Source organism: Chelonoidis abingdonii, chromosome 3 (assembly GCF_003597395.2).
Source record: "Chelonoidis abingdonii isolate Lonesome George chromosome 3, CheloAbing_2.0, whole genome shotgun sequence".
Taxonomy (NCBI): Eukaryota; Metazoa; Chordata; order Testudines; family Testudinidae; genus Chelonoidis; species Chelonoidis abingdonii.
In genome coordinates, this window is record NC_133771.1 from 30,270,079 (window position 1) to 30,342,167 (window position 72,089).

General features: G+C 42.2%; 3 protein-coding genes across 7 annotated transcripts in view; 2 read left to right on the forward strand and 1 right to left on the reverse strand.

The window, feature by feature from the left end:
* The window catches only part of GREB1 (growth regulating estrogen receptor binding 1), a 168,383-nt gene extending 167,489 nt beyond the window's left edge, over positions 1–894 (reverse strand). For both annotated transcript variants that reach the window (XM_032792329.2, XM_032792326.2), the window contains exon 1: positions 821–894. The gene's annotated coding sequence lies outside the window, so the exon portion shown is untranslated. The remainder of the gene's footprint in view (positions 1–820) is intronic.
* A 20,815-nt stretch (positions 895–21,709) lies between these two features.
* Positions 21,710–43,375, forward strand: E2F6 (E2F transcription factor 6). 4 transcript variants are annotated; one of them, XM_032792334.2, is made up of 7 exons: positions 21,710–21,983; positions 23,470–23,524; positions 31,125–31,341; positions 31,754–31,912; positions 32,632–32,746; positions 35,142–35,289; positions 38,750–43,375. In XM_032792334.2, the coding sequence occupies exons 2-7, from the start codon at positions 23,491–23,493 to the stop codon at positions 38,752–38,754; spliced, it is 678 nt and encodes a 225-aa protein (XP_032648225.1). In that variant the 5' UTR covers positions 21,710–21,983; positions 23,470–23,490; the 3' UTR covers positions 38,755–43,375. The 4 variants fall into 4 exon arrangements, with proteins under 4 accessions (XP_032648225.1, XP_032648223.1, XP_032648224.1 ...); XM_032792332.2 differs by having other exon boundaries at positions 21,773–22,125; XM_032792333.2 differs by having other exon boundaries at positions 21,773–22,125; positions 31,125–31,335.
* A 20,124-nt stretch (positions 43,376–63,499) lies between these two features.
* ROCK2 (Rho associated coiled-coil containing protein kinase 2) overlaps positions 63,500–72,089 on the forward strand; it is a 179,259-nt gene continuing 170,669 nt past the window's right edge. Inside the window, exon 1 of the mRNA XM_032792336.2 lies at positions 63,500–64,497. Within this exon, the coding sequence (XP_032648227.1) occupies positions 64,351–64,497 (147 nt within the window). The 5' untranslated portion in view covers positions 63,500–64,350. The remainder of the gene's footprint in view (positions 64,498–72,089) is intronic.

The window sequence follows — 72,089 nt, forward strand, 5'->3', positions numbered from 1 at the left end:
TCACTCTACTCCCGTTCCTGGGTTACAAAATTAGACCACTTGTTGGTTTCAACCTTTCCCTAAAACCTTGGAGTGGGGAGGGGGCACAAAGATTCCAGGCTCACTACTTTTTTATTCTGATTTCAATGTTTCATTATGAAAATGGAAATAAAATCCCTAAATAACCTTATTCATAAGACACAAAACAATGTTGGACTCTCTTATAACTCCCTAGTGTCTGACAGGATTCAGGACATTCAAGTACAAACTCCTATATTATTAGTATTACTTGCTTCCAGTAGTGTCCACAACGTGCTAGGTCCTGTACAAACACCAAACAAGCGATGGTCTCTGCCTCAGGACCTTAGCCTTATACCCAGACAAAAAAGCAAAACAAAAAACAAGACAGACCATAAGGGAAACGGGAACAAGCTCTCCCATATATAGGTGCTCTCCTTTCCAATCCCTTCATCCAAGCCCCTGTCTACAAAGAAGCTGACAATAGCTCAGGTTCCTGCTTTACAGATTTGTCCCTTGTATTTCAGGTGCCATAGCATTTGCCCTAACCGTGCAACTGTCCCCACCATCTCTCCTCCTCCTCATGTTTGGAGGACTGGAACACAAGCTCCTCAATCCTGGATATTCCCAGCTGATGCTAATTTATGACCCGAATCCCTCTCCCCGCTTACTGCTGCTGCCCACATTTCCTCACTCCTCTTGTTAGCTACTCTCCCCTGCACCTTTATTCCTAGATGCTGTTAGTCTCTCCCCTACACTGCTACTGCTGCTTTCCCTTCTGTTGAGCAGACTGTACAGATTTGCAAGTTGAAAGGGACCTTACCTCTGAGACCTTCTTTGTTGCTCTGCCTGTTCTGTGACCACGTTGGGAGCAGGGGATAATGGATATTAGGGAAGTCTGAACTTCCCCTTGCTGTTAGCAACGTACTCTGGAGAGAAAGATAGAGATGCTGCTCTCTCTCCTCCCAGTCCCAGCCTCCTCCTCCTGCTGCTGCCGCCGCCCCCTCCCTCCCAGCCACAAACTCAAGCTCTGTATGCACTCCAACTCAATAAGCCATCTCTCACCATCAGCTACCCTGGGGCTCAAGATCACAAGCCAGCCCCCTTCCCTCCCCAGTGCCTTGCATCCTCACCCCTGTTTCCCACTGCACATGGTATCTTCCCAAGTAGTTCTGCCTTATTTAGATTTAGGATCTGAGCAATTTCAGCAGCTGCAGGAGGCAAAGAGTTATGAGAGGGAGAAGGTGTGTAACAGAGAACAGAGACTTGAGAAAATCATGTGAAGAACTGGCAGCCTTTGTTCTGAGGGAGGGAGGGAGGTGGGTGGGTGGGTGTGTGAGTGAGAGAGAGAGAGAGAGAGAGACCTATCCCATGCACACGAGACAAAATTTGTCACTTAGAAATTATTTTCAAACTTCTGTACAAATGGTATCTATTTAGAGTGAGAGCCCTGGAAGTCTAGTTTCACACAAATCCAATTTGCATATTATTTATGCTGTATGTTTACCTTCAGCATTTTTTAAAGAAGTTACTAACCTTTTTCCTTGCAAAGATAGACTTGAAAATCTAAACCAATATAAACTGATGATGCAAACCACTCCCTACGGTTAAAAACCTGTTATTGGTTTTTTCCCCAAAGATCACAAGTTATTCACAGTCCTCCGGCAGACACTCAGCAGTAGCTTTAAGGTCCAGAAAACACAGTAATAAGTCCTTTAATTTCTTGTCCCTATTTTGAATATGTGGTCTCTCAGACTGTTGTCATTTTTCCCAGTTTCAATGTGTGGCAGCTACTTCAGGTGACCAGTGTGAGGTTTACAAAAAAAAAACAAAAAAAAAAAACAAAAACAAAAAAAAAAAAACCTGGATAAAAACATTGGGTTATTTCCTTCACTGCTCTGCCCCAGTCAGACATGATGAAGATGTAGACTTATGTGTCATCAGAATACAGACGATATCTCATGTTTCCTGAATAACCCTCTCATTGCCCTCATATACATGTTGAGCAGAAGAGATCTCTATGGCATATTGGGGCAGAGAAAATTGTTCACAGCTACCTTCTGGGTCCTCTCAGAAAGTGACACCAGAGTCACTCTAGGGAGAGTCCATCCACTCCTGCTGTAGCAACATCCACCTCTTTGAGCAAGTCAGTTATGTCTATCAAATAGATCAGAAATTTTCTGACAGATTTAACAAATAAAAATCAACATTAACTCTTTATCTTCATTCAGTGCTGGCAGGAGATCATCAACTAATACAAACAGTATACTTTTTACTCTATACTGAGGCCTATAACCTGACTGACTGAAGTCAAAGAAATCAGAGAGTTGAAGAAATGGCCAGAGTTGCCCTGTCATAGTTGTCTGGATGATTTCCCCCAAAAATGGGAGATTGGATACCTGTTAACTAATCTGATAGCCTCAAGGATTGGTTACTTGAGCCGTGGCCTTGCAGTAGTTTCTGTACAAGCCTCTGGTATTCTATCCTCCAGAAGGAAACTTCACTATTAGGGCTGTCAAGCAAATAAAAAAAATAATGATGAATCGCAGCATTAAACAATGATAGAATACTATTTATTTAAATATTTTGGATGTCTTCTACATTTTCAAATATATTGATTTCAATTATAACACAGAATACAAAGTGTACAGTGCTCACTTTATTTTTATTACAAATATTTGCCTTGTAAAAACAAATAGTATTTTTCAATTCACCTAATACAAGTACTGTAGTGAAATCTCTTTACCATGAAAGTTGAATGTATAATGTGGAATTCAAATGTAGAATTATGTACAAAAAATAACTGCATTCAAAAATAAAACAAAGTCCACTCAGTCCTATTTCTTGTTCACCCAATCACTCAGACAAACAAGTTTGTTTACACTGGCAGGAGATAAAGCTGCCCACTTCTTGTTTACAATGTCACCTGAAAGTTAGCACAGGCATTCTCATAGCACTGTTGTAGCTGGCGTCGCAAGATATTTCCGTGCCAGATGCGCTAAAGATTCATATGTCCTTTCATGCATCAACCACCATTCCAAAGGACATGCATCTATGCTGATGACGGATTCTGCTTGATAACAATCCAAAGCAGTACGGACCAACACATGTTCATTTTCATTGTCTGAGTGAGATGCCACCAGCAGAAGGTTGATTTTCTCTTTTGCTGGCTTGGATTCAGTAGTTTTCACATCGGAGTGTTGCTTTTTTAAGACTTCTGATAGCATGTTCCACACCTCATCCCTCTCAGATTTTGGAAGGCACTTCAGATTCTTAATCCATGGGTCAAGTGCTGTAGCTATCTTTAGAAATCTCACATTGGTACCTTCTTTGCATTTTGTCAAATCTGCAGCGAAAGTGTTCTTAAAACGAACTTGTGCTGAGTCATCATCCGAGACTACTGTAACATGAAATATATGGCAGAATGTGGGTAAAACAGAGCTGGAGACATACAATTCTCCTCCAAGGAGTTCAGCGACAAATTTAATACATACATTATTTTTTTAATGATTCTCATCAGTATGGAAGCATGCCCTCTGGAATGGTGGCCAAAACATGAAGGGGCATGTGAATTTTTAGCATATCTGGCATGTTAATACCTTGCAATGCTGACTACAAAAGTGCCTTGCGAACACCTGTTCTCACTTTCAGGTGATGTAAATAAGAAGTGGGCAGTATTATCTCCTACAAATGTAAACAAACTTGTTTATCTTAGCTGAATGAGAAGTAGGACTGAGTGGACTTGTAGGCTCTAAAATTTTACATTGTTTTCTTTTTGAGTTCAATTATGTAACAAAAAAATCTACATTTGTAAGTTGCACTTTCATGATAAAATGATTGCCCTACAATACTCGTATGAGGTGAATTGAAAAATGCTGTTTCTTTTGTTAATCGTTTTTACAGTGCAAATATTTGTAATAAAAAATAATAATATAAAGTGAGCAGTGTATACTTTGTATTCTGTAAAAGCAGCAAAAAGTCCTGTGGCACCTTATAGACTAACAGACGTACTAGAGCATGAGCTTTTGTGGGTGAATATGATGAAGTGGGTATTCACCCATGAAAGTTCATGCTCCAATATGTCTGTTAGTCTATAAGGTGCCACAGGACTCTTTGCTGCTTTTACATATCCAGACTAACACGGCTACCTCTTTGATACTTTGTATTCTGTGTTGTAACTGAAATCAATATTTTTGAAAATGTAGAAAAACATCCACAAATATTTAACAAATTTCAATTGGTATTTTATTGTTTAACAATGCGATTAAAACTGTGATTAATTTTTTTAATCACTGTGGCAGGGCGACGACTCACTGGCATGGCTCCTCCTGCCGGTCGTCCTGAGAATTAGCTCTTCCAGCAGTGAGCGCCCTCTTCAGGCCAGTGTCTCGCCTGCCGCTGGCCCCATGTCCCTACCAGACCCCGGTGCCCCCCTATGTCAGGGTTCTGCCCTGGCAGTTACCCACATTCTGGGTCTCCCCTCCCAGGGGAACCCCCAACCCTCTATCTCCCCTTGCCTCTGTGGCTACTGCCAGTCACTATCCAGCCCTCGCTCACTGGGGCGGACTGCAGTCTATAAACCACTCATCATTGGCTGGGGGGTTAGAACCTGCTGCCTTTGCCTATCTCTGGGCTGCCCCTCTGCAGGCCCAGTATCTTGTTGGCCCTTTCTAGCAAGGCCTGCAGCCTGAGGTTTCTCTTGGCTGGAGCACCCCGGCTCCCTCTGCCCTTCTCCAGCACTGCTCCATTTCAGATACCCTTCTCTGCTCCCAGGCAGCCAGGTTCTTCTCTCTCATGAAGCCAGAGAGAAAGTCTCCTTTCTGGCCCACCGCCCTCTTATAAGGGCCAGCTGGGCCCTCATTGCACTGGCTGCAGCTGTGGGTGCTTTCCCGACTAGCCTGGCTTTTCCCCACTGCAGCCCTCTCCCACGGCTGTTTAATGCCCTTCATGGCAGGACATGAGGTGACCACCCTGCTACAATCACAATTAATTTTTTTGAGTTAATTGCATGAGTTAACTGTGATTAATCGACAGCCCTAATTAATATCAAACAGAAATGTATCATTGCTTCCCTGCTAGCCTTCATTAGCCAGAAGGGACAAGAGTCCATCTCACAGATTGTAGCATAAAGCTGTCCAGCACCTCCATAAGCTCAATGAGTGATTCTGACAGAAAATCAAACAAACAAAGAGGATTCAGCTTTTACCTCTTCAAGAGGCTGTGTTTCCATGACAATAATAAATACTACTAATAATACCTAGCTTTTATAAAATCTCATAGCATTTTGTAAGGAGGTCAGAACCATCATCCCCATTTTACACATAGGGATACTGTGGCACAGGGAAACGAAGTGACTTTTCCAAGCTCACCCAGCATACAAGTGGCACAGACAAGGATTGAACCTGCTCTCCTGGGTCCAACTCCAGTGTCCTCTTCGGCCACACTGACTCCTTTGTAGACATTTCAGTCCAAATCCTAACAATGTTGCGTGTAAAGTAATGTGAAAATACTTCACAAATAGACAAACTCCATAAGTGAGTTGAGGCAGCTAGATTTCACGAAGCTGCCAAACACTTTTAACAACTCTGCTGCATGAAACTTTGAAGACACAATAGTAGAGACAGAGAACACTTTCTTCCATTTCTGCACAGCTATAGCACACAAACTTTAAATATCTGTATGTCACAATCATTTGGATTCATCAGAAGACTTCTGAAACTAGCTCTCTAACCATCTCCCCTTTTTCTTCATTGGTTTTAGGTCACTTGTAATCCACGTTGACTTGCAACGATATAGCAAACAAATCAGACGTTTAGGGGGCATCAAATCAAAAGTAGAGGACAAAAGATCATTAAAAAGTCCTATCAAACCATCAACACATTTGTCAGTGGGATGAATAATACTTTACCTCAAGGCTGTCTGAAAGCCTGCTGGATCTGTCAACTTCCAGTGTCTGACCATCAAGACGGGTTCCAAACCCCATCAGAATAAGTACCTCCCAAACCCAAACTGACAATGACAGTGGTCAGCCTATGACCAAGGGGTAATTTCCATCCCCAACTCAAGCAGTAGAACTAAAGTGTGCCAGGCTTATGAATGGAGCTTGCAGCCACCTAAAACAGCCTCCTGGTTGTCATGCCAGCCATGAAATTCTGAGCCAATCCAAATGAATCACCATCTGTATGAACAATTAGCCTTGACAGCTCCAGTATCAGCAATGAACCTGAGCAAGGCAGCTAAGACATCAGCGTTAGAACAGGATAACTTATCAAGTCTAAAGCCTTCCTACTTTACAGTACTACCCTGCCCTATCCCAGAGAGAGGGCAGCTTTTTCTAAAAGTTCATGTATAGTTTTTTGTGCTTCAAATGTTGGAGTAATAGATCTTGTCTTTTTAAAAATCTATTCTTATATGAATCAATATTTTCCATTACTGATAGTGAACGACCAGCCCAAATGCCTTTCATCTGTTTTGCAGTTTTATGGGATTGCCTTTAATTTCCTAAGCCTCTTAATAAACCAGTTAGAGAACGGTATATCATTCATATTACAAACATGGGTTGAAGTAGTATAAATTTACATAATCAACAGCACTGCAGGAAGAAGTGGCTGAGGCTTTTTTTAAACAACTAACAAAATCAACCACCGGACTTGGTGATGGGGGACTCAACTACCCAGACATCTGTTAGGAAAATAACACAGCAGGGCACAGATTATCCAACAAATTCTTGAAATGTATTGGAGACCATTTTTTATTTCAGAAGGCGGAGAAAACTACTAGGGGAGAGGCTGTTCTACATTTGATTTTGACAAACAGGGAGGAACTGGTTGAGAATTTGAAAGCAGAAGGCAGCTTAGGTGAAAGTGATCATGAAGTGGTAGAGTTAACGATTCAAAGAAATGGTAGGAGGGAAAATAGCACAATAAGAAGGCAGACTTCAGCAAACTCGGGGAGCTGGTAGGTGAGATACCCTGGGAAGTAAGTCTAAGGGGAAAAACTATTCAAGAGAGTTAGCAGTTTTTCAGAGATATATTATTAAGGGCACAGGAGCAAACTATACCAGTGTGTAGGAAAGATAGGAAATATGGCAAGAGATCACTCTGGTTTAGCCAGGAAATCTTCAATAATCTGAAAAACAAAATGAGTCCTATAAAAAGTGGAAACTAGGTCAAATTACAAAGGATGAATATAAAAAAAAATAAAAGTAGGTTTTAATTAGAAAGGCTGAGGTACAAAATGAGATTAAACTAGCTAGAGCAGGGGTGGGCAAACTTTTTAGACTGAGGGCCACATCTGGGCGGGAAAATTACATGGAGGGCCATGAATGTAGGGCCGGGGCAAAGGGGGCTGGGGTATAGGAGGGAATATGGGGTGTGGGAGAGGATGTGGTGTGCAGGAAGGGGCTCAGGGCAAGGGCTTGGGGCAGAGGAGGGGTGTGGAGTGTGGGAGGGGGCTCAGGGCAGGGGTGCAGGGAGGAGTGTGGGAAGAGGTTCAGGGCAGGGGGTTGAGGTGCAGGAAGGGTGCGAGGTGCAGCAGGGGTCTCAGAGCAGGGAGTTAGGGTGCAGGAGGAGTGTGGCAGGGGGCTCAGGGCAAGCGGGGCAGGGTGCAAGAGGGGTTCGGGGTGCAGGCCCCCGGTCTGGTGCTGCTTACCTGGAGCAGCTCTGGGATGGCAGCGGCACACAGGCTCCTTGCCTGCCCTGGCCCCAAGCCACTCCCAGAAGCAGCCGGCACCATGTCCCTGCAGCCCCTGGGGAAGGAGGGACAGAGGGCTCTGCACGCTGCCCTTGCCTGTGGGTACCTCCCCTGAAGCTCCCATTGGCCGCGGTTCTCTGTTCCAGCCAATGGGTGCTGCAGGGGCGGTGCCTGCAGGCAAGGGCAGAGCGCGGAGCCCTCTGCCCCTCCAGGGGCCACAGGGACATGGTGCCGGCCACTTCTGGGAGCAGCATGGGGCCCACAGTACCATGGGAGTGGCAATCCCACGGGCCAGATCCAAAGCCTTGATGGGCCAGATCCAGCCCGCAGGCCGTAGTTTGCCCATTCCTGAGTTAACGACACAAAAGGTAACAAGAAAAAAATATATACAAATACATTAGGAACAAAAGGAAGACCAAGCACAGGGAAGACCTGTTACTCATGGGGGGCGAGGGGGACAATAACAGAAAATGTGGAAATAGCAGAAGTGCTAGATGTATTTTTTTGTTTCAATTTTTACCAAAAAGGTTAGTAGCAACGGAACGTCTAACATAATGAATACCAGTAAAAATGAGGTAGGATCAGAGGCTAAAATAGGGAAAGAACAAGTTAAAAATTACTTAGACAAGTTATATGTCTTCAAGTCACTAGGGCCTGATGAAATGCATTCTACAATACTCAAGAAACTGACTGAGGAGATACCTGAGCCATTAGCAATGATCTCTGAAAAGTCATGGAAGACTGGAGAGATTCCAGAGGACAGAAAAAGGGAAATATAGTGTCAATCTATAAAAAAGAAATAAGGACAATCCAGGGCATTCCAGTTTTTCCACATCCTTCTTGTAGTGTGGGGCCCAAAACTGGACACTGTACTCCAGATGAGGCCTCATCAATGCCGAATAGAGGGGAATGATCACATCCCTTGATCTGCTGGCAATGCCTCTACTTATACAGCCCAAAATGCTGTTAGCCTTCTTGGCAACAAGGGCACATTGTTGACTCATATCCAGCTTCTTGTCCACTTTAACCCCTAGGCCACTTGGTCCCTAGTCTGTAGCAGTGCATGGGATTCTTCCATCCTAAGTGCAGGATTCTGCACTTGTCCTTGTTGAACCTCATCAGATTTCTTTTGGCTCAATCCTCTAATATGTCTAGGTCCCTCTGTATCCTATCCTTACCCTCCAGTGTATTGAACCACTCCTACCAGGTTAGGGTCAACCGCAAACTTGCTGAGGATGCAGTCCACGCCATCCTCCAGATCATTAATGAGAAAATTATGAGAAAGCAAGAATCAGATTATTTAAGTATGTGCTGAAAATGAAACATCTGACGTCTGTATTCCAAAATGAGTAAACAACTGTTTTGAATATTCCTTTAGGGGGCGTGCCAGCGGACAGGCTCTTGCTGATGTCAGCGGACACTGGATCAGGCTATAGGTGAGCAGAAGAAGTTACGTAACCATTGGTATTCTAAATATTAATAGAAGTCACCAGATACTGAAGTCTCAGAGAATACACAGTCTATGAAACCTAACCACTACTTATTATTACTGTATGTACCATACAAGAAACAGCATGTACACCCTTTTAAAACATGTGACTGTCCCAGCCATCAGAGGACAGAAATGAGTATCTTGAATAGAAATTACATTTCTGTGAATGAAATGCTAGTATTCACAAAAACTTTCTCCAGTTTATTATGTCTAGATACTGCATGATCTTTCTGAACATTCCCTGCTATCGTGCAAATTACTACATTTGACCGTATAGACAGCTATAGCTCTCCTGGTGACAGTATCAGGGGAACCTGTTGTTAGACACTTTAACAGCTGACATTAATAGCCTTATTTGGGTTGAATCTGTTGCAGATTCGAAGTGCCCAACTGGTGGTACCATGTCAGCTCCAAGATTTCTCAGTATTTAAAAGACTTTCGTCTCCTTCAAGGAATCTCAAGATATAATGAGAGAAAGAATCTAGGTCAAGTCAGAGAGGATCAATGCTGATCACATATAAAGTTTCAGTATAGGAAAAGGATCAGTTTTGCCAACTTCTAGGAGATCAAAAATTATAAGTTGATCCCCCTCATGATATCAAAAATCATGAGTCAGATACCTAAAAAACATGACATTTTAAAATAATCAAAACATGGTTTTTAATGTCTCAACTTTTTAACTCCCCTCTACTCCTCTGCCAGTGTCATGTGGTAATTTCAGGTTGAAAAGTCAACCTTTAATGCACACAAAATGCATGCCTCTCTCTGGCTGTTCAGGTGGAGACTCCATTTACCTCTCCTCACCCTCTAAGACAGGGGAACTGCCATTCATTTCTTATTACTGTTCCCCTTCCCTCCCACCACCTTTCTTCCCTTAAGATTCTCCCCTTGCCTGGACCTATCAGCACCACCTCCCTGATTCCTCCTCCCTTCTGATACCCCTGAGGGCTTCTCCCCTTCCCTGGACCCAGCAGCAACACCTCCCCAACTCCCACTCTGGCTTCATTTTGTGTTCTGCCTGGATCCCAAGTGGAGAAGATCCAAGACAGCCAGAGGAGGAAAGTATTGCTGCTAGGTTTGAGTCCCTTGAGACAACAGCAGCTTTACCCCAGAGTCTCCCTCCACTGCCTCAGGACCCTCTCTGCTGGACCATATATTGAAGGCAGGGCTCAGAGGCAGAGCAGGGCTTATCCTTAGCCTCAAGACTCTCACACAGAGATCCGCCCACTTTGAAAATTGCAGTATCAAAGGAACTTCTGCAGATGTCAAATTCCACGACACGCCATCAATTTGCAAGAGTTAGCAACACTACCTTCCCCTGGCTGCTCAAGAGGACTCACCTTACCCATCGTTATCCCCAGGCAGAGGGAACTGCCATTCTATCCCCTCCATCCCGCCCCAAAGAGCCCCATGACTGTCCTCTGCACCTCACTCAGCCTCCCTCCCACACCCCATCCCCCTACAACACCATAATCTGCTCACTTTTCCTATCCACTTTTCACAGTGTCCCTGATGCTCCTCACTGTCCTATCTAGCCCCCTGAATCATAGACTGGCAGCCACTTTGCCTGTGGGCCTGGCTTCAATCTCACTGAAAACTGTGGGAGGTGGCAGCAAACTTTATTAAGGGCAGCTTCACTTCCACATGCAACTAGACCAGTGGTTCTGAAACTGTGGGTTGGGACCCCAAGTGGGTCACAACTTCATTTTAATGGGGTTTTCAGGGCTGGTATTAGACTTGCTGAGGTCCAGGGCCAAAGCCGAAGCCCGTGCCTCACTGCCTGGAGCCTGATTTTGGAATTAAATATATAGAGCCAAATCCTGCACTCCTCACTTAAGCAATATTCCCAGTGACATCAACAGGAGATTTGTCTGAGTAAAGGCTACATAAAGGCTGCAGGATTTGGTGCATTTATTTTATCAAAAAAAAGTAATACTTGGACTTGGTAATATTGTACTAAACAATACAACAATTTTTTACTGCTTGAAAAAGAAACTGGTGAGCAACTGTATTAAAAGTATCATTCATATCTACAGATAATTTACCAGAATCTCTTCCTTTTAGAAAGCCCTCTTAGTACTATGACTTGTCCTAAAACTCAAAAGATAACTTAATAAGAATAAAATCAAGGGCATAGGAAGTGCATAGTTTTTTCTTGAACAGAGCGACTGTGCAGTATCAAATTTCTCCAGTGATTATGTGGCCTTCAGCAGAGCATCACAGCCATACAGGACACAAATTCATTACTTTGTTATATGTGAAAAAGTTGCACAATGGTATTACATTGCTAAATATATAATGTTGATGGGCCAAAACTGAGGTGCTAAAAACCCTGAATGGGAGTTGAGGGAGGCTCAGAACCTCACAAAACTAGGCACATACAATTGGAAAAGTATATTTTTAAACACCTCTAAGATATTTTGTGGCTAATGTCTTCTATACTTTTATTGGCTCAGATTTCTCCTTTCATGTCCTTGCAGGCAGAACTTTGCATTGACCCAGGCCCCACTCAGCATAGTGGAGACCACAAGGGCACAAGTGTCCATCTGAAAGGATACAGTTGCAGGATCAAGGCCATAAAATAGAAGACAGTATTAGCTACAAAACGTGTCTTATATTTGTACAATTCTGAGCATAACGGGCTTTGATCTTGATTGAGGCCTCATGGAACTACTGGAATGCTAGTAAGTAAAATAAATAAATAAATAAATAGCATTTAAAGGAAGACCATCAAGTGATTTAAGACCAACATTTAGGTTTAGACATATAGGCTAATAAATGCTAGCAAGAATCTAAAACAGTGGAACACATCAACATAACTTTTAATATAGTTCTTTTAAAATGTTAATATAGCCATTTTATATCTAAACATTCTCCTGTAGTGCATGCAGCCTAAGCACTGCAGCATTGTACTACTGCATTAGAACCAATAGTGAAAACAACACTATACAAAACAGATTAATTTCATTGTCCAAACTAAGAGAAGCATGGAATCTAATCCAATAGTACACAGAGAACATAGTAAAATGTAAGATTTGTTTTGATAATCTAAAAGCACACTAGTTACACAGGTGAGGGGGTTTGGGTACAATATATTATTTTAATTCTGACATGTTTCCTTTAAAGAACATTGGATGAAATTACTGCTTTAAAATACATTTATTCTAACAGACCACACTTTTGAAATGGAATGACTGCCCCCTGGTGGAAAGTCAAGGAATCAAAGTATATAAGCAAACCACTCGCCTTAGACCAAATGGCTGGCATTACCAGTATTTTGGGATCCTTTTAGAAGCTGTAGAATGTATTTGCATATGTAACACCACATAACTATAAATAGGGCAGATTTATATTTGCCATTAATAAGTAGTAAAATCTAAAGAGGTGACTTTACTTACGATTTTAAATTAAATGCGATTAAGCACTAGAATCAGGTCTGTGAAATGCCGTAGCAGCATTTTCTCTGACAGTCTCATCAGTTTCTTCAAACCCTATGCTTTTCATTAAAAAAAAAAAAAGTTTCTTGCCCTTATGTGGTTGCACAGATATCTTTCTGAATATGAATCAATACAGGCCTTTTGTTTGCTCATTCAGACATTTCAATCATCACTTGATTGGCTATCCCTGCAAAATAACTCTAAGCCTCTCAGTTTAAAGATAGCTGTGCAGTATGAACCCACAGACAGAAGGGTCCAATGGACACTATAAGTTGACACTTCTGATTACACATCACAGAGATAATTTTACACATTCAAATGCTAATGCAACATTTTCTGCATAGGTTGAGACAGCTAATGCATGTGCCAGTCCTCAAATAACAAATATTCAACATCCTACTTCTCAAGGAGAACCTCTCTTCTGGTCTTCAAACAACCCATCAACCTCATCATCAAAAGTAAGCTCCCCAGAGATCAGGAATCACTAATACAAGTGGCACCAGACCCTGCCAGAACAATAAATGCAAAACCTGCAGACATATCTCCACTGATGAACACCCCCCCATAATGCATCTTTCAAGATCCATTGGTCCTACACATGCCTATCACAATACATGGTGTACCTCATCCAGTGCATCAAATGCTCCAACAACTGCTACATGGGTGAAACCAATCACTTTGCTCTCAAATGAACTACACAAGAAAATGATAAAAACAAAAACACTACATCACCTGTGGGTGAACATTTTTCACAAAACAATTACTCTATATCTGATCTATCAGTCCTCATCCTCAAAGGAAACCTACGCAACACTTTCAAAAGACTAACCTGGGAGCTTAAATTCATAACTTTGCTAGACACTAAAAACCATAGACTTAATAAAGACAGTGGATTGATGGCTTATTACAAAAATCTGTAACGCACTAATACCCCTTTTTGTCCTATGACTACAGGGGTGTTAATGGGCCACTTCATCTTGCATGGTCCCATAGAACATGTGCTAACTACCTATGCTAAACTAACTGTTTAATCTTGTATTTAGCTGCAACATTCTCAGTACCTTTCCCAGACCCGAAGAAGAGCTCTGTGTAGCTCAAAGCTCAAAAGCTTGTCTCTCTCACAACAAAAGTTGGTTCAATAAAAGATATTACCACCCTGTCTCTCTGCCTCTCAAGGAGAAATCTATGGGCAATAGAGTTAAGGAAAATACGAAAAAGGTTTCTTTAAGTATATTCAGAACACAAAGAATCCTAAAAATTGCATTGGTCAATTAGTAGGTGGAGATGATAGAATTCTCAGTAATAATTCAGAAAAGGAAGAAATGTTCAATAAATATTTTTGTTCTTATTTGCGAGAAGGTTAGATGATGTAGTTATTTGATCATCAGTACATGATATACTTTCTACTCCAATAGTAATTCAAGGAAGATGTTAAACTGCAGATACTACAGACACACATTTTGAAATCAGCATGTCCAAATAACTTGCATTCAAGAGTTTTGAAAGAGTTGGCAGAGGAAGTCTCTAGTCTGTTGGTTTTGATAAGTCTTGAAACACTGGGGAAGTTCCAGAAGACTGGAAGAAAGCAAATGTTGTACCAATATTTAAAAAGGGTAAATGGGGCAATGGGTCCATCAGCCAACCATGGATCACAGGCAAAATAATGGAATGGCTGATATGGAACTTGATTAATTAAAGGAAGGTAATGTAATTAATTCCAATAAACATGGGCTTATGGAAAACAGATCTTGTCAAACTACCCTGATATCTTTTTTTGGTGGGATTACAAATTTGGTTGATAAAGGTATAAAAGTAGATGTAATATTATCACAGGCTCCTCTGAGTCAAAGGAGCATCTTATTAAGATAAACTGACCTTAATTTTTCAGCAATAAATTAACATTTAACTCAAGATGGCCACCTGGACTTTAAATTCCCTAAGATTCCTTTGCTAGTTAAACAAAAGGTGTGTCAGAGTTAGACCCTGACCAGGCCAGAATGCTTGGATTAAGATAGAGAAATCATACCTCTCCTGTCCCAGCTTCACCCAAACGTGATACTGGAAGAAGCAGCCAGCCCTTGTTATCTTGCCTGCTTGAGCCTGATTGGCTTCCGCTTGCTTCCAGCTCTTGTAGCTGCTGGAAGATCAATTCTTCTTGGCTCTGCCAGCAGCTGATCCTGGCTGACCTTTCTAGGTAGCTCTTGGAAGACTAAACTCACTGATTTTTTTCCCCAAAAGGATACCTTCTTCAGGTAGAGTGTGCCAAGACAGCAGGGCCTCCAGCAGGGAACAGCAAATGCCTGATACACCTCATTACAAATATATTTTGATTTCTGTACGGCATTTGACTTGGTATCACATGACATTTTGATTAAGAAACTGGAATGATATAAAATCAACATGGCACACATTGAATGGATTAAAAACTTGCTAGCTGGGAAGTCTCAAAATGTAACTTTTAACCAGGAATCATCACTGAGCAGTAGTGTTTCTAGTGGGGCCTCAAGGGAATCAGTACTTGGTTCTATGTAATTTAATGCCTTTAACAATGACCTGGAAGAAAACATAAAATCATTGTTGATAAAGTTTGCAGATGACCCAAAGACTGGGAGAGTGGCAAATAACAAAGACAGGACAAGTCACTGATACAGGGCAATCTGGATCGCTTAGTAAACCAGGCACAAGCAAATAACATGGGTTTTAATACTTCCAAATGTAAAGTCATACATCTAGGAACAATGAATGTAGGCCATACTTACAGGATAGAAGACTCTATCCTGTGATTCTGAAAAAGACTTGGGGTTCTTGGTGGATAATCAGCTGAACATGAGCTCTCAGTATGATGCTGTGCCCAAAAGGGCTAATGCTATGCTTGGATGTATAAACTGGGGAATCTTAAATAGGAGTAGGAGGTTATATTACCTTTGTATTTGGTTCTTGTGCAATCACTACTGGTGCAATCCTCTGTCCAATTCCGGTGTCCACAAATCAAGAAGGATGTTGAAAAATTGCAGCAGTTCAGAGAATAGTCATGAGCACGATTAAAGAATTGGAAAACATGCCTTATAATGATGGACTCAAGGAGCTCAATCTGTTTAGCTTAACAAAGAGAAGGTTAAGGAGTGATGTGTAAGTAGTGTGACAGACCCAAGCCAGTGGGGTACAGGAGTCTGGTAGAGGACAAATATACTGGTCACTGGGTGAGTAGTTTTCTATTCCCTGACAGGGGCTGCACTAGAGTAATCAGGAACCTGCTAGAACCAATTCAGGCAGACAAGCTGATTAGAACACCTGCAGCCAATCAAGGCAGGCTAATCAGGGCACCTGGGTTTAAAAAGGAGCTCACGCCAGCCAGGGAGGGGGAAGCCAGAGTGAGAGGCACAAGGAGCTGAGTAGCAGTGTTGCTGGAGGACTAAGGAGTACAGGTGTTATCAGACACCAGGAGGAAGATCCTGTGGTGAGGATAAAGAAGGTGTTTGGAGGAAGCCATGGGGAAGTAGCCCAGGGAGATGTAGCTGTCATGCAGCTGTTACAAGAGGTACTATAGACAGCTGCAATCCCACAGGGCCCTGGGTGGAACCTGGAGTAGAGGGTGGCCTGGGTTCCCCCAGACCTCCCAACTCCTGATCCAACACAGGAGGAGTTGACCCAGACTGTAGAGAAGATCACTGAGGTGAGTAAATCTGCCAATAAGTGCAGGACCCACCAAGGTAGAGGAGGCACTTTGTCACAGTAGCTACATGGGGAACAGAAATTTGATAAAACAGCTCCTCAATTTAGGAGACAAAGATATATAACAGGATCCAATGGCTGGAAGCTGAAGCTAGACAAATTCAGAGTAGAAATTAGGCATACATTTTAAACAGTGAAGGTAATTAACCATTGGAACAACTTTCCAAGGGTGGTTGTTGGTTCTCCATCATTGGAAATTTTTAAAATCAGGATAGGATATTTTCTAAAAGACATGCTCTAGTTTGGACAACAATCTAGTTCAGACAACAAAGTTGTTCTCTTTTGCCACAAAAGGCAGGACAAGAGGCAAATGGGTTCACACTACAGCAGGGGTTCTCAAACTGGGGGTTGTGAGATTATTACATGGGGGGGTCATGAGCTGTCAGTGTCCACCCCAAACCCCACTTTGCCTCCAGCATTTAAAATGGTGATAAATATATATATTTTAGAAAGTGTGTTTAATTCATAAGGGTGGGGGGGGGGTCAAACTCAGGCTTGCTATGTGAAAGGGCTCACCAGTACAAAAGTTTGAGAACCACTGTACTACAGCATAGCAGATTTAAATTAAATCTCAGGAAAAACTTCCTAACTGTAAGAAGAGTAGGACAATGGAACAGATGCCTCAGGAATTTGTGGAAGTGTCTTCAGTGGTTTTCAAAAGGAGGTGGCTTGCCACCTGTCTTGGATGGTTTAGACACAACAGATCCTGAATCTTGGCAGGGGGTTAGACTAGAAGACTCTTGTGGTCCCTTCTAACCCTATAAGTCTGACTAACCCAGGGTGATCCTATGGCCTATGTCATGCAGGAGGTTAGACTAGATTATCACAATGTTCCCTTCTGCCTTAATAACCCTATGAAATTATGAATGCCTGCCTGCCAGTCAATCATCTAATGGCATCCCCTCAGTATTTCAGTTCCATTAAAAAAATGTGCAAAGCCCTTCTATTGGGCATTCAGCTATAATGCCCAATATTTAGTGTGCCTCCAGCCATCTACTCCTGTTGGAGAGGGTCAGTCCCATTCTGGCACGCATGTACAAGTATGTTTATGGAGGTATTTAAAGGAGGATGGAGGTTTTGGTGTTCCCTAGATAGGTTGTGGCAGACAGGGAGATAATTGAAGAACACTAGAATAAGGGTATAGCCACAGAGCTCAGCCAGCATGAAGCAGCTCACGGACTGTGTGATACTGTACAGAAGGAATAATAACTACCTGTACACTAATGTATCATCACAAATGTATCACTACTGTTACAATCGCTAATGTATCATCATTATGGCAAAATTGCACTAAGTCTGATACAAAGTGTGTCTTCTAAGAATCAATAGAAAAGTTATAATTAAGGTTACAATTTTGTCATGGCTATTTTTAGTAAAAGTCAGGAACAGGTCTGGGCAATAAACAAAAATTCACAGGAGCCTGTGAACTGCCTGTGAATTTCACTAAAAATAACTGGGGGTTATGGGCTAGGTAGGGGGAGGAATGACAGCTGGGATCCCACAGGGGGGATTGACAGGTCAAGCCCCTACACCCCCTGGGTGAGCACAGCTCCCACTCTGGAACTGGCCACAGCTGCAGGGCAAGGGACACACAGTCCCGGCTCTAACCCCTGGCCACAGCTAGGGGGTGGGTGTCACTGTCATAAACAGATAGCTAAGGGTTAATGTCTTTCACCTGGAAAGGGTTAACAAACAACACCTGACCAAAGGACCAATCAGGAAACAAATACTTTCAAATCTCAAGGGAGGGAAGCCCTTGTTTGGCTTTGTTCTCTCTGGGTCCTGGAGAGGACTAGAGGTGAAACCAGGTTTCTGCAATCTCTCTGCTACAGTCTCTTAACTATTCAGAATAGTATGTAAGTAAAAAGGCAGTTATAGTCTGTGTTTTTCTTTATGTGCAAATGTGTAGTTTGCTGGAAATATTTTAAATTGTATTTTTCCTGGATAAGGCTGTTTATCCATTTGTTATAAGCTAAAAGACCCTGTAATATTTCATCTTGATTAGAGACAATTTTTATGTTTTTTCTTTCTTTTTATTAAAAGGTTGCTTTTTAAGACCTGTTTGATTTTTTTTTCCCCTAGTTAAGGCTCAAGGGGATTGAGTCTGTACTCACCAGGGAATTGGTGGGGGAGAAGGGGAATTCCTCTCTGTTAGATTCAAGGGGTTTGAATTACAGCGTCTTCCAGGGTAACCTAGGGAGGGAAATGGTTTATTCCCCTTTGTTGTGAGACTCAAGGAATCTGAGTCTTGGGGTCCCCAAGGAAGGTTTTTGGGGGACAGAGTACCAGACACTGGAATTTCTGGTTGGTGGCAGCACTACAGGATCTAAGCTGGTAATTAAGCTTAGAGGATTCATGCTAGTATCTAATTTTCTGGACTCTAAGGTTCAGATTTGGGAAAGAATACTGTGACAGTCACAGGCCTTGGAAACTGCGGAGCAGGGCACAGGGCCCTTGCTGCAGCCCCCTCCACAAGCCATGGGGGGAAGGGCGCACAGTCCCAGCTCCAGCACCCACCACAAGCTGCAGGGCAAGGGCACATGGTCTTGGTTCCAGCCCTAGCTGTGGGACAGGGGAGCATAGCTCCAGCCCCAAATGCAGGGCAGGGGTGCACAGTCCACCTTCAGCCACTGACAGCTGAAGCCCAAGAAGTCATGGAGGTCTGGTAAAGTCACAGAATCCATGACTGCTGTGACCTCTGACAAACTCGTAGCCTTCATTAAGATTTGCTTCGTTAAGATTTGTTGACATGCATTATCATCTTTGTATCTGAAGTTATGAAAATTGACCATGTATTTGTATCTCAAACACGTGTTGTGTTCCTGGGTGATACCCACTAGACAGATTTACATCAGGATTAGACAGCCATGAGTTGATGGGCCATTGACAACACTAAACACATCCAATGAGCTTTTCCTGGAGATGTTTCACAAAGCACTGAGGCCCAGTGACTCATCATGGCATGTAAGGACACATGAAGAGGATGTGTGACCTAAGATTCCATCTTTTGCCAGCAACTTTCCATGCACCTGGGCTGAAAGTATAAGGGGAAACTGTGACATCACTACTTTGTCTTCATCATCTGCTTCACATCCTTGGACTGCATTTCTAACAAGGAAGCTTTGAACAAAGGGACTGAATGACCCCTCCAACCAGTCTGGACAAACCACAGACTTTTTACAAGCTCGCAGATTTACATCACGGCTATGATTCTGACCTGCAATCTCTGAAAATCAACTAATGTATATGATCTTTTAACCATTCAAAAATATTTTTTTATATTAAACCTTTTTAGTTACTAAAGGATTGGTTCCAAGTGTGATTTTTGGGGGGGGGGGGTAAAATCTGAATTATATATTGACCTGGTGAATTGGCTGGTCCTTTAGGATTGGAAGAACTTTACATATGATGAATCTAGTTCTCAGTAACCTCTCATTATAAAGTCTAGGTGGTGAGCCCACGGCTGGAATGCCTAAAGAGACTGCATTTATGTAGTCAGAAGAATGGGATGGAAGAAAGGAGCTATGAGAGAGGGGAAATGATTTGAAGGAGGGGCAGGAGCTATGGTGGGGGGAGGGGAGGTACAGGGTTTGTTCAGGCAGGCTGCACAAGCTGCTGTTGTTGGAAAGCCTCTCACTCACACCTCAGGACTGGGGGAGAGATTCTTTAATAATGACAAATGCAAAGTACTTCACTTTGGAAGGAATACTCAACTGCACAAATACAAAATGGGAAATGACTGCCTAGGAAGGAGTATTGCAGTAAAGGATAGTAGATCACAAACTAAATATGGTCTAACACTAGGGGGGGGGGGGAATATCATTCTGGGATGTATTAACATGAATGGTGTAAGCAAGACATAAGTAACTCTTCCACTCTATTCAGCACTGATAAGGCCTGAACTGGAGTATTCTGTCAAGTTTCGGACACCACACTTCAAGAAAAATGTAGGCAATTAGAGAAAGTAATATTGTTGCTCTCCTCTGGACTAAGTTCTAGAAAACACGACCTCAAGGAAAGACTGAAAAAAAAAATGGGTTTGTTTAGTCTGGGGAAGAAAAGACTGGGAGGACAGAATCTTCAAGCACATAAAAGATTCAGATAAATCGGATGGTGATCTTATCCACTGAGGACAGGCTGAAGTAATCAGCTTAAATTACAGTAGGGAGAGTTGGGGTAGAGATTAGGAAAAACTTCCTAACTGTAAGGCTAGTTAAGCACTGGAAAAAATTACCTGGGGAGGTTGTGGAATCTCCCTCATTTGAGGTTTTTAAGAACAAGTTAGACAAATACCTGTCAGGGATAGTTTAGATAGGGGTGTCCAACTTACAGCCTGCAAGCCATGAACAACCAACCAGAGCATTTCCTAAGGCTCCCAGCCTACTTCTATACAATATACTAACAGCTGATTCATTAGCATTTTGTCATGTTTACATTTTAGTTTACACAAGAGTGTAAATACCCAATACTGTACACAGAAACAACCTGAATGCATACAAAACAAGCTGAACTTAAAATATAAATCAATAGATGTGACTTTAAATCCTATTAAAATATGTATAATCTGTTTGGCTCACATGGTTGTGCTTACGTTTACGTGCTCCTCCTGTGTAATAAGGTTGGGCACCAGTGGTCTAGGTAACACTTAGTTCTGCCTCAGTGCAGAGAACTGGACTAGGTGACCTACCGCGATCCCTTCCAGGCCTCCGTTTGTACGATTCCATGATGCTGAGCTCCTAACCACACATACTGGAAGCCACCTGCTGACTCTTTACACCTGTCCCTCCACAGGTCTCTCCCTGCTGAACGGGGAGGGGAGGGGAGTATCTGGGGGAAGGTGATGATGCGCCCGCAAGAAAGGGCTTTGTTTGGTCTCCCACACACAGGGGCAATAGCGGTGCCTGCCAAGGGGCTTTCTCCAGGCCTAGAGCCGCGGCGGGACCCAACGGTTTAGTGAGATGGGAGCAGGTGGGGCACGGCACAGCTCCTGGGGCCTCGAGACCCTCTCTCCGGTTGCAGGTGCTTCTACCACGGGTGTCGGGCTGCAGGGCTCCCCAACGGGCTGCGGCCAGCAGGGCTTAGCCCCGGCGGGATTTGGGTTACGGGTGTTTTCCCCCATTGCCTCCTCTCGCCCTTCCAAAAAGAGAATAGCCTGAGATTCCCTAGGGCGTCGGCCCAGCCCCGGGTCCCGCACAGGAAGGGAGAAGGACGGGTAACGTCCCCCCGCCTGAGGCGAGCGCCTCCACTACAGGGCTGGCGAGACGGTTGTGACGTCACGAAACACTCCCTCTCGGAATTCACCGGCCCAACACTCACGAGGGCCGCAAGGAAGGGGCGGGGTTTCTGCAGCCTGTGTCACCCGTTGGCGGAGGCTTGTGGGTAAGGGAGGCCGGCCGCGGAGCCAGGCTGAGGGGCGGAGAATGGGGGCTGTGGCGGGAGGTAGCGGCTTGCCGCACGAGGTGGCCGCGCCATGGACTGAGTGACACGGGGAGCCTCATGCTGCCAGGAGTCGCTTTTCCCGCCCAGCGGCCGCCGGCGTGGGGAGCGGATCACAACGCGGCTGGACCCTGCCCGCTCCTCCCAGAGGTGTGACGGGAGGCGGCGCTTGCCCGGACATGGACTCGCAGCTCTAGGTGGGCGGCGGCCTGTAAGCAGCGTCCCGGGCCGCGAGAGGCTTGACGCCGAGCGCTGGGCGGGGAGGAGAGGGGCCGAGCTAATATGGCCACCCCCGCCAAGGGGAAGAGCTTGCGGCCGCTGTACCCGGACACGCTGCGGGTGAGTGAGGGCGGGAAGTGGCTGGTGGCTGCGCGGCGCCCCGGCCCAGTCGCTCTCTTGCTCCCCAAGTGTGGGGCACACCTGAGATGGGGGCAATGTCCGGCTTTCTCCACGCGCAGTAAATGACCCCCCCCCCCCAAACACACACCCGGGCCCCTGGAAAAGGAAGGATGCAGCGGCGTTGGTGTTAAAAATCTGAGTTCCCTAAAAAGATGCTTTTCTTAGGTGTGCGGCTTAAATGACGTAAAGGGGTAGGGCGGCTGCCCGCTGCTGAGTGCTCTGCGCTCTCCGGGCGCCTTGGCCGCTGCTGCAGATAAACCGCGTCTTTCTCCCCGGGTCTGCTCTCAAAGGTTCTGCTGCGCTGATGATGTAGTGGGGTACCCGGGAGTGTGATTTAAAAACAAAATCTGTTAATTCGGAAATAAAAAAGCTGTATCTGTTTCAACTGGTGTGGAGTTTTTAAAACTTATTTTTATAAATCCTAAAACGTGAGCTAAATTTGACTCGATGGCTTTCTTTTCTGAATTTTTCATGGGTTGGTAGCCTGAAATTTTAGGTATTTCACTGGGGAAACTTTGATAAACGCCATTGTTTTGTGGCATTACTTCAAGAGAAGTAGCAGGAAAAAGAGGAAGGTCTTCCCGGATCACTGTTGCAATGCCATTGCTCAGAAAACATCCAAGGTTAATACAAAATCTGCTGCTAGCATAGTCTGCCAGCCTATGAGTTGAAGTCAAACTATTTGCATTGTAATTATATTGACCTGTGTTCTAAATTATATAATCTATGTAATCGGCCATCAAGAAGTGAAGGGACAGATGATCAAGGCATCCATTAATGCTTTCTGTGCAATGACTGTGAGGAGTGAACCCTTGGCCCAGCTAAGCAGGAATGTTCTCTCTTCCACCTGTGTGCTTCATAGCAACTACCTGATATCTGCAGTTGTGCTAGGAGTTGAGTTTTGTGGGGTGTCTTCACTACTCACCCCTTCCACAAGTCTTTATGTTAATCCTACATGGCTCAAGTGCCTGTGTCTGCTATTGGTTGGGAAAGGTTTGAGCCAGAGCACAATGAAAGCTAGCCCAGTTATCAGTTTCACCCTACAGAGTTTCAATCCCGGCAGTGAAATCTAACCAGATGATTAAATTTTCCCTTTGTTACACTTAAACGTAAAGCTATGAACAGTAGAAAAAACACTAAAGCTGTCTGAAGACTTAAGACAACTAATTTAACAAAAGCTTCCATTCTACTGAAGGAAAGCTAACCTTTACTCAGGAAAGCTTCTTGTTTGCCATATGTATATTTCATGTCTTACACTCACCTTTTTTTGTTTTGTTTTTTTAGCCACCAAAAATCAACCTTAATATGGAAGATGAGGTACAGTTTGTGACAATGAGAAGTAAGTTCCTGAACTTCAGATTTAGAGATGTTTCTTTTTCTCAAGGTTTATGCGGTCAGAGGAGGAGTTTGAATAAACTGCTGCTCTCTTCACAAACTTACTTCATGTATTTACCCAAAGAATGCCAGGCACTGTATACATACTTGCCTCCTTTTTTGCTTATAATCTGTATAAAACAGAGGGAAGGATGGAATGGAGCAAAATCAGGCAGTTGAGCAAGCAGTAATAATCAGCCCATCACTGACCATTTTGTTTTTCACTTCCCATCACTATAAGGAGATGGAGTATAAGTAGGGCCCTACCAAATTCCTGGTCCATTTTGGTCAATTTCACAGTCATAGGACTTCTAAAATTGTGAATTTCATGATTTTAGCTATTTAAATCTGAAATCTGGTGGTATAATTATAGGGGTCCTGACCCAAAAAGGAGTCATGGCGGGGATCAGAGGGTTATTGTGGGGGGAGTTGGAGTACTGCGACCCTTACTTCTGCACAGCTGCTGGTGGTGATGCTGCCTTCAGAGCTGGGCAGCTGGAGAGTGGTGGCTGCTGGATGGGAGCCCAGCTCTGAAGGGAGAGGCACCACCAGCAGCAGTGCAGGAGTAAAGATGGCATAGTATGGTATTGCCACCTTTACCTCTGTGCTGCAGCCTGCAGAGCTGGATCCTCTGTCAGCAGCCGCCACTCTTCGGCTGTCGAGCTCTGAAGGCAGCAGCACATAAGTAAGGGTGGCATGGTATGATATTGCCAGCCGCATTACTTCTGTGCTGCTACTGGCAGGACGTTGCCTTCACAGCTGGGTGCCTGGCCAACAGCCGCCATTCTCCAGTTACCCAGCTCTGAAGGCAGTGCAGAAATAAGGATGGCAATACTGCGAGACCCCACCCCCATAAATAACCTTGGGAGACCCCTGCCTTACAGAAGACATGCTGGAATGGAGCAGGGAAATGGGGCTACAGGCATATAAGGCCTGATAGGAAAGGGATGACCGAATATGTTCTGCAGTAGAACCCCGTTTATCCAGTCTAATTGGGACCAGACTGCCCTATCATATAATCAAAATTCCAGATAAACCAAAGAATGGAAAAATGTGATGCTGCAGCGCCATCTAGCCAACCATAGTAGAGAGAGCCTGTTTCTGGCCCTGGAGTTCTGGTTCAGTAAATGGGGAGAGCCAGTTAAAGGAGGGTGGGATAAACGGCTTCTATGTAATTACAATATGAAACTATGATAAATGCTTTATTTTGAAAACTTTGTTACATGCACTGCTTACTCTTTGTAGCAGATATCCCATTAATGTATACATGGCTTTAAGTCTTGCATGTTTCAAAACAGTATTCCGAATTTATCCAGATAAACATAAGATTGAGTGAATTTTGAGCCTGTTTAGAGGCAGTTTTCACTAGTTATGAATATGAAATGATGCAAACTCCCAATTAATAAATCATCTAGCAAATTTAAGAACATAAGAACGACCATGCTGGGTCAGACCAATGGTCCTCCTAGCCTAGTATCCTGACAGTGGTGAATGCCAAGTGCTCTAAAGGGAATGAACAGAATAGGCAAGCTTGGAGTGACCTAACTCCTGCCATCCACTCCCCACCTTTGGCAGTGAGAGGCTAGGGACACCCACAACTAATAGCAGGGGTGGACAAACTATGGCCCAGGGGCCGCATCCAGTCCTTCAGATGTTTTAATCCATCTCTCAAACTCCTGTCGAGGAGCTGGGTCTGGGGCTTGCCTTGCTCTGCGTGTGCCGTAACTCCCAAAAGGAGCAGCATGTCGCCCCCTCTGGCTCCTACGCATGGGGCAGATGGGGCTCCATATGCTGCCCATGCCCCAAGCCCCACCCTCACAGCCCCCATTGGCCAGGAACTATGGCCAGTGAGAGCTGCAGGGGTGGCGCCTGCGGACGGGGCAGTGCATGGAGCCACCTGGCCATGCCTCTGCATAGGAGCCGGAATAGGGACATGCTGCTGCTTCCAAGAGCTGCTTTTAAGGTGAGTGCCACCTGGATCCGTCTCCCACCCTCCAAACCCCTTGGTCCCAGCCCAGAGCACCCTCCTGCACCTCCAACCCTTTACCCCTAGCCTCACCCAAGAGCCCACATCTGCAGCAGGAGCCCTCACCCCTATCCCCAATTTCGTGAGCATTCATGGCCCACCGTACAATTTCCATACCCAGATGTGGTCCTCGACCAAAAAGTTTGCCCAGCCCTGACTAACAGCCGTTGATGGATCTGTCCTCTATGAATGTATCTAATTCTTTTTTTAACCCTGTTATAGTTTTGGCCTTCACATCATCCCCTGGCAATGAGTTCCACAGGTTGGCTGTATTGTGTAATGTAATATTTCCTTTTGTTTGTTTTAAATCTTGTTACCAGATTTGCCCTTTACTTTGAGGTATGCTCATTTATTAGGGCTACTCTTCTGGGGAGGGGGTTTCTGTAATTCTATCAATGTACTGCTTGTGTCACGTGTGTTTTCATATGGAGCTCTACTTCTCCGTTCTGCAAGTCCCCTCCCAATGGAGCTATCCTGTGTTCCCTAAGGCTTGAGCAAAGTCTGAGCGGATCAGGTCAGTCAGCACTTTCAAGCTGATCCCTTATATGTCCCTGGACTGGGTCAAGCAGCAGTTTCAAGAGCCCCCCACTTATATGCCCCTGGGCTCAATAGGCTGGGCCAAGCAGCACTTTCAAGCTGTCACCCTTTTATTCCACAAGTACTGCACTGGAGCAGAGTAAGCCTTAGCAGGCTGGGTCAAACAGCACTTCCAGGCTTCCACCCTTATATGCCCCTGTACTCAGCGGACTGGGTCAAGCAGCACTTCCAAGCTGCCACCCTTATATGCCCCTGGACTCAGTAGTCTGGGTCGAGCAGCACTTCCAGGCTGCTACCCTCGTATGTCACAGGTTCAGCATGTCCCTATCCCCACTTTCACATCACAATTGTACTGGTAGTAACCCACTTGATGAGCAAACCCCACAGCATTTTTGGATGCTACAGGGATCTTTGGCGTTGCTGAAGATTAAATGGGGAAGCTAGAAACACAAAAGAGTTAGGTTCAGAGAGAGAAGCAACCAGCTTAACCATAAAAGTTATTTATTGAATAATAGTGACAACTACACAAGGAGAACCTAAACCAATATAACAGTTACATTATTAAAGGTCAATACCTGAGGTAGAAAAGAAAACAGAGAGAGGGATCTCACCGCTTCGTGAAGCTTGAACTGGTTGGGGTTCCCAAGCGATGGTGGTAGCTCAGGGTCCTGAGTGCTGGAGACTGGCAGAGCCCCTAGCACGATCAGTCAGGAGAAGATGAAATCCCAGTGGAACTGATGCAGAGTTGATCCATGCATCAGAACACTTAAACATAGGTAGGGGTTTTTGTAGAGAAACAACAATGATTCAAGGGAGAACACTAGATTTGTTTCTGGGTAAACTGATGACTCAAGGGTTTTCTTTAGGCTAGACAATAGGAGCTGATCACTCTTCACTATGGATGATGTTTTCGTCCAGGGAGCTCACAGTGCAATTAGGCAGCATCAGTATTTTGGATATCAATCAAGGATTCATTACTAGAATTGGTCTGATAACTGCTGAGCTGGGTGTGTGCAGGCGTGGGTTCGTTAACATCTGGAGCAGAGATCTGCCATGATGCAGTGCTTCCTTGCTTTTTTCTGGTCCCAGAGTTCAGTGTGGTTCTCTGTTCTCCATTCTGTATGCTAATGGAGATACCTTTCCCATCTTTCATGCAGATGAGTCTAGGGGAGTTGCCTTTGTTCTTGTCACCCTTGTCAGGAGGGGTCTAGGTGTGTCTCCCAACACCCTTTACTGCTCTCTGCAAGTCTTTTCTCTGATCAGTTTTGGTTCAAGCAGAGACTGGTCGGGAGAGGGAGGTGTCTTTCATGAGTCAAACAGGCTGGATGCTGCGCCCTGGTTCCCCAAGAGCACAGAGCTGACTGGTATCAATCTGTTCCCTATTAATTTCATTGGACGACCCCTGGTTCTTGTGTTATGTGAAGGAATAAATAACTCTTCCTTATTCACCTTCTCCACACTATTCATGAGTTTATAGATCTCCATCATGTCCCCCTAAGTAATTTCTTTTCCAGGCTGAAAAGTCCTAGTCTTATTAATATCTCCTTGTGTGGAAGCTGTTCCATATCCCTAATAACTTTTGTTGCTCTTCTCTGTACCTTTTCCAGCTTTAATATCTTTTTGAGATGGGGCAACCAGAACTGCATAAAGTATTCCAGGTGTGGACATACCATGGTTTTATATAGTGACATTACGATATTTTCTGTCTTACTATCTATCCCTTTCCTGGTGGTTCCTAACTTTCTGTAATTTTTTTGACTGGTGCTGCACATTGAATGGATGTTTTCAGAGGACTATCCACAATGACTCCAAGATCTTTCTTGAGTGGTAATAGCTAATTTAGACCCTCTCATTTTATATATAGTTGAGTTTGTTTTCCAATGTGCATTACTTTGCATTTATCAACACTGAATTTCAGCTTGTTGCTCAGTCACCCCGTTTTGTGAGATCTCTTTGTCACTCTTTGCAGTCTGCTTTGGACTTAACTACCTTAAGTAATTTTGTATCATCTGTCAAATTTGCCACCTCACTGTTTACTCCTTTTTCCAGATCATTTATGAATATGTTGAACAGCACTGATCCCAGTACAGATCCCTGGTGCACCCCACTACCTGTCTTCATTGTGAAAACTGGCCATTTATTCCTACCCTTTGTTTCCTATCTTTTAACCAGTTGCTGATCCATGAGAGGGCCTTCCCTTTTATCCCATGACTGCTTAATTTCCTGAAGAACCTTTAGTGGGGGACTTTGTCAAAGGCTTTGCGAAAGTCCAAGTACACTATAGCCACGGGATCACTCTTTTCCACGTGCTTGTTGACCTCCCCTCAAAGTATTCTAATAGATGGGTGAAATGTGATTTCCCTTTACAAAAGCCATGTTGACTCTTCTCCCAACAAATCATGTTCATCCATGTGCCTCACAATTTTGTTCTTTACTATAATTTCAACCAATTTGCCTGGTACCGAAGTTGCCTATAATTGCAAGGATCCTTTTCTAAAAATTGGTGTCACATTCGCTATCCTCCAGTCATCTGGTGCAGAAGCTGATTTAAGTGATAGGTTACATACCTCAGTTAGTAATTCTGCAGTTTCAAATTTGAGTTCCTTCAAAACTCCTGGGTGAATACCATCTGGCCCTGGGGGCTTATTACCATTTAATTTATCAATTTGTTTCAGAACCTCCTCTGTTGACACATCAGCCTGGGACAATTCTTTAGATTTGTCACCTAAAAAGGTGTGGGAATCTCCCTCACATCCTCTGCAGTGAAGACTGATGCAAATAATTAATTTAGTTTCTCCACAATGGCCTTATCTTCCTTGAGTGCTCCCTTAGCACCTTGATCATCCAGTGACCCCACTGATTGTTTGGCAGGCTTTCTGCTTCTGCTGTACTTAAAATTTTTTTGGCTGTTTAGTTTAATTTGATTTGGTGATTGGATCTCTGCCGTTCTGATATATAAGGTACACAACCTTACAGGAATGGTATAAATAACATACTATGAAGATGTCATGCAAACTAAAGTCAAATGTCTCATTAATGCTGGAAAATTTCAGTTAAAAAATCTTAAGATTTATTAAGTCAGACCTGCAGCAGGCATAGTCTTAACTGAATCAGTGACAGAAATTGGTAGTTTAATAGTACAAATTAAGGAATATATGGGACAAATTCTGCTATGAGTTGCATGGCATGCAACTCAATTGAAGTTAGTGAGCTGTGGAGAATTTAGCCCATAGGTTTTAGTGTTTTGTTTGTTTGTTTTTTTATCAAATTTCAGGTGCTCTTGGGCTGTAAAACCTGGACTGGAGTGCACCCTATAGTGGTACAGTATTTGAAACTTCTGAACTATAGAGAGAACCAGTAAGAGAGCCTCTTAGGCCTATGGAGCACCTTTAGTGTTTTACAGATAGACTGAGGTAGGTCTTGATTCCGTATACTCTCAAAGGACTCTTGGGCCCATAGAGTCTCCTGTTGAACTCACTGAGAGTCTTCCTGCATGGATCCAATTACAGGATTGGGGATTTAGTTTATTAGAATGGTTCTGATGAGCCTAGCAAGCGTTCTGCTGGGACTCCTCGGTTGTCTGGTTCTCAGTCTTGTAAGGTGTTCAAAACATGCAGTATTTGAATGGAATATGTACTCTAATATTTCACATTCGAATAAAACATTTCCGGTTAAATTGCAGGAATTAAAGACAGAGAAATGGCCAAAGTATAAGAGTACCGAGCAGTTTCTCAGTGTCAGTCTTCAGAACTTTTGATAGCTGCATGTGCAATATCCTCGAGCTCTGCACCTTTGATGTCTAAACAAAACTTTAAGGGTAAAAACAAGTTCTGCTTGGAAACATTTATGTGATTAATAACTGAATTGTTTTTAAACCATATTTCTATAAACTTTATCCAAGGATCAGAAATCAACTTAATAGTTTGCGTAAGCTGGGTGTACACTAGGAGTGGTTCACTGGTATAGAAGTACTAGTATACTAATACCAGCAAAGCACTCCCATTGTGGACACAGTTATACAAGCAAAGCTGTGCTACATATTGGTAATGTGCAATTTTGCTGGTATAGCTGCATCTACACTACAGACTTCTGGCATTAGTGTGGCCCCTGACCAATATAACTGTGCTGACAGTCATCTGCAGTGTAGACATAAGCTTAGTTTAAACAACCTTTCTCACAGTCAGAAGCCAAACATTTCCAAATTAATTCCACTTCCCCTAAAAAAAAAAAAAAAAAAAAAAATCACCTGTAAGAGACAGGTGTGTTTTTTGTTTGTTTGTTTTTTAAATGCTTTCTGTAGTTTTCGGTGGTCAATGTCTGAATTAATCTTTCTTGAAAGATCAAAAGGTGGATGGAGTTCTTAAAAAAGATTTTGTTCCTGATGTTTTGATTAAATGAAATGGAGGAGCAAATTAGCCAGTAATTGAATTTAAGTAAATTGTGGTAATTGATATTCATATAATTACAGCTGTTTGAAAACTGTGTGGTCTAGTTTACGTTTTCCTTTGTGAACTTGTTAAATGGCTCCTATAAGAAGACATAATAAGCAACTTTTAATTTTGTTATATTTAAGTGAGGGACCAGATGGCATAGGTAGGTGCCATTCAGACAGTCTTTTTATCTCTTGATTACAGGCTCGTAATTGGCAATAGGACTATTTTAAACAAAAGATATCATCATGGCTGTTTAGTAACCCACCAGTTTGTAAAATTACTTATCCATATGTTCATATCACAGTTGATATCCTTGTTGGAAGTCTAATGTCAGAATTTAAAAGGCATGGAGGTATCTTTTTAGCTTTCTAGATAAAACTTCTGCAAATTAATTAAGGCATATTGGATGGACAGCTTTCTGTATGACTTGTACTGATATAGAACAAAACTTCAACCTCCTGTGCAAATGTAACACTTCTCATAAGCATTGTATATTGGAAAATTATGACAATGCTTTGAACAGAGCTCCAAGGGTTAATACTAAATGATACGATGTCAAACCTTTACAGAAACCCTGAAAGTCACAAAGCCTCGTTTTGATGCATCCCTGGTTTACCTGACCCGAAAATTCATGGATCTTGTCAAAACTGCTCCAGATGGTGTTCTTGATTTGAATGAAGTAGCAACAACTTTGGGGGTACGAAAACGAAGAGTATATGACATCACCAATGTGTTGGATGGAATCCACCTAATTCAGAAAAGATCTAAGAACCTTATCCAGTGGGTGTGAGTTGGCTTTGAAATTTCTAACTTACATTTGCAAAAATAATACGGATGCTTTGTGTGATGTAGTTTGATCTAACTTTGACGTAATTGTGAACATGTGTTTTAGCTTCATTAGTGTTTCGCAGTAACTTTCATAAATGAGATGGTACGGCCTCTTAAATTGCACTGTATAATTAATACAGTCTGTAATTATAGTGTGCTTTTAACTTTCTAATATCAGGAAATGAAGCAATTGTGAAGATTTTTTTTAACTGACAAGAAACTAAAAATAATGGTTTGACCAAAAAGCTTTCAACATTTTAGCTATGTTTTTTTTAAAAGTTAGAAAATGTTTAAGTATTTTGCATTACACTATAGACTTTATAAATATAAGCTTTAAATAATGTTCTTGATAACTTTCATATTCTTTTAGAGGATCTGATCTCGATCAGATTGCTGGAAAGGCATCAGAGCAACAAAAGCTTAGAGATGAACTTTCTGATTTATCAGCAATGGAAGAAGCTCTGGATGAATTAATTAAAGACTGTGCTCACCAGTTGTTTGAATTAACAGATGATACAGAAAACACAAAATATCCTTTTAACTGCTGCACCAGTTACTTTGGCTATTGGCACCAAGCAGTTAGTGATGGAAATTTAGAATGGCAAGTAAGAGATTGGAGAGCTAGCTCAGTGGTTTGAGCATTGGCCTGCTAAACCCAGGCTTGTGAGTTCAGTCCCTGAGGGGGCCATTTAGGGATCTGGGGGGGAAGAATCTGTCTGAGGATTGGTCCTGCTTTGAGCAGGGGGTTGGACTAGATGAGGGCCTTAGGTCCCTTCCAACCCTGATATTCTATGATTTTTCCTCATGCTTTAGTACAGGGCAAGTAAAAGAAACTTACATTTGCAGATATATGTCTATATAGAATAAACTGCAGAGGGTAAAAGTTGAAGGAGCAGTCTTAAAGAAACACTGTCACTATAGTAATTATGAATATTTACATTTAGTATTCCTATCTCATAGGCAAGCTTTGACAAATGAAAAGTAGTTTTGTAATTGAGACACGAATTAAACACCAAACATGAAAATTGGGAATATCAACTAAGATTCTCATTCTATGCTTGCCTCTAGGCAGAAGGCTAACTAGAAGAAAATCTGGTGCTTAAATAAATTCATTTTCAGACAATAACCAGTGAAACTTGTCCATTCCTTGAAAGAGATCAGAAAGTAATTATATCACATGTTAACAGCCATACCTTCTTCTTAAAACAGTTAACAGATTTCCTTATGGAATCCTTGACTTATGTGTACACTAGCTTATGTGACATATCAAGATATTCATAGCATTAAGGCCTTTCAAGAACAGATCGTTATGGCAATCAAAGCTCCAGAAGAAACAAAACTAGAAATACCAGCTCCTAAAGAAGTAAGTATTGCTTTTCATCACTCTAAGGCAATTGCATTTTTAGAATTAGAGTTTGCAAGAAGAGCAGTTGATTTTTCACTTACAGAAATTAATATTGGTATTATATAATATTGGCATTCTTATCTGATATGTTTCATAAAACAAAGGTACTTGCTATAATGTTTGGTGTAAAAATGTGTGGGGACAGCGTTTTCGCTTTTAAGATGGTGACTCTTACTGTCTAGACTAGGAAAATACTATATCATAGATTACCACTTCACTTTTGCTGGGGATGGAGGAGCATCTGTAACTGATGCCCAAGCTACCTCATTCGGTACTTGAGTTTGAGGGGGAATTGAATAAAGAAGCTTATACGGTACTTTACAGGGTTTAGTGCAAACTCCTAAGTATAAATAGATTGTAAAATCTAGGCAAGTGAGATCATTCTGGAATTTCCTCTGGAGAGGATTGTTATATTTGCTAGTGAAAAGTGCCGGACATCTCACTCTGGTCGTTTACTGTCCTGTTATATAGGAAGTCAGACTAGATGATCATAATGGTTCCTTCTGCCCTAAAAAAAAAGACTTAGTTTATTTTTGTTACAAACTGCAAAAATATTGTGACTTTGGGCATGTGTGTGTTTGCTAATTTAATCTGAAAATCCTTTATTCCAAGTTCTGAATAAAATAGACTATATGAAAGATGCATCTGTTTTTAACGGTAAAAGGTGTAAAAAAGGAGCATTTGAAGCCAGTGTAGGAGAGAGAAAATTAAGGAAGTAGAGTATACCTTGTACACAAAACTATGTTAAAAAAGATTTAAGATGGCAAAATCAAGCATTGTTAAGAAATGTCACCTTTATGGTTCCTTATACAGCCAGAATTTGATCCCCTTGTGCATAAGCATTGTGATCTTTGATTGTATGATCACATACTATTTTTCTCCACAATGTGTCTATCTCAATCAATGCAAAGGATAGATGGTATTCACTTAAACCTTGCTCTGGAAACAGAATTATTAATTTTTCTGGACTTTTTCTAAGATGCTCATTGCTAAATTGCCTGAATGCTTCACAAATTAATTTATTTTAACAACACAGCTTGAGATGAGGAGTCATAATTAACACCCCCCCATTTTACAGATGGAGAACTGAGGCACAGAGATTACGTTTACAAGCATACACTACTACCCAATTTGAGATTCCTAGACCTGATTTAACTTAACACTATATAGATCTTTATATGTTCAAAACGCAGCTCCTGTTGGCTTTGGTTGCAGCTCTGAGTGTGCTGCACTTAAGCAAATCAGATCCCAGGTAGTCAAGTCAGGCAATCAAAAAAGAGGAACACACAGTTAGTAGTGATCTCTGACAAGCTTGGTCTCACTAAGTTGCTTAGCATCAGGGAGCTACAGCTTCTCAAAGAATGTATTGCTTTGGCTATATTAAAAGTTTCTGGCAGTGTGTTTTTTCCCTACATTCATTCTTGGAAACAGCTGTAAACTGCCTTGGCTGAAATTTTCCAAAATGATTCCTCCTGAGGTAGATGGCTAACATGGAAATTTTCAGCCTAAATGGTTGGTTAGGCACAGTTTTATAAGCAACTGAAAATGGGCTTATAATGGAAAGTTTCAGGCAACCATATTAAGAGGTGCTAACAGCCCTGACTGAAATTGTTTAGAAAGCTAGAACAACATACTGTAAAATTTTCATGCATATTTGATTTTTTTCTGTTACAATGCACTTGTCTCTTTGGGGAAAAAATAGTTCTGGAACTTGTTTCCCTATAATGTTTATGCCTAATTCATTTTTTTGATTGCTGTCTTGGGGTGATTTGGTGTCCTCTGCCTTTTGGTTCTTGAAAGCCCATTGCATTGCTGATATTATTTACTGGGGGCGTTGATATAGCAATTTATTAAATTTGTTCTGCCATACTGATTGTGCTAGAAGTAAAATTTGTGCCAGCACTGATTGTTTTGAGCTATTCAATTGTCACATTGACCCTAAACTCACCACTTTTGCTACCTCGGTTTTTAACAGTGTAATAAAATCCAGTCATTTGTCAACATGGCCTGTTGAACACGACCAACTGAAAAAGTAGGTCTTCACATTAGATAGACCCTTATCAAAACAAAACTCTTCTAATGCACAGAAATGTTCAGTTGCTTAATTACATTATTTAATCGATGTCATTCAGTATGGCAGCTTCATAGGTAAACCTATCGATTTACCAAGAACTAAGGAACATTTAAATTGGCTTAATTAAGTCTGTTAAAATAAAAATGTCTCTTCTATATCTGGACCTGTTCTTGTATGTTAATTTGTGTTAAAATATATGCAAAATACTTGAAGTAAAAATTAGTTTGGCTTAATCTATAAATTTCTTCTGATTTTCAATATATTAAATCTGTTTTACAGGATTGTATAGAAGTACGTATAAAGAGCACAAAGGGACCCATTGATGTATATTTATGTGAAGTGGAGCAAGATAACCCAGGTGCCAAAACTTTTGAAGATATGGATACTCTGACATCAGAAACTAAATCATCAGTACCTCTTGATGAAGGTATGTGAGAAATTTAAATGGAAGAAAGGCATTTATCAACATAAGACAAACTACTGTGAAATATGTATTGTATCATTCTGACAAATTGAGCAGGATAAACACTTCTGATCCCCCTGAATCTTGTGTAATTTTTAAAGTGGGCTAAATTCTCAGCATACAAAAAATATTTCAGAACCAACTTTAACCATTGTTACTAGAGCTGAGCAAAATCTTTTGGATGAATAGTTTATTTGTTGAAAAATGTTTTTTGTTGACTTGAAACTGTTTTTTCAAATTTGACACACATTAATTGAATAGTTTAGTCCAAAAAAGTTGTGGGCTAGCTTCACAAGGGAACGTAGGTCCCATTCAGAAAACTGCTGGTGGTGAGTTCCTCCTTAAAACTTTTAGCCCAATGCTTAGGGCACTCACCAGGGATGTGGAAGGCCTGGGTTCAGTTATCTCCATTGTTTGATATGGAGCAAAGATTTGGATTGGGTCTTCTGCATCGCAGGATCGTGCCCTAACCACCAAGCTATGTTGTGTTCTGGGGCAAGCCTCTCTTCTCCTGTTGAAGCTGTTCCACTTGAGTCAGAGAGAGAGAGTGAACATACCCTGGTGGTGTGAGTCCCCTAACTACCGGGCAAAAGTTATAAGGAAGGCTGCTCCTCTTCGTGATGTTTAGTGAATCTAGCCCTCTAATATTGCTCGAAACAAAGCATTTCGGGTCAAACATGTTTTGGTCATCCCAGAATGGACTTCTTCATTCGCTGAAACTTTTTAGACTCTTTGGCTTCATTTTGACTTAAATTAAAAAAATTAGTTTAATTTTATTTATTTAAACAACTCTGGGTGAACTGAAAAAAATCAGTTATTTGCTTTGCTCTACTTGTTACATATACATATTTTGATTTGTGTAACACTACTGTATAATAGAATCTGGTGCCCTCTTGTTCTGTGATTAGATGTAAAATGCCCTGCTACAGAATCTTACACAGTTGGCAAAATAGGAAAACTTGGCAACTAACTCAATAGTTCACTTCAAGTGAGAGCATATATGTCTGTCTTCATCAGTAGAGATGCAAGATAACCAGTCATATGCAGGTTACTGCTGTCTGGAAGGAAACAAAACAGGATATGTAGTTTGATGGTCTGGGGAGTAGTTAAGGTGACTTATTTTCAGCAATGCTACTTGAAAAGCAGTAGTTACCCTTCCCCAGTGTACACTTAGATTTTTGTGTTTGTGCCACTTGTGGAATAGCAACATGGTGATGTGATTAGTCCATTTCTGACAGTCTGTGTGTTGACATAATCCTAATGCAATAGTTTTTCCTTATAAAGTTACCTCCTGTGTTTAGTGGAGCTAATACTAGAGGGATGAGTTAACCCTTTCCAAAAGTCGTTGTAAAGAGGACATAGATTTGTAACTTACAGTATGTAGTTATAGAAAGTTAATTGTCTTCCACAGGGAGTGAAAATATTTTTAAAAATAAAGGAGCCCAGAATTTCTGTAAATAGTGTGGGTATAAAACTGTGGATGACCCATTCCTGTTTACTTGCCACAGCAATGCTCAATACAGTCACTAACTTCCCTCAAAATTCTCATGTCGTGTACCTTTCTACATCCATTAGTCTCAGATTTCTTCTTAGAGTGCCAAGGAAAAGAGGAATTGTGGAGTATTTCTATTAATCAGCCATTCAAATTTTTTTCAATGTGAGAGAGGATTCTAAAGTACACTTCTGATTTCAACCATGGCAACACTTAGCAACGCGTCCTATTAAAACAAAAAGACTAGCAGCAAGGATTTCTGGGTTTAATTCCCTCTGCTATTCATTCAGTGTGGTGTTGGGCAAATCATGTAATCGCTATCTTCATTTATCCATCTTGCAAAATGAGTACAATAACTAGTGTGATGAGACTAAATATTTTGAAATCTTTGAGTATGACATTTATTTTTTTTCTGTATCAAGCATTTCTCAGTAAAGTTTGGGAAACCTCTCTTAGCAGTTCAAGCTGTAAAGTACAGCATGAATTAGTTCATTATTTTACTTACATAAGCAGTCATGCTTCATGTTAGCAGTTCTTGTATAACTACTGCTTGTCTCTAAACTGTTCAAATGTAGGATCAGCTTTAACAAATAACACTTCTTGTATCTGCCTCGTTTTTTTCCCTCCACTTCCTTGTTTTTGTGCCTATCAAGATTTACATGCTCTTTCATGTCACTTGACCACATCTTTATTTCACTGTGTAAGCTGGTCGGTTCGGGCCTCGTCCCCCTCAGGTGCGGCGGGGAGCCAGGGCGCCTCCTTCTATGCAGCGGGACGGGTTCCACGCTGGTCCTGTACTCAAGGGTCGAGCAAATGAGGTCTGTGGGCCCTGGCCCTTAGGCAGGGCGGGGCACCAAACAGTTCAGGCTTTGGCCCTTTGGGGCAGGGCAGAGCGGTAGCAATGTCTATAGGCCCTGGCCCTTAGGCAGGGCGGGGCAACAAACAAACTGTAACACAGCTCAGGGGCTCTGGGTGAAGGGGGAATTCTGCCACCCAGTTATGGGTGGCAGGGGGAACGCAGGCCCACCCACTCCTCTGCGTTCCAGCTCGGGGCCCTGGTAGCGGCGGTCGCCGTTAAGGCAGTCAGTAGGGCTCCCAACCGAAACACATTGACAGGGTGGTCAGTGGGGATCCTGGCCGATACACACGGCCATAGGCTCGGGGGCCTTCTGCGGCCTGACTGTAGTCAGCCACCCCTGGACTACTTCCAATTTCCCCCTCCCCAGGTACCTGTCCTCCGTCAGCGTAACTCAGCGGGTCCCAGACCATAGGTTCCTCGGAGAACTGGGAGGGAGCAGGCTCTGGCGGCTCCTCCGGCCAGCGGGCGCAGGGTAGTTCAGGCTGAGGGTCCTCTGGATACCGGGCCCGAGGTAGGTCCGGCCAGCGCTCCTCTGGATAGTGAGCACAAGGCAAGCTGGGCCGAGCGGGAGCTCGGGCCTCCACGTCTGTGCTCTTCGGCGTCCTGGGCTAAACTGAGCTCTGGGCCCTGGCTTTTATACTTCCTGTCCCGCCCCTTGACTTCCGAGGGGCGGGAACAGGCGGTACTGGCTCCGCCCACGGAGGTGCCTGCTGTGGCTCTTCCCCCTCAGGTGCGGCGGGGAGCCAGGGTGCCTCCTTACACACTGGTTTAAGTACCACTGTTCTAGCACCTCCCCACTCTTTCTTTTTCAGTATCAAAGGAGTGATCTTAACAGTATGGGGCAGTAGAACCATTTTATAGTGTCATTTGGTACCCTGGAAGTCTTACACCTGAATTTTTAAAGGGCATATGTGTGAAGTTTCTAGATCAGTGTATAGCACAATAAGATCACATGTAGATGCAGTACTTTTTTTTTTTTTTTTTAATTCTACCATACCTTGGCTTTCATAAATATGAATGTTCCCTGAAAGAGAATAAATGTTTTGGTTATCTTTTTTTGACTTCCCTTCTAGAGTGAGATCTTCTAAATCAACTTGAAGGGTGAAGAACCATTAGAACGCCAAGTCCTGAGCAGATTATCATGAATGTCTGCGCTGCAGAATTCCCTAAGAGAGCCACTTGGAACTATGAATATGCTGAACTTGTAATACTCTCAAATGTTTTTCAAACTTAAAATGGGAATAATTCAGTTGTTGAGTGCTTTCACACAATTATCTTCAATTGCTTCAGTCTAAAAGAAGGCAAATCAAGGAGCATTTTTAGGAGCTTTGTTTCTACACTTGTGCATAATTTGCAGTGTTTGGGGAAAATGGCCTTGTTTTTCCTGTTTTTATTAAATAATTTGAATGATAATAAATATGGACAAGAAATTACTTCAAAAAATGAAGATTCTTTAAAGCTACATCTGGAACAAAACACCAAAACATGGTCCTGCAAGAATATAGATAATAAAGAAATGCATTTTTAATTCTGAAGCTGCACTGTCACTAAACAGGATTGTTAAATATAATATTAGAATCAAGAACTGGAGTACTGGAAGACTTTTCTTACCCATAAGGAGTATAAGACAAGTAAACATGAAAAACTGAAGCTATGCCTTGCACTGTGTGGATGCTGTTTGCATCCAACTCAGTATGTAACTCTAGTGTAAACGATGAAGTTAAAGGCATGGCTTTTGTGTATATATCTGTATCTTGTTTAGATAGTCACTGATGGAGATTGACAAAATGAATTGCACTTCTGACTTTGTACAGCAAAAACTGAAATAAACTTGTAAATATAAAAAGTGGTCAGTCTAACAGTGTTAGTTGAACTTCATCTTGGCTTTCTCTTTAAACAGTAGAAATTCATTAGGTGACATTTATGAACAGTATGAAACTGTTGTGTAAAAACGACTCGTAAATTGACAAGTATAATATATTGAAACTGGGTCTGATTAATTGCAGTTAACTCACGTGATTAACTCTCAAATTAGTCATGAATTAAAAAATCACGATTAATTGTTTTAATCGCACTGTTAAAACAATAGAATACCAGTTGAAAATTATTAAATATTTTGGATGTTTTTCTACATTTTCATATAGTAGTCTGTGTTGTAATTGAGATCAAAGTATATTATTTTTTATTACAAATATTTGCACTGTAAAAATGATGAAATAGTATTTTTCAATTCATCTCATACGAGTACTGTAGTGCAATCTTTATTGTGAAAGTGCAACTTACAAATGTAGATTTATTTTTTTGTTCATAACTGCACTCAAAAACAAAACAATGTAAAACTTTAGAGGCTACAAGTCCACTCTGTCCTACTTGTTCAGCCAATCACTAAGACAAACAAGTTTGTTTACATTTACAGAAGATAATGCTGCCTGCTTCTTATTTACAATGTCATCAGAAAGCGAGAACCAGTGTTCTTGTGGCACTTCTGTAGCTGGCATTACAAAGTATTTACATGCCAGATATGCTAAATATTCATATGCCCCTTCATGCTTTAGCCACCATTCCAGAAGACGTGCTTCCATGCTGATGACACTCGTTAAAAAAATAATGCATTAATTAAATTTGTGACTGAACTCCTTGGGAGAGAATTGTATGTCCCCTGCTCTGTTTTTCCCACTTCTGCCATATATTTCATGCTATAGCAGTCTTGGATGATGACTCAGCACACATTCGTTTTAAGAACACGTTCAATGCAAATTTGACAAAATGCAAAGAAGGTACCAATGTGAGATTTCTAAAGATAGCTACAGCACTCGATCCCAGGTTTAAGAATCTGAAATGCCTTTCAAAATCTGAGAGGGACGAGGTGTGGAGCATGATTTCAAAAGCCTTAAAAGAGCAACACTCCGATGCAGAAACTACAGAACCCGAACCAGGAAAAAAAAATCAACCTTCTGCTGGTGACATCTGACTCAGATAATGAAAATGAACATGCATCAGTCCGCACTGCTTTGGATTGTTATCGAGCAGAATCCATCATCAGCATGGACGCATGTCCTCTGCAGTGGTGGTTGAAGCACGAAGGGGCATATGAATCTTTAGCGCATCTGGCAAATAAATATCTTGTGATGCCGGCTACAACAGTGGCATGAGAAGACCTGTTCTCACTTTCAGGTGACATTGTAAACAAGAAGTGGGCAGCATTATCTCCTGCAAATGTAAATAAACCTGTTTGAGCGATTAGCTGAACAAGAAGTAGGATTGAGTGGACTTGCATTTTACATTGTTTTATTTTTGAATGCAGTTTTCTTTGTACATGATTCTACGCTTGTAAGTTCAACTTTCATGGTAAAGAGATTGCACTACAGTACTTGCATTATGTGAACTGAAAAATACTAGTTTTTGTACAGTGCAAATACTTGTAATCAAAAATAAAGCGAGTACTGTACATTTTGTATTCTGTGCTGCACTTGAAATCAATATATTTGAAAATGTAGAAAACATCAAAAAATATTTAAATAAATCGTATTCTATTGCAATTAATCGTGTGATTTTTTTTTTTTAATCGCTTGACGGCCTAATTGAAACTTTTTATTGTACAGGCACACTGACATACCATCTAATACCAGAAGTTATATATTGAGGCATCTTGACAGTGCTACATACCCAGTGATTGATGTGTAAATCTGTCATTAATGGTTGTTGCATATGTCTTGAACTTAACTGTAACATACTGCTTCAAAATTGTTGAGCTGTCTTTTCATAATTTTTACCATGCAAAAAGTTGCCTAACTTGGAACTGTTCTTTCAGCTGTAGCTGCAGTTTCCCTTTTTTTCCTAAAACGTTTAACAAGGTACAAAGTGTTTTACACTACTGTCCCTCTGGGACTAGTTTTCCAAATGAGTTAGTTCATCTGTGCTATCAACAACATAAGTGCGGGACTCCCTGTTGTTTTGAAATAGGATAGATTGTGCTTGCATATCAAGATTTTTCTTTAAAATTATGCATGGGTAAATTAAACTTCCAACTATGATAGACTTATGTAATCAGTTTCTCAATTCAAAGGAAGGTCAAAAATAGAACTACTACTATGTTCTAACTGCTGAAATACTTTCCTGTAGTTAAGTCCGTTAAAGCCAATGCAAATTGGAGACTTCAGATAATCAGAAATTTTAAATACTGATGTTTTATACAGCTATTGTTTAAAACAAGTCAGCTTTCATTTTGTTAACAAACAGCAGAGAGTAGCCAACTCTAAATAGCTTCAATCCAACTAAATAAAGACCCCAGATTAATCCAACTATATATAGTTCACCCACTGGACAAAGTATTAAGCAGACCAGTACTTGTTTCAAGCAGCACTCAGATGTTATGTACGTGATCTATCTATCTTCCAGATCTAGGGAGATGGCTTAGTGAATTCCAAATGGGACATCAGCATTATTGGGATCTCATTCTTTCCTACTTTGTCTTCCTTTAGAACAGTGAACTGTACCATGGGCTTCAATAGAAGCATTACTTAGGATTCATCTAAAGTTTAGAAAAAAATTGAGGTATGCTTGCTGGCTTGGTTATAATATGGATTGGGAAGAAGCTTGTAAAGGGTCTGGAGCAAGCAAGTACTAAATGAGGCAAGAAATCCTAAAGCATCTGTGAGTAGAAAGATCATTATGTGGGTTTGGAGGAAGATATGCTTTCTGGAGAAGTTGATCAGTAGACCTTAGATTAAATTGTTTGAGAAGCAAGACCTCAGTGATGACAACTGGCAAAACATCTCTCCCTCTAGGTGGCAGACTTGTTTGCTTTTGGATGGATAAGCAGTAATTTAATTAGCCTTTTCTAGGATCATTTCAACAGTTTGAACAATAGACTGTTTACTGTGAAATAAACACTTAAGATTTTATTAGCACAAGAGTGAGGTAACCTATATTTTGTGCAGTAGGATAGGGTCTTGAACTGGAGCTGTGCATCCTCTAACGTGGAATAATGAGCTGTAGCATATATTAGAGGGACACTATCTTACATACTTGTCAATATCTTTACCTGTTACAAGTAACACTGAAGATCACTATTAAAGGGAAGTTCAGGAAGTTTTTTCTTCTTGTCATGTATTTAACAGCATTTTGTAGATAGTTTCCTTTTTTCACCTTTTAGTGGGTCTTTCACACAGCAACAGATAGAGAAAAACATTTAAACATAAGAAAATGTAGTAAAACAACAAAATTGTGAGGGAAGCCTCGGGCCAGATGTAAATATGAAACTACTCTTAATTTGTTTTTACAATGGACTAGACTTGTCCCTGTATACTGACTTTAATAATGCATATTAAATATTTAAAAATAATGTGCACTCTAACCTCTATTGGTGGTTAAACAGTACCTTTTTGTTACCTGAATCTTTGTAACATTATCTAGTTATGCTAACAGAAGACCTTAACGTATTGCAGATGATCATGGAGGTAGCTAGCTAGCTGAATAAGCTTAGACTTGACAGTGCAGGAATAGATGTTCAGTTATGCTCATCTTGAATATTAGAAACTCTCATAAAAAGTAAATGTGTTGAGATACCTTAATAGAGGAAATAAAACTTTACTCCTGTGAATATATATAATACAATGCATCTATTTGATTTTGTGTGTGTAAAGTGGTTATTGAAATTACTTTAGTCTTTTTATATAAAAATAAACCATTTTGCAACATGTGTGCCTACATAATGTTCCTCCCTCAACTGTCTCCAGATACTCTGCTTTCAATACATTAGGAACAGGTATGAGTTGTTTTTTTTTTACTCTTCCCTAAATTAGAATGATTGAGCATCTCTAATTGAAGTAGTCAGTGATAGCCATAACCAGAATTCATTATTATAAAATGTCCTGCTTCTGACTCCATAATTAGAACAAGCCACATAACTGGCCAATTCAGACCTTACTTGGCATAATGAGAGAGAAGGTAACTCCTGCAGAGTTTTGAATGTTTCAACACTTTTATTCACCAATAGAACTTGGTAGGGGCAGAGAGTTTTGGAAGGTCTCTTTAAGGACGCAAGCTCTACATTTTGAATAAATTGTTTGCAAGGAGTTTATGCCACTTACAAAAAGGCTTGAGGTCAACTGGTATAAATCATGGCTTAGTCTACACTTGCAGTTTACAGTGGTGTAGTTATGCTGGGTGCCAGTTGCCAAATGTTCAATTGTGGCTAATCCTGAGTATGAACGAGGTCTGAGTTTCTTAGTAGCTTGAATCAGTTTTAAACTGTTTATATCTGAAATGAAGGTGCCCAGATCTGACACTGTTAAAAAGGTATGAACTGTTACCTAAACCATGATCTGCTATTCTTTTTGGTCTCATCTGATGTCTCAGCCAGTAATATATATATTTTAAAATATGTTGAGGCCTAAATGACACTATGGTATAGATACTGTATTGTTTCCATGTTGTGTACATAGTTTTCTAAACTTTCTAAGAGAAATCCTCCCTTCAACTGTGTATACTATCAAAGTGTGCAACAGGAGGTCCTTTTACTTGCAAGGCATTGAAGTGACGTAATTATATTTGTCACTTCAATTTAGATGAGAAAAATAGCTACATCTCTTGAAAAAATTGAAATGGCATAGTTCAGTACTTCTTTTAAAGAAGTATTTGGGCCTTAGTTTCTACCTTCCTCACTTACAGGGACAGCTTTAGCCCAAGCGCACACATACAAAGAGCTGCTCTAGCCCTTAGAAGACATACCATCTTACTAGACGCATGCAAATCCTGGAAAAGAGATTTTCAGTAGCATCTGTACATGAAAAAGAATTTAATGTGTTGGGTTAGGAGAGAGACAGGGATGTAGTAAAACCAGGGCTTTTAGTATTAGACACATGAACTGTCATGCTATAAACTGATAGAACCAGAATTTCAGAAAATAACAGAGTTGTAAGCTGTACTCTAGCTTTGTTTTCTAATATCTATTCAAAAGTGTCAAGTAAATATTGCAAATGAGTTGACTTAGGATATTTTTTCTTTATATTTATCTCCCAATAAGGAAATGCTCCCCCAAACCTTCCTGATCATTCAGAAGCCATGACAGTACTCATCTACGATGTTAGGCACTGTACAAACCATTGAACTGGCTGTCAGTGTGAGGTCTGTCTCTTTAAGGCTTGAACCAAAATTTCCATTAGTCATCATCAGTGGTAGCAGAGCTTCCTCTTTGTGGGCCTTCAGGCACTAATAAAATAACAGCCATACTGTAGTTCCATCCACTTTGCTGAAGAAGCATGCATAGAACTGAAGCCTGTAAGACTCAGGGTTTTTTCTATTTTTGAGTTTTACACTGATGCCAATCACCACAATTGCTATATGCCAAGTTAAATTCCCTGCAATTAATGGTGGTAACAAAGAATGCTGAGAAATAAACTATTTTCAGCAAGATTCTGTAAGCCTGACAGAGTGATTTGATCTTGAAGCTGCGAATCTCAGGAATGATGGTGTATTTCTACTGGAACTGTGTATCTGACATGGTTTCTCCATTCAGTGGCAGGAGATTGCTTTTGAGGCAAGTGCTGGATGTAGTCTCTAACCATTAAAAGATTGTGGCTTCACTACAGGAATAAGTATACAACGTGCTCAAAGTGAGAAGTTACTGGAGCTGAAGATGTGCATTCTTAGCACAGCTGAAGTTACAACAAGCACTTCTGAGGTAAAACAAAATGATCCTAGTTCAGCAGTCCTTAGGTGGGGAAAACCCCTCTCAAAGTCAATAGGAGGTTTGCCTTAATCCTAATAAATTGTTTACTGTGACTAGATTAAAAAGATTATAAAAAACACAAGAAAACCATTTAGTTTGAAGCTCTGTTCTACTTTATTAAATATATTTTCAACAGAATCCTGGTAATTCTACATTTCCATCTAGTAATGGACCATTATCAACAGTAGTGCAGAAAAGGCAAAAGTATTCAATAAATATTTCTGTTGTATTTGGGGAGGAGGGGAAAGAGGATATAATCTCCACATGGCAAAAACAACACTCTTTCCATTCCATTAGTAGCTCTGGAGGATGTTGAACAGAAACTACTAAAGTTAGTAATTTTTAAATCAGCAGGTTCAGATAACTTGTATCCAAGAGTTTTAAAAGAGTTGGCTGAGAATCTCTCTGATTTCCAATAAGTCTTGAAGCACTAAGGAAGTTCTAGAAGACTGGTAGAGAGCTGGTGTTAGCCAATTTTATTAAAACAAGATAAATAGGCTATAATTACTCATGTCATCCCATCAGCCTGGCATCCATCCTGGGCAAGATAATGAAGCAGCTGATACAGTACTCAATTAATAAAGAATTAAAGGAGGGTAATATAATTAATGTATATCAACATGGATTTATGGAAAATGGAGCCTGTCAAACTAACTTGATATCTTTTTTATGAGATTACAAGTTTGGTTATTAAAGGTAACAGTGTGACTTCTGAAAGGCATTTGACTTGGTACTTGGCACTTTTTCTCTAAAAAACTAGAACAATATAAAATTAACATGGCACACATTAAAGATTAAAAACTGGCCAACTGATAGACCTCAAAATGTAATTGTAAACAAGGAATCATTACCAAGCAGGTGTGTTTCCATGGTGTCCCACAGGGATCAGTTCTTGGCCATGTTATTTGACATCTATATCAATGACCTGGAAGAAAACACAAAATCATCAATGATAAAGTTTGCAGATGATACAAAAATTAGGAAAGTGGTAAATATTGAAGAGGACAGAACACTGATTCAGAGCAATCTGGATCGCTCAGTAAACTGGGTGCAAGCAAACAATATGTGTTTTAATACTGCTAAATGGAAATGTATACAGCTAGGAACAAACAATGTAGGCCACAGTTACGGAATGGAGGACTCTATCCTCCGAAGCAGTGACTCTAAAAAAAATATTGGAGTTGAATATTTGAGTGGTGGATAATCAATTGAACATGAGCTCCCAGTGCAATACTGTGGCAAAAAGAGCTAATGCAATCCTGGGATGCATAAACAGGGGAGCTGGAGTAGGATTAGAGCGGTTATTTAGCACTGATGCAACAGCTGCTGGAATACTGTGTCCAGTTCTGATGCTCACAATTCAAGAAGGATGTTGACAAACTGGAGCAGGTTCACAGAAGAGCCATGAGGATGATTAAACAATTATAAAATACGCCTTATAGTGAAAGATTCAAAGAACTCAATCTATTTAGCTTAATAAAGAGAAAATTAAGGGGTAACTGGATTGCCGTCTATAAGTACCTACAGGGGGAACCAATATTTTATAATGGGCTTTTCAATGTAGCAGAGAAATATATAACAGGAACCAATGGGTGGAAGTTGAAGCTAGACAGATTCAGACTGGAAATAATGCGTAATTTTTTAATAGTAAGGGTAATTAGTTTTTAGAATAATTTAATAAGGTTTTCAGAGTAGCAGCCGTGTTAGTCTGTATCCGCAAAAAGAACAGGAGTACTTGTGGCACCTTAGAGACTAACAAATTTATTTCAGCATAAGCTTTCGTGAGCTGTAGCCCATGAAAGCTTATGCTGAAATAAATTTGTTAGTCTCTAAGGTGCCACAAGTACTCCTGTTCTTTTTAATAAGGGTTGCAGTGGATTCTCCATCACTGGGAATTTTTAAATCAAGATTGCATGTTTTTCTCAAAGATCTGTTCTAGGAAATTTTCTGGGGAAGTTCTATGGCCTGTGTTATGCAGGAGGTAGATGATCACTGGTCCCTTCTGGCTTTGGAGTCTATGAAACTGTGAACCTATTCTGTAATGACTTTACCATACAGTATTCTGTACCTTTGTGCTCTGTGATTAACTCAAATAACTTCTACTGCCTAGCACATGTTCTCCCTCTCTTCTTTGAGTATCCAGCAAAGGGATATACTGTGCTAAACTCCAATTCAAATAACTGTAACTACAAAGGATATACAGTTCAGTACTCTTATCCTTCCAGTGCAGCCTCCTTCCCCACCCCACCCCCATTTTGGGCCTCAGTCAATGGGAGTTACAGCTGTAAAGCACCTCTTCGGATCAGACGGATTTTTTGTCATCCCTTCCTTCCCTTCATTTAAATTGGAGTCTGCTGCTGCAAGATGTGTGCCCTCCAGGTTTTGACTTCAATTACCATCTTGATTCCCATTGAAGACAGCTGTAGAACTCCTATTGACTTCAGTGGAACAGGATTGGGTATTGAAGGCACTCTGTACTTTGCCCAATTTGGCCTTTAAGTAGTAAGCGCCTCAGTGCATGGGCCTGTTTTTGATTTGTCTTTAAAGTGCCAGGAACACCAGTGGCCCTGCATAAATAATAAATAGTACAGAATATTTCAAGAAAAATGAATGGTGATTATATGTTTTTGTTTTCTCTATTATGAAAGCCTCCCACACTTTTATCAGAGATTTACAGCATATTCAGTCTCCTGAAACATTCCACTTCTCCGATTTAGAAAAGTGTGTCGGGGGGGGGGGGGGGGGAGAGCTGTATAAAATTTCACATAATTAAAATGGTCACTTAATGGAGTCTTCCAAATAAATTTCCATGTCCGGTGTTATAAATACTGTACCATTGTATATGGAGAAAGTCTAGCCTCCACCTGTATGCTGTTGTGTCTTAATACTATTAGAATCTACAAGGAGAGAAAGGGGCTGTCCTTATGTGCTCCATATTCTATATATATATATATATATATATATATATATATATATATTTATTTCTGGCATCTGTTGCCTGGAAATAAAAACAAGACCACAATAACTGTTTATGTAGGACTGGGCTGAAAACACTGCACACATTTATGCTCCCTCTTCTACCTCTGCAGCAGCAATTAACAGACCCTACATCCAACACTGAAAAGCAGGAGCAATTTATGTGGGACAAGGAGCGGAAATCTGCAGAGCTATCTTCACACGTGGAAAGAAAATGTGATAAAACAGCAAACAAACCCTCTTCTTTTTCCTACCTCTGATATCACAAGTTAGGCAAGTTATCTGGTTTGCATTTAATTAATATTTTTTATCTCAGTTTATATAAAAGTGATGTTCTTTCACTAAACCCAAATATGAAATCAGAAACGACTGTTCACCAGCGTGCCTGAATCAGAATGGCAATTGGTACTGACAATGACAGAGTAGGGTGGCTTTTGAAAAGGGTATTTGGAGAATTGGAAGTGGCACTTGGAAATGGGTTGCTACAGAGTTTGTTTTCTCTAGTAAGTAAAGTCTTGTCTCTCAGGCAGTAAAGAGTCCGGTGAAATGCTAATGGCAATATTATTAGGAGAGAATAGACTGAGATTGACAGTTCCGTTCCCAGAATAGGAAAGTCTAGGTAGTCCAACTCCATTTAGAGAGGAACCCCAGTGTTGGGTCCTCTGAAGGCGATTTTAAGTGGGGAAAGAGCACTATGCCTGACTCCCTGAAGTGAATCTGCTGGTAAAAAGTCCCAACAACGTGCTCCCTGAAGGCACTGCCATGGTGGATGGCATACAAGTGCACTGCTACCCAAGAAAAGACTGCCTAAGAATGGCAAGTCTGCCTTAGAGTGGTGCCAGGGTCCCCAGGAAAAGAATTCTGTTCAAGGCACCTGAAATGTCTCCATTGACCGTTACCATTTGGCAAGCGCATGGCATCGTATAACAAATTAACCAGGGATCTAAGTCCAGTGCAACAAACACAAAAATCACCCTTAAAATTATTATCTTTGTTCACAGTCTCTTTGAAAAGCCAGTAAATGGAGGAACCTGAAAACTCGTCTACTTTCCCTGCAAATAATTTCTGAACTTTTTTCAGGTCAGGTAGTGGCAGATATGCCACATGTAGTGCCAGAAAGATTACTTGGCTGCCTATGCAATGCCTGCTGTCTGGACAAAGAGTGAGTTCAAGCTCCCCTGTTGTTAGTCTTTTACTAGCACTATATTAGAACATAAATAACAGGTATAGCACAAAGTAAGAACTTGCACACAAGACAGACCAGTGGTACAAAGAAAAGAGTAACCTGCCTCTAGCAGTGACTGATATCTTATGTCCTGAAGCAAAAGACCTGACTGGCCATATTCACTTGTAAAGCTGTAGATATTAATGGGAACTTATATAGTGAGAGAAATGTGTTAACTAATGTACTTATGCTAAACAAATTGTTCCACCTTCTTTTTAGTACGCACTCTGAGTTAGTTTCTCAGACCTGAAGAAGAGCTCTGTGTAAGTTTGAAAGCTTGTCTCTCACCAACAGAAGTTGATCCAATAAAATATTACCGCACCCACCTTGTCTCTCTAATAAAGTAATTCAGTTCTTTAAAATTCCTGTTTCAGATTTGGGTTGATAGCCTTAGGCAGCAGTGAATTCCAAAGGCTGTATATATATGTATTTCCTTTTGTTTATTTTACATTGACTATCTTAGTTTAATTTCATATCTCCTATTCCTATATCAGGAGGCAGGAACAATGCAGCATCTGATTCATTTTCAGTATAACTCTCAATTTGAATAATCTTAAAATTGTCTCCTCTCCACGCTAAATAATCTCTGGTTGTATGTAAACCTTAATTAGTTCTAATCAGTTTTCCTTCCCTTCTCTGAAGCTCCAGTACATCTTTCTTGTGGCAAGATGATCTCAGTACTGCAGATGAAGGCATGCCATTGTTTTGTACAATTGTAACCGGGCGAGCTCACCCCTGTGGCACCTCCTGCTGGTTGCTTCAGGGAATTAGCTCGAACATGCAGCTGGAGTCCCCTCTGCAGGCTGGTGATCTGCCTTCTGGCCCCGTGTCCCTCCCTGGACCCCAGTCCCCCTTTTACATGGGGTGCTGCCCCCCTGGCAGTAACCCCTTTCTCTTAGGGGTTTCCCCTCCCCAGGCAACCCCACCCTCTATCCCCACTTTGCCTCAGGGTCTTGGCAACTGCCCAGTCATTAGCTAGCCCCACGCCCTGGGGCAGACTACAGTATTAGCCTCTCATCATCGGCAAAGGAGCTTGGGCCTGCTGCCTTGGCCTACCCCTGAGTTGCACCCTGCAACCCTAGTACCTCCTAGCCTACTACTAGGCCACAGCCTGGGGCTCTCCAGGCAGGAGCTCCCCAGCCTTTCCCCAGCCCTGCTCCACGCTAGGTACCTTATCTCAGCAGCCAGGCCCTTCTCTTTCTGAACACAGAAAGAGACTCTTGGGTTCCTGGCTTCTCTGCCCTTTTATAAGGGCCTGTGGCTCAGTTTGGGGCGTGGCACCAGCTGCAGCCACTTCCCCAATCAGCCCAGCTCAAAAGGCTGCTTGCTCCAGCCCCAGCCCCTTCCCTGGGCTGTTTTTAACCCCTTCAGGGCCGGAGCAGAGATCCACTCTGCTACAACAATATTGTAACACTTTTCATATAATTTACTTCCTCTTTACTTTTCTGATCACTGCTGTAAACTAGCCCGAAATCTTCATTGTGTGTATTGTCCTAGACATAAATTTTGGTCTGGTGCTCTTATGGAACATAGGAATTGCCATACCTATGGGATCACTGGCTCCATCTAGTACAGTATTTTTTCTGATAGCAGATAGTACTTGATACTTAAGAAGAAAGAAACCCTAGCAGTCAACAATTATGGAATGAATTGTCCATTGGAAACATATCTTCCTAGTCTCCATTATCTAATGGTTGGCTTATGTCCTTAACATGTTTTGTAAAGGCTATACATCTTTCTTATCTAATATAACTCTTCTGATTATCATAGCATCATAGAAATGTAGGACTGGAAGTGTTCCTCAGGAGGGCATCAAGTACAGTCCCCTGTCCTGAGGCAGGACCACATATAGGTTGTGTCTTTTGCTCTTTACACAACGTAAGTAATATGAAGAAATTGTTGGGTCCAAATACACATTGGACTCTGGCAGGATTCTAATGGCTTTTAAAACATAAAAGATAGTAAGGGCCACCAGAGAGGTCACAAACTACTTAGAGGGACATTATCCAATTCCTATACACTACCTGTGTCTAATCCTTTTATTGAATCCTACTAAACTCTTCGTCTCAATTATATCTTGTGGCAGTGAGTTCCATACGTTAGCTATATACTGAGTGACAAGAGTATTTATTTTATCAGTTTTAAATTTGCTGCCAAAAGTGTTGGAATCAGAAGATCCTGAAAGATTCAGTTTCATTTTGGAGAAGCAGTTAGAATTAGGCAGTTGAAAAGAGCAGGAGAAAGGTGTGGTTGCTGCAGGGGCACTTCACTGAAGAGGAAATAGGAATCAGTCAGGGCTGGGAAAACAGACCTTGTGAACAGGCAAAACAGCAGAGTTTATTAAACAGTTTTTAACAGTTTGTTCCAGCTGCATAGATGGGTCAAACCCACATTAATGTGTCAAACAGATTAATAGATATGATTTAGATCAGGCAGCCTCCTCTCCCCCCGAAACCTAAGATGAAGAACAGCTTTTTAACCTGGTTGAAAGTTGGAATTTCTGTTCAAGGAGGAATTCTAAAATTCTGAATTTTTTTTTTATCATTTCAGAATGAAAAGTCTAAATTTTGATATTTCCTATGGAGGGGAAAATCTGAATAATTTCATTTCAAAATAATCAAAACATTTCATTTCCAAAATTTTAAAATGCAATTGAGTCTGAGAACCCAAGGTTCAAGACTCATAGCTAAGATGTGGCTAGCAGACTGATGGTGAACCAAGAGCTCTAACCCTGGAGCAGTTTGTATTGTGGGATTGACCCAGGGACATAAATCCTGAAAGCCAAGGCATCCCTACGATAGAGCTGCCTAGATGCTTGGGATCCCCAACACCTCATCCAGCGAGCTGGCAAGAAATCAGACAAAAAACCATCAGAATCTTGCCTGGGTTTGGTGGAAGTTCATAGAAATCAATACGTTTCTGTGAAACGTTTAGCTTAAGATGAATTCTCATTTTCTGACAAAAAACTATTCAGCCAGGAAATTCTTGACAGTCATATTTAGTAACAATTGTCAAGATTGATTGTTCAGGCTGTGGCCATAGGTACAGTGTAAGGGAAATGTAAGTGTGCTGAAGGAAGAAAGATGCAAAACAAAAAAAGCACTACAACTAGAGAAAGTGAGAACTGAGAAAGAAAATCAGACTCAGAAATCCATGTAAAATGAAAAACAGGATCTTGGTTATTCCATCTCTCTCTCTTTCTTTCTCTCTCTGTCGACTGTTTGAATTGCAGCCTGACTGGTCTGTTTAAATACAAATGGCATCATTCCTCACAGTGACTAAATTCTTATCTCTAAAGCCATGTAGACACTCAAACTTTTCAAGAACTCTGACTTAAAGCTATCCCTAACCCCACTCTCCAGGATGTGCTTTCCTCCTGAGAGGTGCAGCACAGAATCTGGCACAATTGCACCAGAAGAGGATTTACAATGAAACAAACCGTGCGGTGGCACAGGACCCCCAATGACCGGGGGGGGGGGGGGGGCGCCCAAAATGCAGGACAAATATCTGACAACCTGCCGAAGTCTAGGCCGGCGGCGCAGTAGGACTCAGACAGGCAGGCTTCCTGCATGCCATGGACAGTGGCCCCATGCTGCTCCCAGAAGCAGCTGGCTGCTGGCACATCTCTGTGTGCCCCTGATGGTGGTGGGCAGGGGCAGTGCACGGTGACCAGCTGAACCTGCGCCCGAAAGAGTGTGCAGAGATGTGCCAGAAGCAGAGCTAAGGTGGCTCCCTGTCTGCTCTGCCTCCCTCCCTCCGCACCGCTTCGCTCCAGAAAATGGCTGGCATGTCCCTGCGGCCTCTGGGTGGGTGTGTCTCTGCACGCTGCCCCTGCCCTGAGCACCGACTCCACAGCTCCCATTGGCTGGGAACTGTGGCCAATGGGAGCTGTGGGGGTGGTGCCTGTGGGCAGCAGTGCATGGAGACCTCCCCTGATCTCCCCATCTAGAAGCTGCTGCCGGAGGGGTGTGTGTGCTGGTTGCTTTGGGAGCCTTGCCACCTGAGGTAAGCACCAGCCCCCTTCCCTCCAACCCCAGCCCAAAGCCTGCATCTCGCATCCAAACTTCCTCCCAGAGATTTCACCCCTCAGCCCCTCCCACAGCCCAACCCCCTGCCCCAGCCAAGATCCCGCCCCCCATACTGCCTACTGCACCCCAACCCCCTGCCCCACTCAAGGTACCTCACTTCATTTTCATTTACTTCCCATAACTCACAATATAAGAGGAGGATGAAGAAAAAAAGAATTAAAAACAGAGGGCAGATAAGAGAGAATGTTCTTTTTCTTGGGTGGGTCCTGATGGGGCCCCCAAAAATGAAGCTGCACACAGGGCCCCACTAATTCTAAATCCACCACTGACCAGCACTATGGATCCTTTTCAAGTAACCCAGGTATATATTTTTGCCACCTTCCCAGTGCCCCAAAGAAGCCAGCAGTGGCAATGTTGAGAGGCAGCTGGGGATATTTTATATATCTAATTAAATCAAATGCACAGAGAGAACAAGCCTTGCATTATCAAGAAATGTCCAGTCCTCACCTAGACCACTTTGTGTGTTTTACCTCCTTTCATCTATCCTTTGGCATTTGTCTTTATAGATTGTAAACTTTTGCATAGCAGGGACTGTACCCTCCTGTATGTATGTATACATCATATAGCACATTGTGGGTGCTACTAGAAACAGTAAGAAGAAATAATAATAAATCATACCTGTTCCAGATCCTGGAGGTCAATGGCCTCTTTTATCTATATAGTTTAAAGTATAAAGCTAATTTATTCTGCTTAACATGTATTTGTTTTGGGTTGTATTTAATTATATATTTGATTTGCATGGTTTAATATTTTTATATCTGGCCTGTGTTAGTGATTGATATGGTAGTGGCACTCTTACTGAGGGTTGCTTTGGAAATGTATGGGTTTTGAAAATTATGATGTCTTTAATGCACCTTGTTGCAAAGCAACAGATGCTGTATAAATTAATGAAATGATACAGCATCAGGAAATTGTTTCTTCAGATCCTACCCAGGTATAACATTCAACCAACTAACACTGGAATAGGAAAATCACTGACTACTATGACTTTGGCTAATTTTTTAACTTAACTTAATCATTTTAACATACTGAGCTCCTTATCACCATCCAGAATATGGAGGCCCATAGCACATTCCTTCCTTTATGTGTTTGTGGTTTTATTATCCAGAGCTGCCCCGGGGGGCAGGAGGTGGAGTGGGGCAATTTGCCTCAGGCCCCACAGAGGCCCCCACAAGAATATAGTATTTTATAGTATTGCAACTTTTTTTTATGGAAGGGGCCCCCGAAATTGCTTTGCCCCAGGCCCCCTGAATCCTCTGGGTGGCCATGTTATTACCTGGCATGTGTAAAATAGATCTTCATTAACCATGAAAATGAATTAAAATACCAACATATGCCAAAAGGAAAATAAGAAACAAACCTCTATTTCTGATTTTTCTGCATTTAGTATTTATGTATCTAAAAATAAAAATAATCTGTTACGCTAATGAAGCAAATGTAAATGACTTATTTTTGGATGAAGAGTGTTGGTAATAATCTTTAAACCCCTGAATGGTTATCTGAGAAACCACCTCTTACCCTATTCTCCATCACAGCATGTAAGAGCTATCAGTTCCTAGGACTGAACTCTCCACGAGCATAGGGGGCCCTCAGCTTTTGACTTCATTAGCCTTAGTAATCCAACATGGATTGTGTTCGGCAGCTTTTGAGGCACAATACAAGGAATATTTATTTGGTTTAGCTTTTTGTTTTCTTGTTTTTGCTTGCTTTATTCCCACTACTCATTTTTCAGTGTTGGTTGGAGGGGAATGATGTCTTAATTCAAACTTCCTCTGTGATATGGGGCAAGTCACTTAACATTTCTGTGCCTCAGTGTCCCCATATATTAAATAAATATACTAATACTTCTCTACTGCACAGAGGTATTGTGAAGCTTAATTCATTAATGTTTTCAAAGAACTTTGAAATCCTTGGATTTCACCCTACAAAAAGTGATAAGAATGAACTAATCTATAACTGCAGTGAATCAGACTCCAAAACTGCCAGAAACAGGATAACACCAGAATTGTTTTTTCCTAGACAGTTACCTCCCAGTAATTATTCACAGATCACTGCTACTCAATTAATGATCTATTTGGAAAAGAGAAAATCAGCTACCAATTAGGCAAAATTTAAATTAAAACAGAGATGTGATGATATTGATTGAAACCTGACAATATTAAATTGCAGTATGCTATTAAAAAAAACCACTATGTTCTGCCAACGGCATAGTTAGATCCTGATCTTGCAAATATGCACATAAGAAGACTTATGGAGCTAAGGATTGGCCACCTACCCCCTTACCAATGTATTATCAATGTAAACAAACAAATAGTATGTATATATAATTTTTCAATAAAACTATTGCAAAAGTATTTAAAATTGCATGGAAAAAAGAGTTAAAAGTTCATTCTCTACTTCATACCAACAATAATGTTTCTGCTAAATTTCAGGAAAATTGCACGCAAAGGTTGTTTTATTGTTTGCAGCCTCAATAAAACATAAGATATAGGTCAAGGAGATTAACCCAGTTGATGTTTAGGGCACTGTACTGCTGGAAGTGTTAATTTTTGTAAGAAAGATAAAACACAGGCTTTGACCAGGCATATTTCTCAAGATATGGGTATTAGCATTTAGCTTTGACTCCAGCTTTGACCAAGGGAAGTTCTTTCTCTTAACCTGTGTTCAAATGTGCAGCATCACTTGCCACACCACTGGAATCCACTTTTAATTCTCAATGTTACCAACAGTAGCTGACAATCTGATCCTCTACATATCTTCACTCACAGGGGTATCTGACCTATTCATTACTGCACTTAACACCATCCTTTCTGAGCCCCCAAATTAAGGAAATCAGGGCTAGGTGTATGCATGCTTATTGGAAAGGGCATAGTGAGCTCAAGACCTGGCTTTGTTAGCAGTGGATGTACCGTTTTCATGGGCGGCTCAGTGTGGGCATCCAGGAGGATTCTAGGGTTGGGAATGCTGAGAACTGCTAGCCCAGAAAAACTGAAATTATAGATAGTTATATAGATGTTATTGTATGATCACTAATTCATATCTGTATCACACTTCCACTTTACATGTTCTGCATTTGCTGAACACACTATGGATCACCTTTCTCCTTCACTTCTGCTTTCTTCTTCTGTCAGTTTCTTCCCCTCCCTCTCTTTCATTCTGGGGACATGCATTCCCTCTTCTTTAATTATTTGTATAATTGTGTATCTATGTAAAATGCATTGCAAACTATTAATTAAAAATATAGTTTCTTTCTATGTTGACTCAGTTTTGTGGGACGTGACAAGAGTGCATAAGTTGCTGTACTTAAGAGGACACTGTTGACTTGTAATATATTGTAAAGAAATGTCTTTTTCCAGTTTACTAATAACACCTTAGATTAGTAAAAGTAAAATAACTTTTAAAAGTCTATTTACTTATCCCTATGTGCTGTGTTTACTTTTTCATATTTATCTTAGCATGAACAATGAAAATTAGTGAAGTCAGTTTCAATTTTGTTACAACTGGTTTCACTTTCAGTTTCTCAGTGCTGCAATGTTTGGGTTTCAAGTACTGCAGGTGAATGTTTTTAAATATATGAAAAAATGTTTCATGACAATCATTTCTACTGTATTTGTAAAAGTTTGTTTTTATAAAATCTAAATTTTAGGCCAAATTATTTCTCCCTGTGTCCATTTAAAATGGGATAGAGCACTGGACTGGAACTTAGAGGACCTAGGTTCTACTCCCAACTCTGTCACCTCTGTGACCTTGGACAAGTCACTTTGCCTCCTTGTGCCTCAATTACCGCACCTCTAAAATGGGGATAATACCTCCTTTGTAAAGTATTTTGAGATCTATGGCTGAAAAGCACTATATACCTAATAAGTCTTATTATTTTAGTTAGAAAAGTAGAAAAGCAGAATACACTTTTTTTCTTAATTCATATCACATCTGTTCCACTTACATGTCAAAAGAAAAATTTTCTGATTGCCAGCCCTGCAAACTTATGCTGGGATCTGACAGTCAAACTATGTCCTTTCTGTCACTTATAACCAAGAATAAAGATTCTGCAGTTGGACCTTAGGTGATGATTTTGTTGATTCGTGAGCCAGAAGAGAGTTCAGATCACTCTACTATTGCTACATTGGCTCTACAATTTATTTTGTCAGTAAACAGATATGACCAGAAGACAGATGGAACAGATGTATTGAGTAAGAACTTCAAGAAGGTACCGTTTCTACACAGTCACTTTTCAGACTAGAAATAAACTATATTCAAAAGGGACTTTGTCATGCTTTGCTAAGAATTTCTTTGTTATGATGAGTTTAAATGTTACCTTAAATGTCACAGAATCATAAAATCAGAGGGGTAGCCGTGTTAGTCTGGGTCTGTGAAAAGCGACATAGAGTCCTGTGGCACCTTATAGACCAACAGAAGTATTGGAGCATAAGCTATTACGGTGACCAGATGTCCTGATTTTATAGGGACAGTCCTGATTTTTGGGTCTTTTTCTTATATAGGCTCCTATTACCCCCCACCGTCCCGATTATTTACATTTGCTGTCTGGTCACCCTATAAGCTATTCACCCATGAAACCTCATGCTCCAATACTTCTGTTAGTCTATAAGGTGCCATAGGACTCTTTGTCGCTTTTCACACAGTCATAAAAGTTAGAGGAAGTGATAAGAAGACTTAGCATTTATAAAGTGCTTTTCATCTGTAGATCTCAAAATTCCTTATAAAAATTAATAAGTATAATGAAACAGAGGCACAGATATACAACTTGTCAAGGTGGGTATGTCTACATAGCAAGCAGCAGCCTGTAGCAGCAAGTCTCACAGCCCGGGTCTACAGATTTGGGTTCACACTAGGGGGCTAAAAATATCTGGGTAGACATTTGGGCTTGGGTCCTGAAGCCTACTGAGGGGATTGGGCTTCAAAAGCCAACCTGAGCCTGAACAGGTACACAGTTATTTTTAGTGCCATAATGTGCGCCCTGCAACTTGAGTCTATAGACCCAGGCTCTGAGACTCAATGCTGTGGGCTGCAGCTTGCTGTGTAGACATACCCTGTGAATGCTCAGAATAGAGTCCAGGCTCTTGACTCTCAGTCTGGGGCATGATTCAAAGGCCACTGAAGTCAACAGAAATGTTCCCATTGAGTTTAATGGGTTCTGGATCAGGCTTCTGATGTTCTAGATCAGGGGTAGGCAACCTATCGCACTTGTGCCAAAGGCGGCACACGAGATTATTTTCAGTGGCACTCACACTGCCTGGGTCCTGGCCACCGGTCCGGGGGGTTCTGCATTTTAATTTAATTTTAAATGAAGTTTCATAAACATTTAAAAAACTTTATTTACTTTACATACAACAATAGTTTTAAGTCTATATATTATAGACTTATAGAAAGAAACATTCTAAAAATGTTACAATGTATTACTGGCACGCGAAACCTTAGAGTGAATAAATGAAGACTTGGCACACCAGTTCTGAAAGGTTGCCGACCCCTGCTCTAGACTAACTGTTATAGACTTGTTCCCTACAATACATTTTTTAGTCATTTGTTCAACTAATTTTAAATCCCTTCTTAAAATACACTTCTGATGGGATGCCTACAGGAAGTCAGTCAACCAATTATGACTAGGCTGTGTAGTAGTTGGGAATGGCAAATTTATTTATTAAAAAAATCTTTCAGATGATTTATTGAACAGCTAACCTAGGTAACTTATTATTGTTACCCCATTATCCCTCCAACCCCTTCAGTCCTACTTGTCACACCTACTTGTTGTATCTTGTCTCAGATTAGATTTAAAGCTCTTTGAGCTAGAGACTATATCTTCTCATGTGTTTCTGAAGAGTACCCAGAACAATGGCTCCGGAGCCTAATTGCGGAGTGGGCATTACTCTAATATATTATTAAATAATAAATAATAAAATAATAAATTTCAATAAGTATTTCAAGGAGTTCTTTCACAATATTATAAAGGTGTTACAATTACATACGGGCTTGAACCATGAGATTTGGATTTTGATCTTCCACAAGTTCAGAGGTTTTTGTGTGTGTGAGATTCAGGATTTGGATCAGATTACTATAGAATCTATCTGTGAAATTCAGATCTGAACTTCCCCATAATCTGGGATTGTTTGGCTCCAGGGCTCTGATTTAGAATATTGTATAGGGTGATCTTATTCAAAACCATGCAAGTGACTCACAGATCTACTTGTCCATTCTGGGCCTGTCTCCTTCTGTCTAAATTAAAATATTACCTTGTCTTTCTGACATCATTTCATGGATACCCAGCTGTCAACCAAGCTCAGCATGACCAAAACTAGACTCTTGATCTTTCCCCACTAAGTTATTCGACCTTTCTCAGTCACTGTGACCACTGACACTCATGACAGTAATATCAGCTTAGTCTTTATTTTGTCCCTTCCTCTAGATCTAATGCATCCAAGCTGTGTCTCAATCTTACCACTTCTTCCTACACATCATCTGTAAGATCCAATATTTCCTTCTACCCACATAGCTAAAATTTTTACCCAGGCCCTCATTATCTTGCTTCCTGACTATAACCTCTTCCTTTCTTTTCTCGTCTAATGCCATCTTAAATTCATACAAAATGCTGCTGCAAAAATCATCTTTCTGACTTGCCACATAACTTCCCTCTTTGTACCCGTCCATTGCTTCCCCTTATAGTACATCAAACACAAGCTACTGGTCTTCAATTTTAAGGTTCCTCACCAACTCTTCCATCCCTTACTTTAATCTCTTATCTATACATCATGGAAACAACAACCCCTGCCTTTGCTATGTCCAGGATGTCAGTCTGGAGTGCCCATCTGTCAAATTTCACCTTCGTGCTTTCTCCCACACTCACTCTTATATATGGGGAGAAGCTCCCTATAAAAATCTACAAGGCCACGACCACTTTTAAAACCCACCTATGCCATGATGATTAGGCACCTGGTCTGCTGTGACCACCGTTTATATGATTGATCACAATTATCTTACTGTTATCTTGTGCTCCCCTCTCTATTTGTTTTCTCTCATCTTATACATAGATTGACAGGGGCATGGGCTGTCATTTTATGTGTATGCAGTGCCTACCTAGTGCAATGGGGACAATCCTCGATTGGTGGCCTCAAGATCAGGGATGGCTCCAGTCACCAGCATAGCAAGGGTGTGCCTGGGGCGGCAAGCTGCAGGGGGCGGCCTGCCGGTTGCCGTGAGGGTGGTAGTCAGGCTGCTTTTGGTGGCATGTCTGTAGGAGGTCCGCCAGTTCCGCGGCTTTGGCAGCAGGTACGCCACAGGCGCGGGACTCGTGGACCTCCTGCAGGCATGCCACCGAAAGTCGCCTGACTGCCGTGCTTGAGGCAGCAAAATACATAGAGCCGCCCCTGCTCAAGATGCTAACACAATACAAATAAACAATAGGCCAGCTGTCCCAAACTTCCCCCGTTTGTGGTTGTTCAGTTCCCAGCACATTCTGGCTCAGCCTATTCTGTTCTCTTTAGATTTTTATACTATGCTCATTATTGTAGTATTTAAGAACCTTCCAATACTGCATTAAGCAACATGTTTACACATTTGTCACATTTGTTCTCTTATCCTTCCCTTGTGGAAGAAGTGTACGGAGAGGAGTATCTTGTTTTGATAAGGTTTTTTTGTGTGTTTTGGTTACATATACCTGTTGCTAGGAGTTCATAATAGAGAAGGTAAAGTAAAAGAAATGTGCCTTGCACATAGAAATGGAAAGTGGTGAGGGTTGTGATAGTTCTTAGTTCCTAAGGAAGTTCATTCCACAATCTCAGATTAACTCTGGAGAAGGTTCCGTCTCTCACATAGAAGAGATTTACACTACAGCTACATTACAGCTTAAGTCGAGATAAATTATATCGCTCAGGGGTGTGAATTAGTCACCCCACTGAGCGACATAACTTACGCTGACTTAAGCACTGGTGTGGACAGCATTATGTAGGCAGGGCAGCTTTTCCCACTGACATAGCTACCGTCACTTGTGGGGATTGGAGTAATTAAGCTGACGGGAGAGCTCTCTCCCATCGGCATAGAGCGGGTGCACAAAGTTTATAGCAATGCAGCTGCATTAGTTAAACTGCGCCTCTGTAAGCTCTCTAGTGTAGCCATGGCCATGTTGTTGACAGTTCCACTGTGCCAGATGAACAAAGTTATCAATTCTGGTCTTTGTCCTGGAGCAGGGGCGTGTGCCGGGGGGGCAAGCAGAGGTATTTCCCCTCAATAATCATTGGGGGCACAGAACTTCTCAGGCCGCTGCATAGGCGCTGACTTCCCCTCTTTCCTCTGGGTGCTCAACCCCTCCTCTACTCCCGGCCCTGCCCCCACTCCACTCCTTCCATGAGGCCCCCATTCCCATTCCAACCCCTTCCCAAATTCCCCGCCCCCTCCCTGCCTCTATTCCAACTCCTTCCCCAATTCCCCACTCCAGTCCCTCCTCCTCCCGAGCACGCCATGTTTCTGCTCCTCTCCCCCCCCCCCCAGCATGCTAACCCTGCCAAACAACTGTTTGGCAGCAGCAGCTGGGTGGGAAGCGCTGGGAGATAGGTGGAGGAGTGGGGACGCGGCACGCTAAGGGACAGGGGAGGGGGTGAGGAACGGCGGGGCAGGGCAGGGCAGGGGGTGAGAGGAGGTTGTCTGCCAGGGCTGCGGGGAGGGAAGGGTGGTGGGGAAAGCGAGACAGCGAGCTTCTGTGCCCCCCAAAAGTGCTCATATTTAAATTCCTGCTCATACCCCTCCCAGAGCTTTAACAGTCATTTAGGTATTGTGGGCCTGGACCAGACAGTGCTTTGAAGATCAGGACTGAAACCTTAAACTTGATTGAAATTTAGATGGGAAGCCAGCATAGAGAGAGGACAGGTTTGATGCACTCACAATAGCCTGTGTTACTGAGGATATGCGCTGCTGACTTTTGTACTAGTTGGAGTTTCTTGAATATAGGATTAGTTCTACACTAGGGATGAACTTCCATATGAGGAAAGATTAAAGATTGAGACTGTTCGTTTTAGAAAGATGACTAACGGGGGATATGAGAGAGGTCTATAAAATCATGACTGGTATGAACAAATTCATAGGGAAGTGTTATTTATCCCGTCACATAACACAAGAACTAAGGGTTACCTGATGAAATTGATAGACAACAGCTTTAAAACAAACAAACCGAAGTACTTCTTCACACAACACATGGCCAGCCTGTGGAACTTGCTACGATGGGATATTGTGAAGGTCAAAAGTATGGGTTAAAAAAAGAATTAGATAAATTCACAGAAGATAGGTCCATCAATGGTTACCAGTCAAGATGGCCAGGGATGCAACTGCATGCTCTGAGTGTCGCTAGCCTGTTTGCTAGGAACTGGAAGTGGGTGACAGAGGATGGATCACTTGATAATTACCTGTTCTGTTCATTCCTTCTGAAACGTCTGATACTGGCCACTGTAGGAAAACAGGATACTGGGCTAGATGGTCCATTGGTCCAACCCACTACACCTGCTCTTGGGTTCTTAACATCCATAAAGTTTGGGAGCTGTCAGCTCCAGGTCAGCCCCTTGCAGGGATGGCAGCAGGTGCACAGTGGGCTCTTGAGCTGCACCTTGGGTGGGGGGGAGTTGATTTGGAGTCACCATCCCAATTATTATACAACACGTCTAGGGCTTTATAGGACCAGCTTGTGCATACATACACGCACCACTGAGGATGGGAAGCTTGTGCCCCCCTCACCGACCCCTCCACGTGCTGGGTTCGCCGCCTTCCTTCACACACTGACTCACGAGGAGGCGATGACGACAGGGCGGGTCACCCTGCTATTTTGGCCGGGCTGAGGGCAGCCGGAGGCGGCCGGGCAAGCTGCTCAGTGCCCGCTTTTGGGGGTGACCCAGCGCTGTCTCCAGGCTGCCGCTCGGCGCCACCCCCCGCCCCGCCAGCTGAGCCGAGGGGTATAGTTAGGCAATGAGCGAGCGCAGAGCTATGTGTCCTCTGAGCCGGGCGCCGTGTCCGGCCGCTCGGAGCGGAGGCTTGTGGGTAAGGGAGGCCGGCTGCTGGGTGTCAAGCTGAGGGGCGGGAGCCGGAGAATGGGGGCGGCGGGAGGCAGCGGCAGGGACAGTGACTCGCTGCGGGCGGCGGCCGCCCCACGGACTGCGTGACACGGCGAGAGAGGGGCAGCAACGAGCCTCACGCCGCCGCCGGGAGTCGCTTCTCCCGCCCAGCCGCCGCCGGAGGAAGAGGAGAGAAGCCGGCCTCGAGCGCCGCCCGCCGCTTTCCCTCCGCTGCGGAGGGTGTTTGGTTGGTGCAATGGCCAGGCCGGTGCCGGAGACCCGGCAGTGACTCGGTGCCCGCCCAGAGCTGTCCTGAGCGGGGTGGGGGAGTCCGGGCCGCCGCGGGAATCTCTCTCCCCCCGCCCCGGCCGCCGCTCCGCGCTGTTCATGCCTTTGCAGCTGAGAGGTGCCCAGGGGCGGAGCAGCCTCAGCAGCGCCCAGTCGGGGAGCGTCCCCTCTGCTCCCCGCCCTGCGCCTGAGACAGGGCCCAGACCCGGCCGGGAGCACCCAGCTTCTCCGTAGCGCTAGGCCCCGGAGCGGATACCGGGGCCGGCTTCAGCGTGATATCCTCCTGCCCGGCCGCTTGCCCAGCCCCGCGGGGAGGGGGAGCATGAGCGCCCCTCAGACAGCGAAGATGTCCGCTCCCCCCCCGCCTGCGCCCCTGGAGCCCGGGGAGGGGGTGACCACGAGCCGCCAGAGGAAGCTGGAGTCCATGATCCGAGACCCTCGGTCCCCAGTCAATGTGGAAAGTTTGCTGGTGAGTTAGACCCACCCCAGGCACAATAGGGGCCGCGGGAGCCTCCGCCTCCCAGGGATGGATGGATCGATGGACGGACTGGCTGGGCGGGGTGATAAACAGCGCTCCCCTTGGCTTGTTCGGAGGGCAACGGTTTACTCAAATGTGGACGGGTTTTTGGTAGATGTCCCCTCTCAGCGGGGTGCATACTCACAGCCCCCTTGGCTGAGGGGTTGTGTGTGTGTGTGTGTGTTGGGGGAAGGAATGGGAACAGAGGGAGAGTAATTCTCGATGGGTGGGTTGAAGGGAGCTCTCCCTTGATGTCTTTGAAAGGAATGGTGAGTGTTTTCCCTTTGAATGAATTTGGGAGGGTGTTGGTGCGATTCCCCCCTTGGGATTATGAGGGAAGGCCATGATGGTGAAAATGTGCTCTTGATGGCTGGCTGGCGTTGGGCAGGAGCGGGATGGGATGGTAGAGAACTAATTCCCCCCCTCCACCCCCCATGAACTTTGCCTATGTGTGTTGGAGGGAGGGCTGTGGAGTGCTTCCTGCTTGACTGGCTGGGGGTTGGCTGAGAGGGCTCCTTTCTTGGATGATGAGGGAAATGCCTTTGGATGGGGGCAGAGAGCTCTTTTCCATTAGCTTTATTTGCACTTAAGTTACTCAATCTGATATTAAGCATGGACTCTTAAGATTATTTTGAAACTTGGAACCAAATACGTTTTCCCCCTATGTAGTGTCCAGGTGTGTGCTACCTCCTCCTCGGGGCCCCCAAACTAAACCACACTCAATTACTCTGAAGTTAAAAGATGAGACTTGCGGCCCGGAGCATGATGTAGAAATAGTGCAGGAAAAGAACACGCCTAGGAAAGAAATGTATCTTGGGGATATAACAGGGACACTTATTTCCCGTTAGGGTGAATAAATGTCTCTCTGCCTTTTGTAATATAGCATTTTTTTTCCCTATCTGAGTATGAAGTGCTGTTTCTTCTCTGGGGAAACCAGTGCCTCCAAGAAGGAGTGGAAAGGGAGTGTGATCTCCCCATTTGAAACATGTAAGCCCTATAAAGATGGTGAGGGGGAGTCTCAGTGCTTTTACAGGGATCAGCTCTCCTCTGTCAGAACAGTGTTCTGAGGCAGAGAAGTCCTAGTGCCTGCAGCCTGAGTGAAAGGTTTGGATTTTTTGTTTCTTCTCTGTTCCAAGAGTTGTTCATTGCAGGCACTTATTCTGAGAGGCCATGGGAGTCGTTTGCAAAAAATGACTCAGCCCTGTTTGGCGAAAGTACAGGAACTGAGTGAACAGTGTGTGTGTGTGTTTCTGTGCCGGGAGCTGGTGAGGGCGAGGATGCAGGGATCTCCTGTAATGTGTATTAAGTTCTTTTCATGCCTCTAGTTGTGCTATTCCTGTCATGGATACTCAGAGCCAGTGTACTGTCATCCATGATACTTGGTGGAGAGGGTGGGAAATAGTGCTACTGATTTCCTTGGGCTCTGATAGGGTTTAACCTAGGCCAAAGCAAAGAGAGCTGCCTCCGGGCTTCACTCCCAGCATTTTCATGTCGGTATTTCATTCGGAAAACTTTGACCTATGGCCAGAAAGAGTAGTTTAAAATAGTACAGCAGATCTGAAAAACTCATCAGATTAATACTTAATGCTGGCTGATTTTATTTTCTTCTTTACACTTTATTTTCAGCTTTTAAACTCATTATATTTTGTCCTTGGACTTGAGAGGGTATATATTGTAAAAGTGCAGTTCTTAATGTGATCTTGAATAAAAATTGCATGATGCAAAATTAAGACCAGTGTCTGCTTGACAATAGTTTAGCATAGTTTATACATTTTGTAACCTTACACTGGTATAATGTAGTTAGATCAGCTTATGCAATAAATGAGACATCACCAGAACAAGGTAAGAGGTTTATTGAATAGACTATTAGGGCTTATTTTTTATAGTAAAGGGCATAATTTTTTCACATACACGCCGTCTTTCTAGAATAGATACAACTTAAATATTGTTTGGAATGAATAACAGTGGATGAAATGGTATAATGCTTATACACAAAACAGTATAATTTGATCGTCTCAGTTTCATACATCTGAAATAATCAGTTATTAAAGAATTTTGTTGTTGTATGTGAAAGCTGTAGTAATTTTCCTACAGATAGTTCCACTCTTAGAGTTTGATAGTGTAGCTTTGTGAAGTTTGGCCCGGTGTTCCATGCTTGTTTTCTCCTAGATTGATTATGATGTACTGCATATGGAAACCTCACGTTTAAGTGGAGAGGAAGGTTTCTTTATAAACAGCTGAGTTAGGGCAATGTATGCTGAAAGTAGAAATGTACTTAAAGTGGAAATACACTGGCAGATATTGGAGATGGGGAAACAGTCTTTAAAAGACTAGTTACATTACAAAAAAGAATGTTACATTATTTTTAGGTTATGAAATGGTAACTGATCATTGTCTGAATAGGAAGAGTTTAAAACATAAACTATAGAATGGAATCTGAAGTGGAATCTGTTTCCTAATAGAGTACATCTAATAAGTCATAAAACAGCTGCTGATCTGCATTTTGTGTATTTTATTAACAGTAAGCTGTAGAGAGGGAAAAATAATTGTTTTAATCTGCAGCACATGGTGCAGATTTGAAAGAATTGAACAGATGAGGTAAGAATGATCTTTCTCTGGATATCAGTTCCATTGCTTAGCACAGGCTATGCTATTCAGTAATTACTAAATGAAGAGATTTTTGCTCTGTGCAGTCTGGAACATGGCTAAATATTGATTGGTAGAGTCTAAGGAGCCCAGTACACAGATGCATAGAATTTAAGGCCATCTAGTCTGGCCTCCTGTACATAAGAGGCCGTTACATTTCAACCAGCTACCTTTTATTGAGCTCAGTATCTTGTCTTTGTGGAAGATAAGCTACTATCAAACATCCAGTTTTGATTTGAAGATATCAAGAGATGGAGAATTCACCACTTCCCTTGATAATTTGTTCTAAAGGTTAATCACCCTCACTGTTTTTGTTTGTTAAATGTGCCTTATTTCTAATTTGTCTGGCTTTAGCTTCCAACCATTGGTTCTTGTTATGCCTTTCTCTGCAATACTGAAGAGTCTTATAGTACCCCATATTTTTTCCCTGTGAAGATACTTACATACTGCAATTAAGTCACCTTTGCCTTCTTTGTGATAAACTGAATACATTGAGCTCTTTAAGTCTCATGTTTAAGATATTTTCTCCAGCCATCAAATTATTGCTGTGCCTCTTTTCTGCACCACTCCAATTTTTCAAGGTCCTTTTTAAAATATGCACCCCAGAAATGTATGCAGTATTCTAGTATTGGTCTCAGTGATGCCATAGACAGGCATAAAAACCCCAACGAGTTCAGTGGCACCTTAAAGCCTAATTAATTAATTTATTTGGGCATAAGCTTTCATGGGTAAAAAAACTTGAATCTGAAGAAGTGGGTTTTTTACCCATGAAAGTTTATGCGGAAAAAAAAACTGTTAGTGCCACTGGACTCCTCATTGTTTTTGTGAATATAGGCTAACATGGCTACCCCTCTGGTAATAGACAGACATAAATTGCTTTCCTATTCTTACCTGCTTCTCCTCTTGTATATCTACCAAGATTGCATTAGTTCTTTTTGCCACAGCATCACTCTTCAGTGGGAGCTCATTTTGATTTGCTTGTCCACTGTGACCCCTAATTCTTTTTCAGAATCACTGTTATCCAGGAGATAGTCATCTATTCTGTAGGTACGGCCTGCATTTTCCCCCTTTAGATGTATGACCTAATGTTTGGGTGTATTAAAACATGTTTTGTTTGAATGGGCCCAGATTACTAAGTGATGTGGATTGCTATGTAGGTCTCATCATTGTTTACCATTGTGTCAGTCTATGTCATTCTCAAATTTATTGGAAGTGATTTTAGATTTACTTCCAGATCATTGATAAAAATGTTGAATACACTGACCTAAGCACCAGATCTGGTCTACACTACGTGTTTAAATTGATTTAAACCGCGTTAAATCGATTTAACGCTGTACCCTTCCACACTACAACGCTCTTTATATCGATATAAAGAGCACTTTATATCGATTTCTGTAATCCTCCCAGATCTGAATCAGTTCGAAAGCTTGTACATTCCATTAGAGGCGATGGAAAGTCTTGCCGGGAGAGAATCACCAGTGTAAAGACTAGGAGCATAGTAAAACGACAAAAGAGTATATGTTAGGTGGTAGAACAACACGACATTGACAGAGACAATAACCGATGTGTGAAAATTCAGTCAAACATCCAAAGTAATAATCTTGGTTCACGAGTACATCAAGCACACAATGCTTGATCTGGAGCTGAGATTTTTGCGGTCCTTCAGGCAGGAGCCTACTGTCTACAGCACATCTGGGATACTGATGACAGTTATTTGCTAGAATCCAACTCGGACATTCGAAATTAGAACAATACGACCACAAAAGAAATGTAAGGTACATGCTAGATATCACATGATTATATAGGTCGCTAAGAAAAAACTGAGCTGTAGCAGTCTTCGACTGGCGGAGGCAGTATTGAGATAGATAAGTCCTTGACGTGTTGTTACTATTAATAGATAAATGAGCGTAAGACAAGTATGTGACTTGAGATATAGATATTGGTTTCAAGATGCGATAAAAGGCTATATTATATGCATGGTCAATTGCATTAAGAGAATGAGAGATGCACAATTCACGATTTACTTGATCTACAGCGGTCTCATTAAAAAAAGTCGAAATCAAAGCAACGGCGCAGTATTATAATCAGTGTCATAGCAGAGAGTAAGTACACTGAGAAGCCTGGAAACGTCTTAGAACGAAGAAGAACTGACGTGTGCAGCGACTGTGCTAAGGCACTGAGAGAATAAATTGTTTAGAGAGCGAGTGATGCTGTGGGTAATTTCAGCATCATCTCTGCGTGAGCATTTTACAGTGGCAGTGTCTAGGATCTAATAGATACATTGGTCAACGGATAGTCCTCCAGATAGCAGATACTGAGCTAAGTTGCCTTCCCAAGAGTGCAGGGGACTGCCACCTTGAGCACTACCTTCCTAGATAGCATCAGCCCAGCTGAACGATCTAAGGGCCTAAAACCAGTCTGGTTTCTACTGTCTCACAGGCGGAAATGCGAAGCAGTTAGCTGCATTCGTATTCCAAATGCACAATCAACTGTGACAAAGCTGCAAATATTCTCCCACAGGACGTGTGATCGCATTCACTACACATAAGGAAGTTCCTAGCACTATTATTAACAGCGGCGTATTCCATCACAGAAAAAAGAGCTCGTACTATGATATCAAATAAAATAGACACACTGCACTAGTATCTATGACTTATCTATTTATAGCTTCTATAACTAGTGTGTGCACAACACGGCGAAGACTTAAGTACGCAATTATGGTCCAAACTTCCACTTTTTGCGACCGTGACAAGACCAGTCGAGTTTTCGACTTAGTGCTGATCTCTCAATTTTCCATCAAGACGACTAATATAAAAGCAGGTCTATCATCACCTCACCTGCGAGGCGGTAGCGGAAGGTCTTCTTACAATGGATGAGAACCAAGAGGAAGAGCTTGCCAATAAAGCCAACAAAGAGCCCCAATTGTGATGGATGTCTCTGTGGGCAGTGCTTTTGGTGACACCAGAGACTTCTGTGCTCTCTATGGGAAAGTGCGAGAGTGAGCACGAACGAGCATAGGTGGATTCTTCTGATGTGGAAACACATCGGTAACCTAGGCACATGGCGTACTGATAGAGAGAGCCTAGAGCTTTGTATTTTTACAATAAGCGAGGGGTCTTGAACACAAGCGAGGCGCTCTTAACTGGTGGACCAGAGGCGTGGAGAGCAACGATATCTTAGTCGAATCTATATACACACCGGCGAACGACACGCAACGTGTGAGACTAAAATGTAAGAGCATTTGGACAGGCGATGAGATGCAAATGCACGTAGAGAATTTAGACTGTCTAATTTGACATATTCTTCACAAAAGCACGTCTGGTGACTCATAGTCCGCGCCTGGGCACGAGTACAGGCTGTCAGAGACTGCCCAGGACATCGTGATGGTTTGCAGCTCTTTGACTGTCTAATTGATACCCTTTTTCTCATGCACGTTCGAGCCTCAGGTCAGAGCTTGCGCTACATCGCTTAGAGCTCTTTTGTGATTCTCGAGATCTGCTGCATCACAAGAGGAATCCTAATCTAGGGGAGGGAGATGTCTTCGTTCTCCCTTGCTCTCATTTGAAAGAACGGAGAGTGCACGATAGGTCTTCTCAGCACACAAGCATTTGTTAACGCGCCAACCTGCTCGTGATGTGAGTCAGGTCTTATCATATTACTCAGTGCGCAATTCAAGATATAACTTGTGCATGGCATCAGATGACAATGGCCTGCGCGGAGGACACTAGCTGAGAAGCGCACGCTACATCAAATGCCGAGTATAGCAGGAAGTGTTAAATCGATTTCACGACGCTGGTAGGCCCCCGTAAACCAAAACGTACAGGGTCCTCACACGACCAGCTTTAATATCCGATAAGAGCTGCCCTTCAGCAGAAAAGTTGGCCGCTCACCTCACTTACACATCGATTTCTGTACTTCACCCCAGTCCGAAACGAAGGAAGCCTTGAGAGCTACATCGAAGGCTTAAATGAATTCGAGTCTAACACTGGAGTCCGGATGCTGAGAGCGAGTGTGGAACTGGCACAGATTGCGAGAAGAGATGGGTGGCAGGAACGTTGATTACGTTCTCCTTGGATGCTCTCAGAAGATGCGTAAACATCGAACCCATCAGTTTGACAAGCGCGGTACTGGAGCTTGCTGCTTTCTGAGACAAGCTATATCGATCTAGTCCTGATTAATTTATTATATGTCACCAGCACACGTGACACGGAGTGAAATCAGAGAACATATGGCGCAGAAAGAGCTGAGATAGCGTTTGTGAGTGAAGATTGATTTGCACGTGTCTCGTACATGTTCCGCACAGCCGCTTCTCCGATTGACGACCTACTGACTCGAGCCACGAGTCCCCGGAGGGTTGGTGCAGAGCGCTCGATCGATACACCTCAGAGATCCACGCAAAAAGTAACTACTACGTCGTATGAGACGATGTCTGTGCACTCGGAGATTGGACTACCAGAAGCATTCTGCATCCACAAGTGGATGGAATTGCGTGAGGAGACAATCTCTGCTACTTTGGTACTACATGAAAGCCTCTCCTCTGCTTTGACGGAGGACGGAAGAGGAGTAGACTCTAATAGCATATTTTTGAGTAAAAAAACTGCCGTAGAGGCTTACCACCAGGGCGAGAGCTACGCCATTCTCTGTGAACCTGACAGAACTCTGATAGGGAGTCCCGAGTGACACGCTTCAAAGAACCTTATAATGTGGCACTCTCACTTGTGGGAAGGGAGTGAGTGAATTTAAAGATGCGGCGAGTATCATTGAGAGATACAGCTATATCAGTTCAACATCTAGTTCACCACGCAGGGGCCGCCTGGAAGTTATTTCATCCTGCCACTAACAGTATGGGTTGATGCCTACTGCGAGAAGTTACGTGTTACTAGCATAAGATGGCCCTT

Excerpts from the sequence above, each read along its gene's own strand:
- E2F6 (XM_032792332.2), top strand. The coding sequence starts at position 22,069 with ATGGCCACCCCCGCCAAGGGGAAGAGCTTGCGGCCGCTGTACCCGGAC. Across the intron at positions 31,342-31,753 it reads AAGAACCTTATCCAGTGGGT|AGGATCTGATCTCGATCAGA; the intron begins GTGAGTTGGCTT and ends ATATTCTTTTAG. Across the intron at positions 32,747-35,141 it reads AAATACCAGCTCCTAAAGAA|GATTGTATAGAAGTACGTAT; the intron begins GTAAGTATTGCT and ends TCTGTTTTACAG.